Raw genomic sequence first — 72,089 nt, forward strand, 5'->3', positions numbered from 1 at the left:
GTTCATTTGAAATAATATTAGAACTGTTATAAAATGAAGAACGATTAAAGTTGAATGTAAATCTTGACTGTGGATTCGCATGGTCATTGAAATATCCCAAATGTCTAGTTGGCATAAAAGTGCATGTAGCATATTTGAAGTTTTAAAATCTCTGATCATGGATGCTATCACTTTTTAATTCACAAAAAGGAATGGACTAAAGGGATGAGATTATTAAAGTTGTAAGATTGAAAATATTTATTACCTTATTGGGCTTAGTTTTCCTCCAATGATTATAATCCTTCTAAAGATGGCAAAGCTCGAAATATGTTAATAGTAATCTAATCGTGTCGCTTCTTCCTTTTTTGAGAAAGTCCAACTTTTCCAAAAGATTTGTGGGTATAAAAAATTACGGAAATCGATATGAGAAAAGATTAGAGTTGATCAACCTATGAGCTTCTGAAGAAGAACAACATGCGAAGGATTTGTGAAGTTGGAGGGGTTTCAAATTAATTCATGGCCATGTAGAACGGCCACAATCTACTTCTTTCAAAGAAGTTCACATTCTCTAAGAACCTGAGGGAAGTGAAAATGGATGGGACGAGTTCTATTGTAACTTACAAGATGATAGAAAAGGATACTGTAATCAGTTGCTAGGGGTGAAAGGTTAAGAGAAACCATAAATATCAGGACATCCCTAGCCTACATCAAGGCTTAATATACTACCTTCACCAAATCTATTTGCATACAACCTCTCCTATGCTCTAATCTGGCCTAATTTTGGTATCAAAGAGATCAAAGTGAAAGATGGCTTCAAGAGCCCTCAAAATTACCAAGAAACCCCTTAGAATTTCTAGTGGTTTTGGAATTGCTTCCACATAAGCATTCAATCTCCCTAAAAATTCCCAAAAGGGCAATTCCCATATCGAGAAAGATAAAAAAGGGAATGCCCTAGAGATAAAGAGCTAAAAATTGTGTCAAAAGAAGATAATGTTAACAGTAGACTGCATGTAGAATTACAATCTCTCTTGGGATACCAATTTGAAACTGAGGAAAGAAGTAAAGATAAAAATGAAAAACACGTTAAAAATCGAAAAAATAGAAAAGGCAAATCTAAAAAATGAAAGGGTAATGAAGGAGAGTAAGAAGAGGAGATCGACATTAATTGTGGTAATTAATATCCAAGACAAAGAAATTTGAAACTAAAACGATGACACATATATGATAACTAACACTTTGAAAGTGATATTGTACTCAGTTGAGGAAAGAAAAGGTCAAGTATTTGACCTACCTACAAAATATTTCACTTTGGACCTATCCCTTAAAGACGTCTCCAAATCATAGTATCTTATCATCGTGGAGGAGGAGGACTTGGAAACCAGCTTGGCTTCCATAGCACCAGATCCCACCCCGCTTATTTAAACTTCACAAAGAAACAAGAGTGTTAAGCATGGTGAAGAGGAGGATAACGATGACTATGAGATGGAGGTAAAACAAGGTAGACTGAAAGAGAAAACAAATTTATTGGGCAATAGAGATTCTCAATTTGGGGACTCAATTTTCCATTTTCTTGCTATCATTAAGGACCTAATGGATTTATTCTATGACTTCTCGACCTATTTGGCTGAGTATCGCAATAGGCATAAGTCTAGGATGGAACAAAAAAGGCACAAAGAAAAAAGAAATTAAACCAAATATGGAAGGTGAAAAGAGGCAAAGAGGGTGCTACTTGAGAGAACTAGAATTCAAGACTAAAATTGGTCATGAAAGAGTTTGATGCTCTTATGAGCCTCCATAATATGAAGTCTACATAGTTTTTCGTGGTTTGTTATTTTGGTAGTGTTGGGGTTGTGTTGGTGCAATAACTTGTTTGTTATTGAGCTTCTCTGTTTTAATATTCTAACTTTGGGCATGGGACCCTCTTCCCACCTTATCTAATCAAAAACAAATTTTGTGTACACTTTTAATATTACAAATCAATGTTAGATGTGGTTAAAAAACATTAAAATATAGGCAGGTCATAGTATGATGTTGCATTGGACTATGTTGGTAGTGAAGAATTAAATTGTTTACGAGTTTATTTTTATCAAATGAATTGTGGAAATCTCATATCTTTAATTAAATTGTTATCAAATGTATGATTATGTGTGTATCTTATTTCAATTTATATAGGAAATAATTATTTTTTTTATTTGAGCGTGTAGGAAATTTTCATAGCTAATATAAATTGGAGTTCCCTAAGAGAATCCTAGTCATTTTCAATTCCTAGTGAAGCCTTGACCTTAGTTAATGATAGGGACTAAGGTCTCTGATTTTAGTAATTGTTGTAATGTGACGTATTTTGTGTTTTAAATATAGTTTTATTTTATTTTGATATTTGAGTAAGTTAGCATTTGCGTCCAGTGGCATCCTTATGGAAAGATAGATTTCACACTGAGTAGGTTTTTGAATGACTTTCAAGTGTTTGTTTCATCTATTTATAAGTGTACACAGACCCATACTGAAACACTTAGGAGATGGAGGTAAAACAAGGTAGACTGAAAGAGAAAATAAATTTATTAGGCGATAGAGTTTCTCAATTTGGGGACTCATTTTTTTCATTTTCTTACTATCATTAAGGACCTAATGGATTTTTTCTATGACTTCTCGATCTTTTTGACTGACTATCGCAATAGGCATAAGTCAAGGATGGAACAAAAAAGGCAAAAAGAAAAAAGAAATCAAACTAAATATGGAAGGTGAAAAGAAGCAACGAGGGTACTGCTTGAGAGAGCTATAATTAAAGACAAAAATTGGTCATGAAAGAGTCAAATGCTCTTATGAGCCTCCATAATATGAAGTCTAAATATTTTTTCGTGGTTTGTTATTTTGGTAGTTTTGCGGTTGTGTCGGCGCAGTAACTTGTTTGTTATTGAACTTCTTTATTCTAGTATTCTAACTTTGGTTGTGGGACCCTCTTCCCACCTTATCCAATCAAAAACAAATTTTATCTACACTTTTTATATTACAAATCAATGTCAGATTTCGTTAATAAACATTAAAATATAATCAAGTTATAGTACGATGTTGTATTGGACTATGTTGGTCGTGAAGAATTATTTTTTTATCAAATGTATGATTATGTGTGCATTTTATTTCAACCTATATTGGAAATTTATTTATTTTCTTTGAGTGTGTAGGAAATTTTCATAGCTAATAGAAATTGGAGTTTCCTAAGAAAATCCTATTCATTTTAAATTCTTAGTGAAGCCTTGACCTTAGTTAATGATAGGGACTAAGGTCTTTGATTTTAGCAATTGTTGTAATGTGATGTATTTTTTTTTTTAAATATATTTTTGTTTTGTTTTTATATATGAGTAAGTTAGTATCTGCGCCCAGTGGCATCCTTATAGAAAAAATAGGTGTTATGTTGAGCATTTTTTTGAATGATTTTAAAGTGTCGGTTTCATCTATTTTTGAGTGTATTTAGGCCCATAAAGAAACACTTATGAGTTGGGTACCTTTTTGGGAATTAGTCCATGGGATTTTGCCATCATTTGATCTTGTCCAAGTCTCTTAGAAAAAAGGTGTCGAAAGTCTAACTTGCGGGTGACAGTAAGTAAATTACCACTTTCAAATCCACTCCAACAATTTTATGAATGGTGCTTCCGCATGCCTCACACATATGAGTGGATCCAAAGGATCCTATTGGGGAAGAGTATACAATATTATTCCTCTCATCCCAATGCTCTCACCCGTAGGAGCGTTTGTGATATCCACATACCCTTAGGTTTTGGTGAGAAGGGGTTAGAGGAGGTGAATGAGATCAATGTGGTACCTCCTGACCAGGGGAGGGGAGGTCATATGACACATATTGTATATACCATTCTAAGAGTCTTTGTATGGCTTATTATTTTATTTTTTGCATCTTTCTTTTTGGGATTTTTTGGGAGGCTTTGTGGAAGGACTCAAAAGAGTCTTTGAGAAATTTCTATCAAACCCTCCTCATCTATTAAGGAAATATTTTGATATGATTCAATCTTTAGAATGCTATATTCCATTTTGTTGTAAATATGTTAGTGGAGGCTTTTGATTTGATTTTTAAATTTCATCTTTCTATGTCTTTTCTTATGTATATGACACGTGTGTGAGGGTTTAGGCTCTCCCAAGTTGATCAGAGAAACTCATGTGTAGGGTGAGGGATATGTGGAACCTCCAAGGGAACGATTTTTTCTCGTTGAGAAGGAGATTTCTTGGGTATGAGTATCCTTGATTCTTTTGGAAAATCTGTGGAAAAATGGTTCGATATAATTTAGAAGGGATGTGAATTATATGGTGTTGGACTCCCTTAATGGATTTTACATCTGCGTGGAGTATTTATATTGGGAAATCAAGTTTCTCATGGGCCTCTTAGCTTGGGGGTTGGTTGTGAGAAAGCCCAAATGTTGGAAGGTGAGCTCTCCATTGGCTTGTTTAAAAATTGTGTTTTGTAAGATTTTTTGTGGAATCAAATGGGGTGCTACCTTGACATTGGAATGAAAATATTCATTCTCACGTTTGGGTTAGAATTTTTATTACATTTTTTAAATGGGTTGGAGTAAGTTGTTAAAAATTTTATCAAATGGGTCCCTTGTAATGTTGTGTATATCAAGTTGATAAATGATGATGTTGTTGTGTTTAGAAGCGATTATATTTTACTTTTCTAAAAAATATACATATTGTTTAAGGGCTGAGTTTGTTTAAGAAATAACTTAGCACTTGTGATAATTTGCATTTCATACGTTTAAAAGTTATTGATACTTAATGAACAAATTAAAGTTTTTAGTAATAGTGGATTAAATTAGCTTTAAGAGTGTGAAATTTTCATGCACTTTTCTTAATATTTTTAGTTAATAAAGTGAAGGGGATGTTTATCACGCAAATATTGTTCTCTTTGTTATCCTACAAAATAAAAAAACTTGCTCTACTTAAACTTTGGTTTAAAATTAAAAATAGTTATTTGTAATTAGATGTGTATGTTCACCTATTTAAAAATATATATTTTATACAAAGTATATTTACCTTTGTAAACACACACACACAGCAAACTTGAGTTTGGGTTTCTAGTGTTACCATATCGGTTAAGGCCCCATTAAGCGGGTTTAGCATGATAATTAATTCTTTTAAGAGAATTTAATTTAATATAACTTTAGGAAATGAAAAACCTTAGGTGGAGTTGGTGTGCTAGGTTTTAGGATTTAACATGTCTTGGAATCGTTTAAATGTGATGTGGCCTCTCAAATTAATTAGTCAAGTGAAATAATTTAATTTATCTAATTGATAGTGAATGGTAATTAATTAAATTAAATCTGAAATCAAAGTGTAGTATACTTTTATTTCAAAAATTTGGTTTTAAAAGAAAGTAAAATATCAGCTTAGGATTGAGAAAATTCACTCTTTATTTCGTTTTAATTTAGTTGAGTTGGACTCTTCAGAAGAATAAACTATCGTTGTGGCTAATATTTAGTTAAAACAAACAGTATATTTACTTATTAAAAATATTTAATAGAAAATTATCATTTATTCGTTTGCCGCATTTAATCTCTTTATATATCATTGGTAATTAGTTAAAATTTGTTAAATTTATATATAATTTAGCTTAGTTAGGGTTTACTTAGCTATAGGTGTTAGGTCACGCCATAGAGGCCCGACCGGTTCACTACCAATTAGGAATTAGAGGGAATGTTGCCTTCAGGAGTTCCTCCCTTGAGACATGTTGCATAAGGGTTCCAAATCTCGATCACCTTATCATTCTTGTTTTACGTTGTGCGAAATGAGTGTCATAACGCCCACTCGTCTTATTCCTTTTCTCACCTCGTCTAGCATGAGTCCTATGACGTTGAGTATGTAACATATACATGCACATGCCACGATGAATTTGCCTTGTACACCAAGTTCATCCTTTCAATCACAAAACAACCCATTCTCTTATTTATTTATTTAAATTCTCGCAACCAAACTCTATAATTAACATGAATCCTTAATATTATAAACCAAAAATATTAATGATAATTTAGAACTATTCTTTGTTTTAAAGGCTCACGAATATAACACGTATATTTTTATAATAAAACTGAGATTATCCTACCCGAGCGTAAAAAGGTTTTCAAGAAAGACGCAATATAAAGCATGCATGGACGGTGTTTGTGTCAACATCCAAGAAAATTTCCTCTTTTACCAATTCTGAGACGGCTGAGAAAAATGTATATATTAGTTCCTTTGAAGAAGGCCATCGCTCCAATAAAGTCTAATCGTTTCCACATTACTAAATTAATGGCGGTGGCGAGAATATGAGGAAGAATACGTCTAAGGCAGGAGGTAAGCTGATCTTCAGATAAGCATATGCAGCAGAAGATAGAAAATTTCAACGATAATGAAAGAATGGTGAGAATACATCTGCGGTAGCAGGTGAGATAGCCATATGCTGCAGCAAGACTTACTCTGACGTATCGAAAAGAGCAACAACTCTGGAAGTATATTATTATAATATTACAAGGATTGGTGATTTAATATACGGAGTGAAGATGAATTAGTCATAAGGTTTGGGCTATATAAAGCTTGTAATGGGCTTGTAACACACATTCATATCCTTCTGAGCTCTTGTACTATCTGCGTTTCTATTATAATGGCTAACCGAATGATTTACTTCACACTGGGACTTTTTCTGTTGATATGTTGTTACAGCGACAGGGTCATGGCAGGGGATTCCGATCCCTTGCAAGATTTCTGCGTTGCAGATGAGGAAAGCAAAGGTGAGTAAAAAACTTTATACATAAACAATGGTAATGATTTGCTTATTAGACGAGTCGAGTTAGTAATAGATTGATTTGATTTTGCTTTAAACAGTTTTGGTGAACGGGTTCGTTTGCAAAGACCCAATGCAAGTTTCAGCAGACGACTTCTTCTTCCGGGGACTTGGGCAGGCAGGGAACACCGACAATGATGTGGGCTCCAACGTAACGATGGCGAACGTTAAACAGATACCAGGCCTCAATACGTTGGGAATATCGTTGGTCCGCATCGACTACGCAGTGGGTGGAATAAATCCTCCTCACACACACCCAAGAGCCACCGAAGTTCTTGTTTTACTGGAAGGCCAGCTTCTTGTGGGTTTCATTGACACCAACAACAAGTTTTTCAGCAAAACGTTGGAGAAGGGAGATGTGTTTGTGTTTCCAAAGGCACTTGTGCATTTCCAGCAGAATGTGGGGCATGAAAATGCGGTGGCCATATCTGCATTGAGCAGCCAGCTTCCGGGAGTTCAGACAATCGCCAACTCTCTGTTTGCAGCGGATCCTCCTCTCCCAGATTCCGTATTGGCCAAGGCCTTCCGCATCACACAGGAAGTTGTGGATTACATTCAGAAGAAATTCGCATAAGAATTTGCTGTGTTCTATCAAACAAAACAATCAAGAGGGGACCAAGTCTTTCCCAAATTCTTTTTCCTTGCCGTTCAATAAAACAATCTTTCTAGAGTTATTGCCGTCCTCTTCTGCTATTCATAGCATCTGTTTTGAACATGACTATATCCTCCGCATATTCCAAAGATGAAGGATTAATTTGAAGCATCTGAAGGCATTTATGAATATTTTATACAAGAGCATCCTTGTATTAGGTATACATTCATTTGCAACATGTTAACAATATATTCTTTAACATAAATATTGCAGGAACAACAACAAACAAAGTGCTTGACTTGGATAGAATGAGTAACACTATAATTCTTGCATGCCAATCTGTCAAGGGTGTTCTTTAACATAGTCTTAACCTCATTTTAGCTCTGACATAAAAGGTGAATGGTTTGGAAGTAGGAAATAGTTATTGGGAAATATAATTAGTAGTTGTTCTTCAAATCACCCTCACAATCATCCAATGCTTCAAGACTCCCCATCAAAGAAGTCATTCCAGAAGGTTAGGGACTCTCCTCAAGATAAGAATGATTGCTCTAATAAATATAGTATACCTTCGATGGAATGCAATACGGTTTCATTATGTCTAAATTCCAAGAAAATCCATAGAACTAGAATATCCATTGCATCCAATATCGCAATATTTTATCGGGGATAATATGATAACCTTGACACATATTACACCTATTCTTACATCAATCTACCTACATAAGGGTTATGATTGAGGGGCCTCTTGTATTAAACATTTCTAATAAGTTGGAATGACATGGAAAATCTAAGACAGTGAAGATAGATTATTGATAATAACACAATTCATTTACATGGTGTTAATTATGAGGGTAATTAATTTATGGCTTCCCAAAATAAGCTTTTCTAAATCTCCCCTAATTCATTCCTATGTTATAATAAATATGTCAATGTGGATGTTATGTATGAAGATCTAAATACTAAAGGGAAAAAGGATAATGCTCATGTTGATTTTAAAAACTTTGTATGTAATATTAAAAATATGATTAGTTGAAAAATTTAGCAATATATTACCTTGTTCAATCATAAACTATCAGTTCGGTTACAAAAAAAATTCCTCAAACCATTTCCTCCTTGTATAAGCATTTCTATAGATCATCAAATATGATAACCAATAATTTAACCATAGGTTTCCTATCAAAGCAAATGCAAATCTGCATATGTGAATAAGCACAATAGGATAGGAAAATATTGTTGTCGTAGGCCATGTATGTTTCATGCGGGAAAAATATTATTGTTGCAAGCCTAAGAGGTGCATAAAGGAGCTCCTTGGATCCATGGATATGCAGGTGTAAGTTTGAGAAATATGTGAAGGCGGAGGATATTTTCATATTGAAGCCATTTGCTAATTGATATGAGGAAGATAAAAGTGTCGTCATATTGAGAAGTTGTCAATTACACTGTAATGAAGAATAAGATAATAGATATAACTGATACATTATCGGTGAGATATGTCAATTTTATAATCTTCTATTTTTCCTATGTATTTTTAGGGGTTCAAATGAATAAAGCTTCATATATAGCCCCTCTAGCGATCAGTTCATTGTGAAGCTTAAAAGCCTCTTCCGTCATGCCTTGGATGTCTATACCTCAAATAATCTAGTAATATGAGAAGTTTCATTGCGCTTGCATCCATCTCCAACTGTATCGATCAATATATTAATTATCAAGCCCATTCTACATTGTTCACATAGATAACAAATAAGGCTATTGTAAGATGACACATTGCTCTGATAGATTGTGCTTATGATCTTTTCTTTAGCATGTCTAATGCCACATATGTGATCCCTTGCCTACGCAAATAGGGAGTCAATGAGGTATAAGTAATTACTTGATCATGTTCCACGAGGAATCTATTTATTCACCGGGTTTCTCGTCTCTCTATGAAAGATTCGCACGTCAATCATATGAGTCCTGCAAATAGTGGTGGTTCGGGAATCTAAATAGATTTAAACACTAGCACAAATAATTCATGACATTCACTAAACCTAGGGTTCTCTCTCAAGGTCATTGTGGTTAATGCTACACCAAAATAGAATAATGTGGCTTTGGTTATTTATGTACAAGATTCAAGTTGGGAAAATCCAAAATATTGGAAAATGTAGACAAAATGCATGACCCAATGGTGAGCAATATCTCCGATATTTTTTATGTTTTGCAAGAACTTGAGTTATTGTTCATTATTTGAGTAAGTGGTCTTAATAACATGCATCCAAATAAAAGAGAGTGATTGCAAATTCTAGAATTGAGGTAGATCTTCAAAGGAAAGGACAAAACAATAGCGGACATGTTGCATCGAGTTGAGCCATATGTGACCTTAGATATCCAAATTTAAAAAATGTAAAAGAGACAATTTACATTAAATGATATAGAACTCTAGATAACCAATAGATTTATTTGACTCACAAATTTGTCATTGAAGAGGTTTTAGGTCAATACAATACAACTAATTCAGGTCAATAATCTATTGTTGCAAGTCTTTACAAATATGATGTCATTTCCTATCACCGAGTCATCCATAGGTGATCATTCCTTTGGTTTTAGCTTGACGATCTATCTAGATCACATACCGGTTCCATAATTTGCATCGTAAGATCTTTTATATTGGTTCCATCATTCTAATATATCTCCACTTGCACTAAAATCAGGAATCCCCATTAAAAATAGGGTTTTAAGGAAATATATTTCAATAGAACATGCTCTATCCATATTGTTGACACAAATTTGAGTCAATCATTTCATAATTTTTTCACCCTCAAATCAAAAAATATAAACTAGTGATAAATTTTTACAACCTTTCGAAAAATATAAAAATATAAGAAAATCATGTGCTAACTGACTGAGGAGAAAATTTATGAAAACCCCTAAAATTGTAATGAGTTACTCAAAATGAATTCAAATCTAGACTTCTGGTGGATCAATGTGCCCTTGTTTAACCACCTAGAATAAATAAAAACAACGATCACTGTTTTGCAACACTAAGAGTGAATTTTGTGGAACCCCTAAGTTCACAATAGCTACCTCAAATATGCTAAAAATCAATATTGTAATAGACTGGACAAGTTCTTGATTAAAAGCCTCTATGAATTATAATTTTCTTTTGTCAAATCGAGAGAGATATGAGCTTCACATGTTGACCTTCTTAATTGATATACAAAAATAGAATAATGCCTTGAGGTCCGATAACAGTTTATAATATTCCTTATGGAAGAATTCGCTACATACTATATCTCCAAGAGACTCCAAATGCAATGTCGTATTCAACACATGTCTTTGCAATGACAATCGTGTCCTATATCTAGAACTCCTAGCAATATAACTGAGGTGTAAACCACTAAATTCATCTAGGCCTCCTAATTATCTAATATAGCTTATGACCAATTATAACTAATTTAAGGTATGTGTACCACATGTTGGCATATGCATTGAATAACATACATTATAATATCATATCCTTGGCTACATAATATATTTCGCATACTCCAAACAATATGATTTGACAAGCACTTTATAATAGTAGAGGAAATGAAGATAAACAAGGATAATGAATGAAAACATATAAAGTTGCTATTATTAAGACCAATATTCGAAATCTTCATCATGCTTGACTGGTTCGCCTACATATGAACTTGATCTACAGAAGATGGGGATGTGTAAATAATTTTCTCTACAACTAGATGAGCCCCATACAAGACAAAAAGATGAACAGTCTAGAGAGATCTTAGATTGATATTACTTTAGTTATTGTGTGTTAGATGTGTTTTAATTCCTCTAGATGCAACTTAATCACGCACTTGTAATTATACATATACCCGTTCAGGTCATGTCCAAATAAATAATTTCATTGAAACATCTATTCTCATATTGGTGACATGTAGAAGATGATTGTTGCAATAGTCAAGCATGTGGATTAAGCGAGTCTTCCTTATAATGCAAGCTAGTGAATTGTGAGCGTTCTAGAAAAGGTCCAAAATGTATTTGAAAGGTCATTAAGCATTTGGCTTGTAAAACTTCTGAGATGATAATGGTTTAAGCACCTCACCTTTTCAGCATTTTTTTATTAGGATAAAACAAGTTTTGAAGGGGCCCCAAACCCCTTTACAAACAGAGGGTTTGCATTGAGAAATGGACCAGACTACCTGACAGTGGACAACAGGTTTTAAAAAGGACCTGAAACATTCTGGACTTACGGGCATCCACCAATCAAAATATGAACATCACAAAACAGGATGGCACAACCATAAGCTCGAAAACAACAAACAAAACATCTCAAAAAATAGAGAACGAGGGTTTTTCTGGCACCCTCGGCCAACTAGAAGCGTTTTCCTAGGCTCCCTCAACTTGTAATAGATTCGTAGGACCACATAAATCCACAAAGACCAATGCTAACCAAAAACCAACATTGGCCAAACTTGGCCCTTGAAAACTGCTAGCATCCAACCTGTCCCTACAAGAAACAAAAAACATGGGGTTTTTCTGAGCTCCCTCAACCACCGTGGGTTTTATCATGGCTCCAAAAACCATATGCTTTAAAATATGCCATACTGAGAGAAACTTGCCCAACAACCAACTCTCCACCTCTATAGGAGACACACAAGAGTCAGCAAGAAGATCGGCATCAACATCCTTACAGCCAAGAAGAGGGGCCCCATCAACACCCCAACGACACTTCCAGGAAACACCAGAAACATCATACTCCACCTCAATAGGAGACAAGTCAACTCCAACTACATCCATCTCCCCCTCAATAGAAGGGAACCTTCCACAGAGAATCCCACGGACCCGAAAAAAACAGCACTCCAAAACAGCCAAACTCGCCAGAAACCAAACAAGCAGACCAAAAACATCATGTGTTTCAAGACCGATACACAGAGGGAACTGCCCGAAGCCCATTCGGAAGGTAAATAACACCTCAAGGACCACCAAATAGTTACATGAGCCACAAGAATCATTATACTCTTTGTGGCACTATTGGTCTTGTGGATTTAGAGGAATCACATTATTGTATGGAACATAAAAGGGTGCGAGGATAGCATTGTTGGTATTTATGAGAGAATGTACACAATTTCAAGAGAAGTGAAATATGAAGATAGAACCAAAAAAAAATTCCTTCATATCAATGTTGGCTTCAGTAGTACCACATTTATATCAACGTAATATGCAATATTTTGTACTTAAATAAATATTGGTTTCCGTGGCATGTTGAATTATACCATCCCGTAAATTAAGTTAAATATCAAAATGGAGGAAACAAGATCATAACATTAACCAATGCCAATGACATTAGGAATAAGAAAAGGCCTAGTTGTTATCTTTAAGGAAGAGCTAGGAACTTAGGTTCCTTTTCCTTTTGTTGCGAGGGATTGAGATTTTTTCTAAATCATGAGAATGAATCTAAATGGTATTGATGCATGAATTAATATCTGTTCATTTTGAGAATCTTTGTTACCAATTTACATAATCAAATAAAAGGAGTATACCCATAATTTCCCAGTTTTGGCAAATGAGGCTCACACATTCATTTTCCTAATTGTTTGCAGCTCACAAGTATGCAAGCATCTCCCATGCTAGACTTATCAAATTCCTAAGACTTGGCTCAATTTTTGCAAAGCCAACTGAGAAAATTCAGATGAAAGTAGATATGAGAAGCATTATTTCAGTACAGCCACTTCAACCTTTCTAATGTGACAAGATTTTGGAGTCCTATTTTTAGAGGACCTGCGAATTGCAACGAATGTTGATCTACCAGGTATGTCACTTTCAATAAGATATGTAAAGTAGAAAAAAAAAAAAAAAAAAGGGAGTTAATTATATATTATTTTTAAAATATAGTTTGGGGAAGAAATATATTGCAGTTAATGTCACCATGAAGCTTTATGCCTGTACTTTTTATTTGATACGTACAGAACAAATTCACTTTTTTAGGATTTGGTTTAAGTCTGGTCTAATATCAATTTTCTAAACTTTTATTAATCGCACATAGCAGCCCCGACATGCTTAGCGGTTACATGAACAATGGTTAAAAGTAAATGATATGTTGTAAATTGTGGTGTTTGCAACCTAGATATAGAGATTGGTAGTTAGAATGAAACTTTAACAATTTGCACATGATTGGAAATGGCATATTCTAATACCACAACGAAGATGTAATCTGTGAACCTTACCCTTCACAAATTGAAACTTGTAAATAAAGAAATGTGTAGTTGTACAGTGATAGATTAACAAAGAAAGACAAATCATAATTTCTAATCTATTTTTGAATTTGGCTCAAATGATCGAATCTGTGAATGCAAAAAATTTTATGTGAAGTAGATTGCTAGAATTTAATTGGAGATCTTTGGAAAAAAACAAATTCTTATTTTAACAGTTGAGTATAACTGATTACAACACAAATTACCAACCATGTTTTGCATTGAAGAGTAGGAGCTCTTTGGTAACACTTGCAATGAAATATTCAATTATTTCCAATTGATATTGCATGCAAGCAAGAGAAATTTGGTATACTTGGAATGAAAAGTTAATTATTTTGAATCCACATTGTATGTAATCAGTTCTATTCTCATTTTTTGATTACTACATATGCATTGTGCCTCATGTGTATGTTGGTATGTAATAGTAGGGGGATATGTGAATATCAACAAGGCAACGAACCCTTGATACAACAATGAATGGGAGGCCCTTCTGACCGTCATCTCCAGTGTTGATTGTTTCTTTTTCTATCATTAGCCCATGAAATTTATATATTTCTAATGAATACACTTTAAGGGGAAGTTGGTAGAACCCACCTTTATTTATTTGGATCTCAATGTGATACAATTATTTCGAGTGCAACTAGTCATCTCATTGATAAATTTTCTAGCATGAGGCATGCAGATGTTTGAATGTGTGGGTTGAACAATTGGACTCTATGAAATCAATAACAGATACCTATAAAAGTTGGTGGTAATACGAGCATACCAATTTTTTCTAGTATCAAATTCACAAAGAACAATCATGCCAAATCCATTCATTTGAACACCTATATTGAGGTAGACTTGATAGGATTTTACATTCTTCAAGATTGTGGTGTTGCATTCTATCTTGACCGTTGCAAGATATCTCATTACTATGTGAATGGTCTGCTAGAAAAATCATAGAGTCTTATATATCATTTCAATTGAACTGGTGGAGAACCAATTAAATATGTGTTTCTCTCAGATGTATTTATATTTCAACTATTCTTAATTCACATTCAATTCAATGATCAAAGATTAAGTTTTTAGCAATGAAGTTGTAAAATTACTACTAATTATATAAGAGTTTTATGGGAGCTCCTCAATCAACAATTTGAGTGGATGCCATACTGGGTTTAGGCAAAATCTAGTGATCACAAGTTACACATATTTCTAAAAATCTGATGTGATTTTAAACTCTTAATGTTATTTGAGTGTCTCACAATGGATGCACATGTTAAGGTTATAGTTGACAGATATTTGTTAGGTTTCACAAATTATTACGTACTTTTCCACAAATAAAGTGTTGCAACATTTTCTTTCTAAATTCTTTGGATTAAGGTGGAACATTATCAACTAAATTTCACTATGAAAGAGTATTGTTATTGATTTGAGAATAATCTTGAACATCTTGATGTAGAGTAGATATATCCTAGACTATGAGAGGTGCATGGTTGACAAAGGAGTACATATTCATGTAGAATTTAATGAATGACAATATGGATTAGATGGGAGATATCGTAGAGGTGGACCTGGAAACCATGCGATTAGAAGGTAGCTTTCACACAAGGAGGTTTAAATTGACAACCATGCCATGTGTCAAGAGGAGAGGATAAAGGAGATGGCTTTGGGATGGGAAACAACGTGCTAATAGTTACTAATAGTTAAAATTCCCATGTTTTCTCTAGGGTTCAAGTCAATTGGTTGGATTGATTCACAACAACAAGAACCTATGGGGCACACAAATGGAGCTAAAAAAATTTGGGGCTCTGTTAGAGGTAAACAAGCCTAGTTTCACACTTGTTGTACAATTGTATCATGTAGATTACAAAATTGGAATTCGCAAGGCTGATCTAGAGGCCTCGCATGACATATTTGTGTGGTGCATAATTGATATAGATAGCATTGAACAACTTGATTTTAAGGGAAAAATACTTATAGGTAAGAGGTAATTTGAAAGATTCATAGGAGAAAAAGAGAAATTTCTATAAGATCCATCATTGCTTGTATTTATTTTAAAAGAAATGGTGAAGCATGCTATAGAAACTAGGTTTTGTCTATTGTTAATAATAATTTGTATATGTATGCTTTATTGAAATCAAAAGGGGGAAAATTGTTTTTTTGTTAAAACTTATTTTTAATTATTGAATTATTTGATGTTAAGGAATAATTAAATTTTTAGGCTGTAATGTCGTAAATCGCATACATTCGCAACTTCACCTACGTTTTGTGTGTACTTTGGTGTCCATTCGCTTAATATTTTTGTAGGCTCATTTTAGTACTTACATAAGCCTTCTTCTTTACCAAGGTGCTCAGGCCGCATTTCTCATGGACATTGGTTTATGTCACCTTTGCATTAGTCCTATATTTTCTTTTCTCCCAAAATTTTTGAACGTATATTATCTAGATACGAGTTTTTCACACGGACATTTGCACATCATGATAGCATCCTACAAAAAAAAATATGCAAGCATTTCTAAACAAAATTCAACTTTTTAGCTTTATAGGGCAGTTGCAATGTTTCGAGATGAATCTAAATGACTCATCAGTATTTTTTCATTCCCCACTCTCTTTATGAACCTTTCTTTTATTTGGCCTGCTCTCTCTTGGCTCTCTCTTTCTCTCTCAATATCTCACACGCTACTCTTAATCTTTTCACGCTACTCTCACGATATTTGTAAAAAGTTGGATTGTGATGTCTCTAAGTAACTCCATTTAGTTTGATTGATTCGCATTAATCAAAATTTAAAGACCTCCCACCGAGGGAGCTAGAGGATGATGGCTCTTTTGGAGGTAGAAAAAAGTAGTTTCATAACTATCACAGTCGCCTAATGCAGATTCTAAAATTGCGGAATTGGAATGGTGATTTAGAGGATTCACATGAGATAGTTGTGAGGTACATAATTTATTTGGATAGAGTTGAACAACCGAATTTTAGGGAAAAATAACTCATAGAGAAAAGGTAATTTGAGAGATTTCTTGGAGAAAAATAGAACTTTTTATAAGATGCATGTTTTTACCTTTTTTCAAAAGGAATGGAGAGGTAGTCTATATAAATTCGGTCTTGCCTATTGTCAAATAAGAATGAGTAGTTTCATCCTTTAAAAATTAATAAAATATATATTAAAATTTAGTTTTTTAGTTTGCTGATTAAACTTTCTTTAATTATTAAGTTATCTGATATTTACGAATATCAAAAAGATTATTTGAATTACATGAATTTAAGTAGTCGGCTATGACTAAATTCGGATCAAGAATCGAAACTACTAGTTGTGAGGCCCACCCTTTGGTGGCTTCGATATTGGCATTATTGGACCATGATTGAATTCTAGGGCTGTATAAGTTTTTAAAGTTATTAGTATTAACACATGATGATGTTATTAGAATATGTCAAATGTGGAGTGCATCTGTAGAGCAGTTTGATTTTAATATATGCATATGATGAGGACAAAAATTTTGATAGTTAATTAGGTATTTTGATTTCCATGTGATTATAGTGGGTTAATTGATGCTTTGACTTTATAAACATGAAATTCAACTATATCGTGAATTATTAAATTATCAAATTTATTAGAAGTAGCACCCTGTCGGGTTTATGCTTCTAGAAAGGAGCACTTGGTTTGGATTTTGATAGCTACCTTTGTTCATTTGAAATAATATTAGAACTGTTATAAAATGAAGAACGATTAAAGTTGAATGTAAATCTTGACTGTGGATTCGCATGGTCATTGAAATATCCCAAATGTCTAGTTGGCATAAAAGTGCATGTAGCATATTTGAAGTTTTAAAATCTCTGATCATGGATGCTATCACTTTTTAATTCACAAAAAGGAATGGACTAAAGGGATGAGATTATTAAAGTTGTAAGATTGAAAATATTTATTACCTTATTGGGCTTAGTTTTCCTCCAATGATTATAATCCTTCTAAAGATGGCAAAGCTCGAAATATGTTAATAGTAATCTAATCATGTCACTTCTTCCTTTTTTGAGAAAGTCCAACTTTTCCAAAAGATTTGTGGGTATAAAAAATTACGGAAATCGATATGAGAAAAGATTAGAGTTGATCAACCTATGAGCTTCTGAAGAAGAACAACATGCGAAGGATTTGTGAAGTTGGAGGGGTTTCAAATTAATTCATGGCCATGTAGAACGGCCACAATCTACTTCTTTCAAAGAAGTTCACATTCTCTAAGAACCTGAGGGAAGTGAAAATGGATGGGACGAGTTCTATTGTAACTTACAAGATGATAGAAAAGGATACTGTAATCAGTTGCTAGGGGTGAAAGGTTAAGAGAAACCATAAATATCAGGACATCCCTAGCCTACATCAAGGCTTAATATACTACCTTCACCAAATCTATTTGCATACAACCTCTCCTATGCTCTAATCTGGCCTAATTTTGGTATCAAAGAGATCAAAGTGAAAGATGGCTTCAAGAGCCCTCAAAATTACCAAGAAACCCCTTAGAATTTCTAGTGGTTTTGGAATTGCTTCCACATAAGCATTCAATCTCCCTAAAAATTCCCAAAAGGGCAATTCCCATATCGAGAAAGATAAAAAAGGGAATGCCCTAGAGATAAAGAGCTAAAAATTGTGTCAAAAGAAGATAATGTTAACAGTAGACTGCATGTAGAATTACAATCTCTCTTGGGATACCAATTTGAAACTGAGGAAAGAAGTAAAGATAAAAATGAAAAACACGTTAAAAATCGAAAAAATAGAAAAGGCAAATCTAAAAAATGAAAGGGTAATGAAGGAGAGTAAGAAGAGGAGATCGACATTAATTGTGGTAATTAATATCCAAGACAAAGAAATTTGAAACTAAAACGATGACACATATATGATAACTAACACTTTGAAAGTGATATTGTACTCAGTTGAGGAAAGAAAAGGTCAAGTATTTGACCTACCTACAAAATATTTCACTTTGGACCTATCCCTTAAAGACGTCTCCAAATCATAGTATCTTATCATCGTGGAGGAGGAGGACTTGGAAACCAGCTTGGCTTCCATAGCACCAGATCCCACCCCGCTTATTTAAACTTCACAAAGAAACAAGAGTGTTAAGCATGGTGAAGAGGAGGATAACGATGACTATGAGATGGAGGTAAAACAAGGTAGACTGAAAGAGAAAACAAATTTATTGGGCAATAGAGATTCTCAATTTGGGGACTCAATTTTCCATTTTCTTGCTATCATTAAGGACCTAATGGATTTATTCTATGACTTCTCGACCTATTTGGCTGAGTATCGCAATAGGCATAAGTCTAGGATGGAACAAAAAAGGCACAAAGAAAAAAGAAATTGAACCAAATATGGAAGGTGAAAAGAGGCAAAGAGGGTGCTACTTGAGAGAACTAGAATTCAAGACTAAAATTGGTCATGAAAGAGTTTGATGCTCTTATGAGCCTCCATAATATGAAGTCTACATAGTTTTTCGTGGTTTGTTATTTTGGTAGTGTTGGGGTTGTGTTGGTGCAATAACTTGTTTGTTATTGAGCTTCTCTGTTTTAATATTCTAACTTTGGGCATGGGACCCTCTTCCCACCTTATCTAATCAAAAACAAATTTTGTGTACACTTTTAATATTACAAATCAATGTTAGATGTGGTTAAAAAACATTAAAATATAGTCAGGTCATAGTATGATGTTGCATTGGACTATGTTGGTAGTGAAGAATTAAATTGTTTACGAGTTTATTTTTATCAAATGAAATGTGGAAATCTCATATCTTTAATTAAATTGTTATCAAATGTATGATTATGTGTGTATCTTATTTCAATTTATATTGGAAATAATTTTTTTTTTTATTTGAGCGTGTAGGAAATTTTCATAGCTAATATAAATTGGAGTTCCCTAAGAGAATCCTAGTCATTTTCAATTCCTAGTGAAGCCTTGACCTTAGTTAATGATAGGGACTAAGGTCTCTGATTTTAGTAATTGTTGTAATGTGATGTATTTTGTGTTTTAAATATAGTTTTATTTTATTTTGATATTTGAGTAAGTTAGCATTTGCGTCCAGCGGCATCCTTATGGAAAGATAGATTTCACACTGAGTAGGTTTTTGAATGACTTTCAAGTGTTTGTTTCATCTATTTATAAGTGTACACAGACCCATACTGAAACACTTAGGAGATGGAGGTAAAACAAGGTAGACTGAAAGAGAAAATAAATTTATTAGGCGATAGAGTTTCTCAATTTGGGGACTCATTTTTTTCATTTTCTTACTATCATTAAGGACCTAATGGATTTTTTCTATGACTTCTCGATCTTTTTGACTGACTATCGCAATAGGCATAAGTCAAGGATGGAACAAAAAAGGCAAAAAGAAAAAAGAAATCAAACTAAATATGGAAGGTGAAAAGAAGCAACGAGGGTACTGCTTGAGAGAGCTATAATTAAAGACAAAAATTGGTCATGAAAGAGTCAAATGCTCTTATGAGCCTCCATAATATGAAGTCTAAATATTTTTTCGTGGTTTGTTATTTTGGTAGTTTTGCGGTTGTGTCGGCGCAGTAACTTGTTTGTTATTGAACTTCTTTATTCTAGTATTCTAACTTTGGTTGTGGGACCCTCTTCCCACCTTATCCAATCAAAAACAAATTTTATCTACACTTTTTATATTACAAATCAATGTCAGATTTCGTTAATAAACATTAAAATATAATCAAGTTATAGTACGATGTTGTATTGGACTATGTTGGTCGTGAAGAATTATTTTTTTATCAAATGTATGATTATGTGTGCATTTTATTTCAACCTATATTGGAAATTTATTTATTTTCTTTGAGTGTGTAGGAAATTTTCATAGCTAATAGAAATTGGAGTTTCCTAAGAAAATCCTATTCATTTTAAATTCTTAGTGAAGCCTTGACCTTAGTTAATGATAGGGACTAAGGTCTTTGATTTTAGCAATTGTTGTAATGTGATGTATTTTTTTTTTTAAATATATTTTTGTTTTGTTTTTATATATGAGTAAGTTAGTATCTGCGCCCAGTGGCATCCTTATAGAAAAAATAGGTGTTATGTTGAGCATTTTTTTGAATGATTTTAAAGTGTCGGTTTCATCTATTTTTGAGTGTATTTAGGCCCATAAAGAAACACTTATGAGTTGGGTACCTTTTTGGGAATTAGTCCATGGGATTTTGCCATCATTTGATCTTGTCCAAGTCTCTTAGAAAAAAGGTGTTGAAAGTCTAACTTGCGGGTGACAGTAAGTAAATTACCACTTTCAAATCCACTCCAACAATTTTATGAATGGTGCTTCCGCATGCCTCACACATATGAGTGGATCCAAAGGATCCTATTGGGGAAGAGTATACAATATTATTCCTCTCATCCCAATGCTCTCACGCGTAGGAGCATTTGTGATATCCACATACCCTTAGGTTTTGGTGAGAAGGGGTTAGAGGAGGTGAATGAGATCAATGTGGTACCTCCTGACCAGGGGAGGGGAGGTCATATGACACATATTGTATATACCATTCTAAGAGTCTTTGTATGGCTTATTATTTTATTTTTTGCATCTTTCTTTTTGGGATTTTTTGGGAGGCTTTGTGGAAGGACTCAAAAGAGTCTTTGAGAAATTTCTATCAAACCCTCCTCATCTATTAAGGAAATATTTTGATATGATTCAATCTTTAGAATGCTATATTCCATTTTGTTGTAAATATGTTAGTGGAGGCTTTTGATTTGATTTTTAAATTTCATCTTTCTATGTCTTTTCTTATGTATATGACACGTGTGTGAGGGTTTAGGCTCTCCCAAGTTGATCAGAGAAACTCATGTGTAGGGTGAGGGATATGTGGAACCTCCAAGGGAACGATTTTTTCTCGTTGAGAAGGAGATTTCTTGGGTATGAGTATCCTTGATTCTTTTGGAAAATCTGTGGAAAAATGGTTCGATATAATTTAGAAGGGATGTGAATTATATGGTGTTGGACTCCCTTAATGGATTTTACATCTGCGTGGAGTATTTATATTGGGAAATCAAGTTTCTCATGGGCCTCTTAGCTTGGGGGTTGGTTGTGAGAAAGCCCAAATGTTGGAAGGTGAGCTCTCCATTGGCTTGTTTAAAAATTGTGTTTTGTAAGATTTTTTGTGGAATCAAATGGGGTGCTACCTTGACATTGGAATGAAAATATTCATTCTCACGTTTGGGTTAGAATTTTTATTACATTTTTTAAATGGGTTGGAGTAAGTTGTTAAAAATTTTATCAAATGGGTCCCTTGTAATGTTGTGTATATCAAGTTGATAAATGATGATGTTGTTGTGTTTAGAAGCGATTATATTTTACTTTTCTAAAAAATATACATATTGTTTAAGGGCTGAGTTTGTTTAAGAAATAACTTAGCGCTTGTGATAATTTGCATTTCATACGTTTAAAAGTTATTGATACTTAATGAACAAATTAAAGTTATTAGTAATAGTGGATTAAATTAGCTTTAAGAGTGTGAAATTTTCATGCACTTTTCTTAATATTTTTAGTTAATAAAGTGAAGGGGATGTTTATCACGCAAATATTGTTCTCTTTGTTATCCTACAAAATAAAAAAACTTGCTCTACTTAAACTTTGGTTTAAAATTAAAAATAGTTATTTGTAATTAGATGTGTATGTTCACCTATTTAAAAATATATATTTTATACAAAGTATATTTACCTTTGTAAACACACACACACAGCAAACTTGAGTTTGGGTTTCTAGTGTTACCATATCGGTTAAGGCCCCATTAAGCGGGTTTAGCATGATAATTAATTCTTTTAAGAGAATTTAATTTAATATAACTTTAGGAAATGAAAAACCTTAGGTGGAGTTGGTGTGCTAGGTTTTAGGATTTAACATGTCTTGGAATCATTTAAATGTGATGTGGCCTCTCAAATTAATTAGTCAAGTGAAATAATTTAATTTATCTAATTGATAGTGAATGGTAATTAATTAAATTAAATCTGAAATCAAAGTGTAGTATACTTTTATTTCAAAAATTTGGTTTTAAAAGAAAGTAAAATATCAGCTTAGGATTGAGAAAATTCACTCTTTATTTCGTTTTAATTTAGTTGAGTTGGACTCTTCAGAAGAATAAACTATCGTTGTGGCTAATATTTAGTTAAAACAAACAGTATATTTACTTATTAAAAATATTTAATAGAAAATTATCATTTATTCGTTTGCCGCATTTAATCTCTTTATATATCATTGGTAATTAGTTAAAATTTGTTAAATTTATATATAATTTAGCTTAGTTAGGGTTTACTTAGCTATAGGTGTTAGGTCACGCCATAGAGGCCCGACCGGTTCACTACCAATTAGGAATTAGAGGGAATGTTGCCTTCAGGAGTTCCTCCCTTGAGACATGTTGCATAAGGGTTCCAAATCTCGATCACCTTATCATTCTTGTTTTACGTTGTGCGAAATGAGTGTCATAACGCCCACTCGTCTTATTCCTTTTCTCACCTCGTCTAGCATGAGTCCTATGACGTTGAGTATGTAACATATACATGCACATGCCACGATGAATTTGCCTTGTACACCAAGTTCATCCTTTCAATCACAAAACAACCCATTCTCTTATTTATTTATTTAAATTCTCGCAACCAAACTCTATAATTAACATGAATCCTTAATATTATAAACCAAAAATATTAATGATAATTTAGAACTATTCTTTGTTTTAAAGGCTCACGAATATAACACGTATATTTTTATAATAAAACTGAGATTATCCTACCCGAGCGTAAAAAGGTTTTCAAGAAAGACGCAATATAAAGCATGCATGGACGGTGTTTGTGTCAACATCCAAGAAAATTTCCTCTTTTACCAATTCTGAGACGGCTGAGAAAAATGTATATATTAGTTCCTTTGAAGAAGGCCATCGCTCCAATAAAGTCTAATCGTTTCCACATTACTAAATTAATGGCGGTGGCGAGAATATGAGGAAGAATACGTCTAAGGCAGGAGGTAAGCTGATCTTCAGATAAGCATATGCAGCAGAAGATAGAAAATTTCAACGATAATGAAAGAATGGTGAGAATACATCTGCGGTAGCAGGTGAGATAGCCATATGCTGCAGCAAGACTTACTCTGACGTATCGAAAAGAGCAACAACTCTGGAAGTATATTATTATAATATTACAAGGATTGGTGATTTAATATACGGAGTGAAGATGAATTAGTCATAAGGTTTGGGCTATATAAAGCTTGTAATGGGCTTGTAACACACATTCATATCCTTCTGAGCTCTTGTACTATCTGCGTTTCTATTATAATGGCTAACCGAATGATTTACTTCACACTGGGACTTTTTCTGTTGATATGTTGTTACAGCGACAGGGTCATGGCAGGGGATTCCGATCCCTTGCAAGATTTCTGCGTTGCAGATGAGGAAAGCAAAGGTGAGTAAAAAACTTTATACATAAACAATGGTAATGATTTGCTTATTAGACGAGTCGAGTTAGTAATAGATTGATTTGATTTTGCTTTAAACAGTTTTGGTGAACGGGTTCGTTTGCAAAGACCCAATGCAAGTTTCAGCAGACGACTTCTTCTTCCGGGGACTTGGGCAGGCAGGGAACACCGACAATGATGTGGGCTCCAACGTAACGATGGCGAACGTTAAACAGATACCAGGCCTCAATACGTTGGGAATATCGTTGGTCCGCATCGACTACGCAGTGGGTGGAATAAATCCTCCTCACACACACCCAAGAGCCACCGAAGTTCTTGTTTTACTGGAAGGCCAGCTTCTTGTGGGTTTCATTGACACCAACAACAAGTTTTTCAGCAAAACGTTGGAGAAGGGAGATGTGTTTGTGTTTCCAAAGGCACTTGTGCATTTCCAGCAGAATGTGGGGCATGAAAATGCGGTGGCCATATCTGCATTGAGCAGCCAGCTTCCGGGAGTTCAGACAATCGCCAACTCTCTGTTTGCAGCGGATCCTCCTCTCCCAGATTCCGTATTGGCCAAGGCCTTCCGCATCACACAGGAAGTTGTGGATTACATTCAGAAGAAATTCGCATAAGAATTTGCTGTGTTCTATCAAACAAAACAATCAAGAGGGGACCAAGTCTTTCCCAAATTCTTTTTCCTTGCCGTTCAATAAAACAATCTTTCTAGAGTTATTGCCGTCCTCTTCTGCTATTCATAGCATCTGTTTTGAACATGACTATATCCTCCGCATATTCCAAAGATGAAGGATTAATTTGAAGCATCTGAAGGCATTTATGAATATTTTATACAAGAGCATCCTTGTATTAGGTATACATTCATTTGCAACATGTTAACAATATATTCTTTAACATAAATATTGCAGGAACAACAACAAACAAAGTGCTTGACTTGGATAGAATGAGTAACACTATAATTCTTGCATGCCAATCTGTCAAGGGTGTTCTTTAACATAGTCTTAACCTCATTTTAGCTCTGACATAAAAGGTGAATGGTTTGGAAGTAGGAAATAGTTATTGGGAAATATAATTAGTAGTTGTTCTTCAAATCACCCTCACAATCATCCAATGCTTCAAGACTCCCCATCAAAGAAGTCATTCCAGAAGGTTAGGGACTCTCCTCAAGATAAGAATGATTGCTCTAATAAATATAGTATACCTTCGATGGAATGCAATACGGTTTCATTATGTCTAAATTCCAAGAAAATCCATAGAACTAGAATATCCATTGCATCCAATATCGCAATATTTTATCGGGGATAATATGATAACCTTGACACATATTACACCTATTCTTACATCAATCTACCTACATAAGGGTTATGATTGAGGGGCCTCTTGTATTAAACATTTCTAATAAGTTGGAATGACATGGAAAATCTAAGACAGTGAAGATAGATTATTGATAATAACACAATTCATTTACATGGTGTTAATTATGAGGGTAATTAATTTATGGCTTCCCAAAATAAGCTTTTCTAAATCTCCCCTAATTCATTCCTACGTTATAATAAATATGTCAATGTGGATGTTATGTATGAAGATCTAAATACTAAAGGGAAAAAGGATAATGCTCATGTTGATTTTAAAAACTTTGTATGTAATATTAAAAATATGATTAGTTGAAAAATTTAGCAATATATTACCTTGTTCAATCATAAACTATCAGTTCGGTTACAAAAAAAATTCCTCAAACCATTTCCTCCTTGTATAAGCATTTCTATAGATCATCAAATATGATAACCAATAATTTAACCATAGGTTTCCTATCAAAGCAAATGCAAATCTGCATATGTGAATAAGCACAATAGGATAGGAAAATATTGTTGTCGTAGGCCATGTATGTTTCATGCGGGAAAAATATTATTGTTGCAAGCCTAAGAGGTGCATAAAGGAGCTCCTTGGATCCATGGATATGCAGGTGTAAGTTTGAGAAATATGTGAAGGCGGAGGATATTTTCATATTGAAGCCATTTGCTAATTGATATGAGGAAGATAAAAGTGTCGTCATATTGAGAAGTTGTCAATTACACTGTAATGAAGAATAAGATAATAGATATAACTGATACATTATCGGTGAGATATGTCAATTTTATAATCTTCTATTTTTCCTATGTATTTTTAGGGGTTCAAATGAATAAAGCTTCATATATAGCCCCTCTAGCGATCAGTTCATTGTGAAGCTTAAAAGCCTCTTCCGTCATGCCTTGGATGTCTATACCTCAAATAATCTAGTAATATGAGAAGTTTCATTGCGCTTGCATCCATCTCCAACTGTATCGATCAATATATTAATTATCAAGCCCATTCTACATTGTTCACATAGATAACAAATAAGGCTATTGTAAGATGACACATTGCTCTGATAGATTGTGCTTATGATCTTTTCTTTAGCATGTCTAATGCCACATATGTGATCCCTTGCCTACGCAAATAGGGAGTCAATGAGGTATAAGTAATTACTTGATCATGTTCCACGAGGAATCTATTTATTCACCGGGTTTCTCGTCTCTCTATGAAAGATTCGCACGTCAATCATATGACTCCTGCAAATAGTCGTGGTTCACTAGCACAAATAATTCATGACATTCACTAAACCTAGGGTTCTCTCTCAAGGTCATTGTGGTTAATGCTACACCAAAATAGAATAATGTGGCTTTGGTTATTTATGTACAAGATTCAAGTTGGGAAAATCCAAAATATTGGAAAATGTAGACAAAATGCATGACCCAATGGTGAGCAATATCTCCGATATTTTTTATGTTTTGCAAGAACTTGAGTTATTGTTCATTATTTGAGTAAGTGGTCTTAATAACATGCATCCAAATAAAAGAGAGTGATTGCAAATTCTAGAATTGAGGTAGATCTTCAAAGGAAAGGACAAAACAATAGCGGACATGTTGCATCGAGTTGAGCCATATGTGACCTTAGATATCCAAATTTAAAAAATGTAAAAGAGACAATTTACATTAAATGATATAGAACTCTAGATAACCAATAGATTTATTTGACTCACAAATTTGTCATTGAAGAGGTTTTAGGTCAATACAATACAACTAATTCAGGTCAATAATCTATTGTTGCAAGTCTTTACAAATATGACGTCATTTCCTATCACCGAGTCATCCACAGGTGATCATTCCTTTGGTTTTAGCTTGACGATCTATCTAGATCACATACCGGTTCCATAATTTGCATCGTAAGATCTTTTATATTGGTTCCATCATTCTAATATATCTCCACTTGCACTAAAATCAGGAATCCCCATTAAAAATAGGGTTTTAAGGAAATATATTTCAATAGAACATGCTCTATCCATATTGTTGACACAAATTTGAGTCAATCATTTCATAATTTTTTCACCCTCAAATCCAAAAATATAAACTAGTGATAAATTTTTACAACCTTTCGAAAAATATAAAAATATAAGAAAATCATGTGCTAACTGACTGAGGAGAAAATTTATGAAAACCCCTAAAATTGTAATGAGTTACTCAAAATGAATTCAAATCTAGACTTCTGGTGGATCAATGTGCCCTTGTTTAACCACCTAGAATAAATAAAAACAACGATCACTGTTTTGCAACACTAAGAGTGAATTTTGTGGAACCCCTAAGTTCACAATAGCTACCTCAAATATGCTAAAAATCAATATTGTAATAGACTGGACAAGTTCTTGATTAAAAGCCTCTATGAATTATAATTTTCTTTTGTCAAATCGAGAGAGATATGAGCTTCACATGTTGACCTTCTTAATTGATATACAAAAATAGAATAATGCCTTGAGGTCCGATAACAGTTTATAATATTCCTTATGGAAGAATTCGCTACATACTATATCTACAAGAGACTCCAAATGCAATGTCGTATTCAACACATGTCTTTGCAATGACAATCGTGTCCTATATCTAGAACTCCTAGCAATATAACTGAGGTGTAAACCACTAAATTCATCTAGGCCTCCTAATTATCTAATATAGCTTATGACCAATTATAACTAATTTAAGGTATGTGTACCACATGTTGGCATATGCATTGAATAACATACATTATAATATCATATCCTTGGCTACATAATATATTTCGCATACTCCAAACAATATGATTTGACAAGCACTTTATAATAGTAGAGGAAATGAAGATAAACAAGGATAATGAATGAAAACATATAAAGTTGCTATTATTAAGACCAATATTCGAAATCTTCATCATGCTTGACTGGTTCGCCTACATATGAACTTGATCTACAAAAGATGGGGATGTGTAAATAATTTTCTCTACAACTAGATGAGCCCCATACAAGACAAAAAGATGAACAGTCTGGAGAGATCTTAGATTGATATTACTTTAGTTATTGTGTGTTAGATGTATTTTAATTCCTCTAGATGCAACTTAATCACGCACTTGTAATTATACATATACCCGTTCAGGTCATGTCCAAATAAATAATTTCATTGAAACATCTATTCTCATATTGGTGACATGTAGAAGATGATTGTTGCAATAGTCAAGCATGTGGATTAAGCGAGTCTTCCTTATAATGCAAGCTAGTGAATTGTGAGCGTTCTAGAAAAGGTCCAAAATGTATTTGAAAGGTCATTAAGCATTTGGCTTGTAAAACTTCTGAGATGATAATGGTTTAAGCACCTCACCTTTTCAGCATTTTTTTATTAGGATAAAACAAGTTTTGAAGGGGCCCCAAACCAGTTTACAAACAGAGGGTTTGCATTGAGAAATGGACCAGACTACCTGACAGTGGACAACAGGTTTTAAAAAGGACCTGAAACCTTCTAGACTTACGGGCATCCACCAATCAAAATATGAACATCACAAAACAGGATGGCACAACCATAAGCTCGAAAACAACAAACAAAACATCTCAAAAAACAGAGAACGAGGGTTTTTCTGGCACCCTCGGCCAACTAGAAGCGTTTTCCTAGGCTCCCTCAACTTGTAATAGATTCGTAGGACCACATAAAGCCACAAAGACCAATGCTAACCAAAAACCAACATTGGCCAAACTTGGCCCTTGAAAACTGCTAGCATCCAACCTGTCCCTACAAGAAACAAAAAACATGGGGTTTTTCTGAGCTCCCTCAACCACCGTGGGTTTTATCATGGCTCCAAAAACCATATGCTTTAAAATATGCCATACTGAGAGAAACTTGCCCAACAACCAACTCTCCACCTCTATAGGAGACACACAAGAGTCAGCAAGAAGATCGGCATCAACATCCTTACAGCCAAGAAGAGGGGCCCCATCAACACCCCAACGACACTTCCAGGAAACACCAAAAACATCATACTCCACCTCAATAGGAGACAAGTCAACTCCAACTACATCCATCTCCCCCTCAATAGAAGGGAACCTTCCACAGAGAATCCCACGGACCCGAAAAAAACAGCACTCCAAAACAGCCCAACTCGCAAGAAACCAAACAAGCAGACCAAAAACATCATGTGTTTCAAGACCGATACACAGAGGGAACTGCCCGAAGCCCATTCGGAAGGTAAATAACACCTCAAGGACCACCAAATAGTTACATGAGCCACAAGAATCATTATACTCTTTGTGGCACTATTGGTCTTGTGGATTTAGAGGAATCACATTATTGTATGGAACATAAAAGGGTGCGAGGATAGCATTGTTGGTATTTATGAGAGAATGTACACAATTTCAAGAGAAGTGAAATATGAAGATAGAACCAAAAAAAAATTCCTTCATATCAATGTTGGCTTCAGTAGTACCACATTTATATCAACGTAATATGCAATATTTTGTACTTAAATAAATATTGGTTTCCGTGGCATGTTGAATTATACCATCCCGTAAATTAAGTTAAATATCAAAATGGAGGAAACAAGATCATAACATTAACCAATGCCAATGACATTAGGAATAAGAAAAGGCCTAGTTGTTATCTTTAAGGAAGAGCTAGGAACTTAGGTTCCTTTTCCTTTTGTTGCGAGGGATTGAGATTTTTTCTAAATCATGAGAATGAATCTAAATGGCATTGATGCATGAATTAATATCTGTTCATTTTGAGAATCTTTGTTACCAATTTACATAATCAAATAAAAGGAGTATAGCCATAATTTCCCAGTTTTGGCAAATGAGGCTCACACATTCATTTTCCTAATTGTTTGCAGCTCACAAGTATGCAAGCATCTCCCATGCTAGACTTATCAAATTCCTAAGACTTGGCTCAATTTTTGCAAAGCCAACTGAGAAAATTCAAATGAAAGTAGATATGAGAAGCATTATTTCAGTACAGCCACTTCAACCTTTCTAATGTGACAAGATTTTGGAGTCCTATTTTTAGAGGACCTGCGAATTGCAATGAATGTTGATCTACCAGGTATGTCACGTTCAATAAGATATGTAAAGTAGGAAAAAAAAAAAAAAAAAAAAGGGAGTTAATTATATATTATTTTTAAAATATAGTTTGGGGAAGAAATATATTGCAGTTAATGTCACCATGAAGCTTTATGCCTGTACTTTTTATTTGATACGTACAGAACAAATTCACTTTTTTAGGATTTGGTTTAAGTCTGGTCTAATATCAATTTTCTAAAATTTTATTAATCGCACATAGCAGCCCCGACATGCTTAGCGGTTACATGAACAATGGTTAAAAGTAAATGATATGTTGTAAATTGTGGTGTTTGCAACCTAGATATAGAGATTGGTAGTTAGAATGAAACTTTAACAATTTGCACATGATTGGAAATGGCATATTCTAATACCACAACGAAGATGTAATCTGTGAACCTTACCCTTCACAAATTGAAACTTGTAAATAAAGAAATGTGTAGTTGTACAGTGATAGATTAACAAAGAAAGACAAATCATAATTTCTAATCTATTTTTGAATTTGGCTCAAATGATCGAATCTATGAATGCAAAAAATTTTATGTGAAGTAGATTGCTAGAATTTAATTGGAGATCTTTGGAAAAAAACAAATTCTTATTTTAACAGTTGAGTATAACTGATTACAACACAAATTACCAACCATGTTTTGCATTGAAGAGTAGGAGCTCTTTGGTAACACTTGCAATGAAATATTCAATTATTTCCAATTGATATTGCATGCAAGCAAGAGAAATTTGGTATACTTGGAATGAAAAGTTAATTATTTTGAATCCACATTGTATGTAATCAGTTCTATTCTCATTTTTTGATTACTACATATGCATTGTGCCTCATGTGTATGTTGGTATGTAATAGTAGGGGGATATGTGAATATCAACAAGGCAACGAACCCTTGATACAACAATGAATGGGAGGCCCTTCTGACCGTCATCTCCAGTGTTGATTGTTTCTTTTTCTATCATTAGCCCATGAAATTTATATATTTCTAATGAATACACTTTAAGGGGAAGTTGGTAGAACCCACCTTTATTTATTTGGATCTCAATGTGATACAATTATTTCGAGTGCAACTAGTCATCTCATTGATAAATTTTCTAGCATGAGGCATGCAGATGTTTGAATGTGTGGGTTGAACAATTGGACTCTATGAAATCAATAACAGATACCTATAAAAGTTGGTGGTAATACGAGCATACCAATTTTTTCTAGTATCAAATTCACAAAGAACAATCATGCCAAATCCATTCATTTGAACACCTATATTGAGGTAGACTTGATAGGATTTTACATTCTTCAAGATTGTGGTGTTGCATTCTATCTTGACCGTTGCAAGATATCTCATTACTATGTGAATGGTCTGCTAGAAAAATCATAGAGTCTTATATATCATTTCAATTGAACTGGTGGAGAACCAATTAAATATGTGTTTCTCTCAGATGTATTTATATTTCAACTATTCTTAATTCACATTCAATTCAATGATCAAAGATAAATTTTTTAGCAATGAAGTTGTAAAATTACTACTAATTATATAAGAGTTTTATGGGAGCTCCTCAATCAACAATTTGAGTGGATGGCATACTGGGTTTAGGCAAAATCTAGTGATCACAAGTTACACATATTTCTAAAAATCTGATGTGATTTTAAACTCTTAATGTTATTTGAGTGTCTCACAATGGATGCACATGTTAAGGTTATAGTTGACAGATATTTGTTAGGTTTCACAAATTATTACGTACTTTTCCACAAATAAAGTGTTGCAACATTTTCTTTCTAAATTCTTTGGATTAAGGTGGAACATTATCAACTAAATTTCACTATGAAAGAGTATTGTTATTGATTTGAGAATAATCTTGAACATCTTGATGTAGAGTAGATATATCCTAGACTATGAGAGGTGCATGGTTGACAAAGGAGTACATATTCATGTAGAATTTAATGAATGACAATATGGATTAGATGGGAGATATCGTAGAGGTGGACCTGGAAACCATGCGATTAGAAGGTAGCTTTCACACAAGGAGGTTTAAATTGACAACCATGCCATGTGTCAAGAGGAGAGGATAAAGGAGATGGCTTTGGGATGGGAAACAACGTGCTAATAGTTACTAATAGTTAAAATTCCCATGTTTTCTCTAGGGTTCAAGTCAATTGGTTGGATTGATTCACAACAACAAGAACCTATGGGGCACACAAATGGAGCTAAAAAAATTTGGGGCTCTGTTAGAGGTAAACAAGCCTAGTTTCACACTTGTTGTACAATTGTATCATGTAGATTACAAAATTGGAATTCGCAAGGCTGATCTAGAGGCCTCGCATGACATATTTGTGTGGTGCATAATTGATATAGATAGCATTGAACAACTTGATTTTAAGGGAAAAATACTTATAGGTAAGAGGTAATTTGAAAGATTCATAGGAGAAAAAGAGAAATTTCTATAAGATCCATCATTGCTTGTATTTATTTTAAAAGAAATGGTGAAGCATGCTATAGAAACTAGGTTTTGTCTATTGTTAATAATAATTTGTATATGTATGCTTTATTGAAATCAAAAGGGGGAAAATTGTTTTTTTGTTAAAACTTATTTTTAATTATTGAATTATTTGATGTTAAGGAATAATTAAATTTTTAGGCTGTAATGTCGTAAATCTCATACATTCGCAACTTCACCTACGTTTTGTGTGTACTTTGGTGTCCATTCGCTTAATATTTTTGTAGGCTCATTTTAGTACTTACATAAGCCTTCTTCTTTACCAAGGTGCTCAGGCCGCATTTCTCATGGACATTGGTTTATGTCACCTTTGCATTAGTCCTATATTTTCTTTTCTCCCAAAATTTTTGAACGTATATTATCTAGATACGAGTTTTTCACACGGACATTTGCACATCATGATAGCATCCTACAAAAAAAAATATGCAAGCATTTCTAAACAAAATTCAACTTTTTAGCTTTATAGGGCAGTTGCAATGTTTCGAGATGAATCTAAATGACTCATCAGTATTTTTTCATTCCCCACTCTCTTTATGAACCTTTCTTTTATTTGGCCTGCTCTCTCTTGGCTCTCTCTTTCTCTCTCAATATCTCACACGCTACTCTTAATCTTTTCACGCTACTCTCACGATATTTGTAAAAAGTTGGATTGTGATGTCTCTAAGTAACTCCATTTAGTTTGATTGATTCGCATTAATCAAAATTTAAAGACCTCCCACCGAGGGAGCTAGAGGATGATGGCTCTTTTGGAGGTAGAAAAAAGTAGTTTCATAACTATCACAGTCGCCTAATGCAGATTCTAAAATTGGGGAATTGGAATGGTGATTTAGAGGATTCACATGAGATAGTTGTGAGGTACATAATTTATTTGGATAGAGTTGAACAACCGAATTTTAGGGAAAAATAACTCATAGAGAAAAGGTAATTTGAGAGATTTCTTGGAGAAAAATAGAACTTTTTATAAGATGCATGTTTTTACCTTTTTTCAAAAGGAATGGAGAGGTAGTCTATATAAATTCGGTCTTGCCTATTGTCAAATAAGAATGAGTAGTTTCATCCTTTAAAAATTAATAAAATATATATTAAAATTTAGTTTTTTAGTTTGCTGATTAAACTTTCTTTAATTATTAAGTTATCTGATATTTACGAATATCAAAAAAATTATTTGAATTACATGAATTTAAGTAGTCGGCTATGACTAAATTCGGATCAAGAATCGAAACTACTAGTTGTGAGGCCCACCCTTTGGTGGCTTCGATATTGGCATTATTGGACCATGATTGAATTCTAGGGCTGTATAAGTTTTTAAAGTTATTAGTATTAACACATGATGATGTTATTAGAATATGTCAAATGTGGAGTGCATCTGTAGAGCAGTTTGATTTTAATATATGCATATGATGAGGACAAAAATTTTGATAGTTAATTAGGTATTTTGATTTCCATGTGATTATAGTGGGTTAATTGATGCTTTGACTTTATAAACATGAAATTCAACTATATCGTGAATTATTAAATTATCAAATTTATTAGAAGTAGCACCCTGTCGGGTTTATGCTTCTAGAAAGGAGCACTTGGTTTGGATTTTGATAGCTACCTTTGTTCATTTGAAATAATATTAGAACTGTTATAAAATGAAGAACGATTAAAGTTGAATGTAAATCTTGACTGTGGATTCGCATGGTCATTGAAATATCCCAAATGTCTAGTTGGCATAAAAGTGCATGTAGCATATTTGAAGTTTTAAAATCTCTGATCATGGATGCTATCACTTTTTAATTCACAAAAAGGAATGGACTAAAGGGATGAGATTATTAAAGTTGTAAGATTGAAAATATTTATTACCTTATTGGGCTTAGTTTTCCTCCAATGATTATAATCCTTCTAAAGATGGCAAAGCTCGAAATATGTTAATAGTAATCTAATCGTGTCGCTTCTTCCTTTTTTGAGAAAGTCCAACTTTTCCAAAAGATTTGTGGGTATAAAAAATTACGGAAATCGATATGAGAAAAGATTAGAGTTGATCAACCTATGAGCTTCTGAAGAAGAACAACATGCGAAGGATTTGTGAAGTTGGAGGGGTTTCAAATTAATTCATGGCCATGTAGAACGGCCACAATCTACTTCTTTCAAAGAAGTTCACATTCTCTGAGAACCTGAGGGAAGTGAAAATGGATGGGATGAGTTCTATTGTAACTTACAAGATGATAGAAAAGGATACTGTAATCAGTTGCTAGGGGTGAAAGGTTAAGAGAAACCATAAATATCAGGACATCCCTAGCCTACATCAAGGCTTAATATACTACCTTCACCAAATCTATTTGCATACAACCTCTCCTATGCTCTAATCTGGCCTAATTTTGGTATCAAAGAGATCAAAGTGAAAGATGGCTTCAAGAGCCCTCAAAATTACCAAGAAACCCCTTAGAATTTCTAGTGGTTTTGGAATTGCTTCCACATAAGCATTCAATCTCCCTAAAAATTCCCAAAAGGGCAATTCCCATATCGAGAGAGATAAAAAAGGGAATGCCCTAGAGATAAAGAGCTAAAAATTGTGTCAAAAGAAGATAATGTTAACAGTAGACTGCATGTAGAATTACAATCTCTCTTGGGATACCAATTTGAAACTGAGGAAAGAAGTAAAGATAAAAATGAAAAACACGTTAAAAATCGAAAATATAGAAAAGGCAAATCTAAAAAATGAAAGGGTAATGAAGGAGAGTAAGAAGAGGAGATCGACATTAATTGTGGTAATTAATATCCAAGACAAAGAAATTTGAAACTAAAACGATGACACATATATGATAACTAACACTTTGAAAGTGATATTGTACTCAGTTGAGGAAAGAAAAGGTCAAGTATTTGACCTACCTACAAAATATTTCACTTTGGACCTATCCCTTAAAGACGTCTCCAAATCATAGTATCTTATCATCGTGGAGGAGGAGGACTTGGAAACCAGCTTGGCTTCCATAGCACCAGATCCCACCCCGCTTATTTAAACTTCACAAAGAAACAAGAGTGTTAAGCATGGTGAAGAGGAGGATAACGATGACTATGAGATGGAGGTAAAACAAGGTAGACTGAAAGAGAAAACAAATTTATTGGGCAATAGAGATTCTCAATTTGGGGACTCAATTTTCCATTTTCTTGCTATCATTAAGGACCTAATGGATTTATTCTATGACTTCTCGACCTATTTGGCTGAGTATCGCAATAGGCATAAGTCTAGGATGGAACAAAAAAGGCACAAAGAAAAAAGAAATTGAACCAAATATGGAAGGTGAAAAGAGGCAAAGAGGGTGGTACTTGAGAGAACTAGAATTCAAGACTAAAATTGGTCATGAAAGAGTTTGATGCTCTTATGATCCTCCATAATATGAAGTCTACATATTTTTTCGTGGTTTGTTATTTTGGTAGTGTTGGGGTTGTGTTGGTGCAATAACTTGTTTGTTATTGAGCTTCTCTGTTTTAATATTCTAACTTTGGGCATGGGACCCTCTTCCCACCTTATCTAATCAAAAACAAATTTTGTGTACACTTTTAATATTACAAATCAATGTTAGATGTGGTTAAAAAACATTAAAATATAGTCAGGTCATAGTATGATGTTGCATTGGACTATGTTGGTAGTGAAGAATTAAATTGTTTACGAGTTTATTTTTATCAAATGAATTGTGGAAATCTCATATCTTTAATTAAATTGTTATCAAATGTATGATTATGTGTGTATCTTATTTCAATTTATATTGGAAATAATTTTTTATTTTATTTGAGCGTGTAGGAAATTTTCATAGCTAATATAAATTGGAGTTCCCTAAGAGAATCCTAGTCATTTTCAATTCCTAGTGAAGCCTTGACCTTAGTTAATGATAGGGACTAAGGTCTCTGATTTTAGTAATTGTTGTAATGTGATGTATTTTGTGTTTTAAATATAGTTTTATTTTATTTTGATATTTGAGTAAGTTAGCATTTGCGTCCAGCGGCATCCTTATGGAAAGATAGATTTCACACTGAGTAGGTTTTTGAATGACTTTCAAGTGTTTGTTTCATCTATTTATAAGTGTACACAGACCCATACTGAAACACTTAGGAGATGGAGGTAAAACAAGGTAGACTGAAAGAGAAAATAAATTTATTAGGCGATAGAGTTTCTCAATTTGGGGACTCATTTATTTCATTTTCTTACTATCATTAAGGACCTAATGGATTTTTTCTATGACTTCTCGATCTTTTTGACTGACTATCGCAATAGGCATAAGTCAAGGATGGAACAAAAAAGGCAAAAATAAAAAAGAAATCAAACTAAATATGGAAGGTGAAAAGAAGCAACGAGGGTACTGCTTGAGAGAGCTATAATTAAAGACAAAAATTGGTCATGAAAGAGTCAAATGCTCTTATGAGCCTCCATAATATGAAGTCTAAATATTTTTTCGTGGTTTGTTATTTTGGTAGTTTTGCGGTTGTGTCGGCGCAGTAACTTGTTTGTTATTGAACTTCTTTATTCTAGTATTCTAACTTTGGTTGTGGGACCCTCTTCCCACCTTATCCAATCAAAAACAAATTTTATCTACACTTTTTATATTACAAATCAATGTCAGATTTCGTTAATAAACATTAAAATATAATCAAGTTATAGTACGATGTTGTATTGGACTATGTTGGTCGTGAAGAATTAATTTTTTATCAAATGTATGATTATGTGTGCATTTTATTTCAACCTATATTGGAAATTTATTTATTTTCTTTGAGTGTGTAGGAAATTTTCATAGCTAATAGAAATTGGAGTTTCCTAAGAAAATCCTATTCATTTTAAATTCTTAGTGAAGCCTTGACCTTAGTTAATGATAGGGACTAAGGTCTTTGATTTTAGCAATTGTTGTAATGTGATGTATTTTTTTTTTTAAATATATTTTTGTTTTGTTTTTATATATGAGTAAGTTAGTATCTGCGCCCAGTGGCATCCTTATAGAAAAAATAGGTGTTATGTTGAGCATTTTTTTGAATGATTTTAAAGTGTCGGTTTCATCTATTTTTGAGTGTATTTAGGCCCATAAAGAAACACTTATGAGTTGGGTACCTTTTTGGGAATTAGTCCATGGGATTTTGCCATCATTTGATCTTGTCCAAGTCTCTTAGAAAAAAGGTGTTGAAAGTCTAACTTGCGGGTGACAGTAAGTAAATTACCACTTTCAAATCCACTCCAACAATTTTATGAATGGTGCTTCCGCATGCCTCACACATATGAGTGGATCCAAAGGATCCTATTGGGGAAGAGTATACAATATTATTCCTCTCATCCCAATGCTCTCACGCGTACGAGCATTTGTGATATCCACATACCCTTAGGTTTTGGTGAGAAGGGGTTAGAGGAGGTGAATGAGATCAATGTGGTACCTCCTGACCAGGGGAGGGGAGGTCATATGACACATATTGTATATACCATTCTAAGAGTCTTTGTATGGCTTATTATTTTATTTTTTGCATCTTTCTTTTTGGGATTTTTTGGGAGGCTTTGTGGAAGGACTCAAAAGAGTCTTTGAGAAATTTCTATCAAACCCTCCTCATCTATTAAGGAAATATTTTGATATGATTCAATCTTTAGAATGCTATATTCCATTTTGTTGTAAATATGTTAGTGGAGGCTTTTGATTTGATTTTTAAATTTCATCTTTCTATGTCTTTTCTTATGTATATGACACGTGTGTGAGGGTTTAGGCTCTCCCAAGTTGATCAGAGAAACTCATGTGTAGGGTGAGGGATATGTGGAACCTCCAAGGGAACGATTTTTTCTCGTTGAGAAGGAGATTTCTTGGGTATGAGTATCCTTGATTCTTTTGGAAAATATGTGGAAAAATGGTTCGATATAATTTAGAAGGGATGTGAATTATATGGTGTTGGACTCCCTTAATGGATTTTACATCTGCGTGGAGTATTTATATTGGGAAATCAAGTTTCTCATGGGCCTCTTAGCTTGGGGGTTGGTTGTGAGAAAGCCCAAATGTTGGAAGGTGAGCTCTCCATTGGCTTGTTTAAAAATTGTGTTTTGTAAGATTTTTTGTGGAATCAAATGGGGTGCTACCTTGACATTGGAATGAAAATATTCATTCTCACGTTTGGGTTAGAATTTTTATTACATTTTTTAAATGGGTTGGAGTAAGTTGTTAAAAATTTTATCAAATGGGTCCCTTGTAATGTTGTGTATATCAAGTTGATAAATGATGATGTTGTTGTGTTTAGAAGCGATTATATTTTACTTTTCTAAAAAATATACATATTGTTTAAGGGCTGAGTTTGTTTAAGAAATAACTTAGCGCTTGTGATAATTTGCATTTCATACGTTTAAAAGTTATTGATACTTAATGAACAAATTAAAGTTATTAGTAATAGTGGATTAAATTAGCTTTAAGAGTGTGAAATTTTCATGCACTTTTCTTAATATTTTTAGTTAATAAAGTGAAGGGGATGTTTATCACGCAAATATTGTTCTCTTTGTTATCCTACAAAATAAAAAAACTTGCTCTACTTAAACTTTGGTTTAAAATTAAAAATAGTTATTTGTAATTAGATGTGTATGTTCACCTATTTAAAAATATATATTTTATACAAAGTATATTTACCTTTGTAAACACACACACACAGCAAACTTGAGTTTGGGTTTCTAGTGTTACCATATCGGTTAAGGCCCCATTAAGCGGGTTTAGCATGATAATTAATTCTTTTAAGAGAATTTAATTTAATATAACTTTAGGAAATGAAAAACCTTAGGTGGAGTTGGTGTGCTAGGTTTTAGGATTTAACATGTCTTGGAATCCTTTAAATGTGATGTGGCCTCTCAAATTAATTAGTCAAGTGAAATAATTTAATTTATCTAATTGATAGTGAATGGTAATTAATTAAATTAAATCTGAAATCAAAGTGTAGTATACTTTTATTTCAAAAATTTGGTTTTAAAAGAAAGTAAAATATCAGCTTAGGATTGAGAAAATTCACTCTTTATTTCGTTTTAATTTAGTTGAGTTGGACTCTTCAGAAGAATAAACTATCGTTGTGGCTAATATTTAGTTAAAACAAACAGTATATTTACTTATTAAAAATATTTAATAGAAAATTATCATTTATTCGTTTGCCGCATTTAATCTCTTTATATATCATTGGTAATTAGTTAAAATTTGTTAAATTTATATATAATTTAGCTTAGTTAGGGTTTACTTAGCTATAGGTGTTAGGTCACGCCATAGAGGCCCGACCGGTTCACTACCAATTAGGAATTAGAGGGAATGTTGCCTTCAGGAGTTCCTCCCTTGAGACATGTTGCATAAGGGTTCCAAATCTCGATCACCTTATCATTCTTGTTTTACGTTGTGCGAAATGAGTGTCATAACGCCCACTCGTCTTATTCCTTTTCTCACCTCGTCTAGCATGAGTCCTATGACGTTGAGTATGTAACATATACATGCACATGCCACGATGAATTTGCCTTGTACACCAAGTTCATCCTTTCAATCACAAAACAACCCATTCTCTTATTTATTTATTTAAATTCTCGCAACCAAACTCTATAATTAACATGAATCCTTAATATTATAAACCAAAAATATTAATGATAATTTAGAACTATTCTTTGTTTTAAAGGCTCACGAATATAACACGTATATTTTTATAATAAAACTGAGATTATCCTACCCGAGCGTAAAAAGGTTTTCAAGAAAGACGCAATATAAAGCATGCATGGACGGTGTTTGTGTCAACATCCAAGAAAATTTCCTCTTTTACCAATTCTGAGACGGCTGAGAAAAATGTATATATTAGTTCCTTTGAAGAAGGCCATCGCTCCAATAAAGTCTAATCGTTTCCACATTACTAAATTAATGGCGGTGGCGAGAATATGAGGAAGAATACGTCTAAGGCAGGAGGTAAGCTGATCTTCAGATAAGCATATGCAGCAGAAGATAGAAAATTTCAACGATAATGAAAGAATGGTGAGAATACATCTGCGGTAGCAGGTGAGATAGCCATATGCTGCAGCAAGACTTACTCTGACGTATCGAAAAGAGCAACAACTCTGGAAGTATATTATTATAATATTACAAGGATTGGTGATTTAATATACGGAGTGAAGATGAATTAGTCATAAGGTTTGGGCTATATAAAGCTTGTAATGGGCTTGTAACACACATTCATATCCTTCTGAGCTCTTGTACTATCTGCGTTTCTATTATAATGGCTAACCGAATGATTTACTTCACACTGGGACTTTTTCTGTTGATATGTTGTTACAGCGACAGGGTCATGGCAGGGGATTCCGATCCCTTGCAAGATTTCTGCGTTGCAGATGAGGAAAGCAAAGGTGAGTAAAAAACTTTATACATAAACAATGGTAATGATTTGCTTATTAGACGAGTCGAGTTAGTAATAGATTGATTTGATTTTGCTTTAAACAGTTTTGGTGAACGGGTTCGTTTGCAAAGACCCAATGCAAGTTTCAGCAGACGACTTCTTCTTCCGGGGACTTGGGCAGGCAGGGAACACCGACAATGATGTGGGCTCCAACGTAACGATGGCGAACGTTAAACAGATACCAGGCCTCAATACGTTGGGAATATCGTTGGTCCGCATCGACTACGCAGTGGGTGGAATAAATCCTCCTCACACACACCCAAGAGCCACCGAAGTTCTTGTTTTACTGGAAGGCCAGCTTCTTGTGGGTTTCATTGACACCAACAACAAGTTTTTCAGCAAAACGTTGGAGAAGGGAGATGTGTTTGTGTTTCCAAAGGCACTTGTGCATTTCCAGCAGAATGTGGGGCATGAAAATGCGGTGGCCATATCTGCATTGAGCAGCCAGCTTCCGGGAGTTCAGACAATCGCCAACTCTCTGTTTGCAGCGGATCCTCCTCTCCCAGATTCCGTATTGGCCAAGGCCTTCCGCATCACACAGGAAGTTGTGGATTACATTCAGAAGAAATTCGCATAAGAATTTGCTGTGTTCTATCAAACAAAACAATCAAGAGGGGACCAAGTCTTTCCCAAATTCTTTTTCCTTGCCGTTCAATAAAACAATCTTTCTAGAGTTATTGCCGTCCTCTTCTGCTATTCATAGCATCTGTTTTGAACATGACTATATCCTCCGCATATTCCAAAGATGAAGGATTAATTTGAAGCATCTGAAGGCATTTATGAATATTTTATACAAGAGCATCCTTGTATTAGGTATACATTCATTTGCAACATGTTAACAATATATTCTTTAACATAAATATTGCAGGAACAACAACAAACAAAGTGCTTGACTTGGATAGAATGAGTAACACTATAATTCTTGCATGCCAATCTGTCAAGGGTGTTCTTTAACATAGTCTTAACCTCATTTTAGCTCTGACATAAAAGGTGAATGGTTTGGAAGTAGGAAATAGTTATTGGGAAATATAATTAGTAGTTGTTCTTCAAATCACCCTCACAATCATCCAATGCTTCAAGACTCCCCATCAAAGAAGTCATTCCAGAAGGTTAGGGACTCTCCTCAAGATAAGAATGATTGCTCTAATAAATATAGTATACCTTCGATGGAATGCAATACGGTTTCATTATGTCTAAATTCCAAGAAAATCCATAGAACTAGAATATCCATTGCATCCAATATCGCAATATTTTATCGGGGATAATATGATAACCTTGACACATATTACACCTATTCTTACATCAATCTACCTACATAAGGGTTATGATTGAGGGGCCTCTTGTATTAAACATTTCTAATAAGTTGGAATGACATGGAAAATCTAAGACAGTGAAGATAGATTATTGATAATAACACAATTCATTTACATGGTGTTAATTATGAGGGTAATTAATTTATGGCTTCCCAAAATAAGCTTTTCTAAATCTCCCCTAATTCATTCCTACGTTATAATAAATATGTCAATGTGGATGTTATGTATGAAGATCTAAATACTAAAGGGAAAAAGGATAATGCTCATGTTGATTTTAAAAACTTTGTATGTAATATTAAAAATATGATTAGTTGAAAAATTTAGCAATATATTACCTTGTTCAATCATAAACTATCAGTTCGGTTACAAAAAAAATTCCTCAAACCATTTCCTCCTTGTATAAGCATTTCTATAGATCATCAAATATGATAACCAATAATTTAACCATAGGTTTCCTATCAAAGCAAATGCAAATCTGCATATGTGAATAAGCACAATAGGATAGGAAAATATTGTTGTCGTAGGCCATGTATGTTTCATGCGGGAAAAATATTATTGTTGCAAGCCTAAGAGGTGCATAAAGGAGCTCCTTGGATCCATGGATATGCAAGTGTAAGTTTGAGAAATATGTGAAGGCGGAGGATATTTTCATATTGAAGCCATTTGCTAATTGATATGAGGAAGATAAAAGTGTCGTCATATTGAGAAGTTGTCAATTACACTGTAATGAAGAATAAGATAATAGATATAACTGATACATTATCGGTGAGATATGTCAATTTTATAATCTTCTATTTTTCCTATGTATTTTTAGGGGTTCAAATGAATAAAGCTTCATATATAGCCCCTCTAGCGATCAGTTCATTGTGAAGCTTAAAAGCCTCTTCCGTCATGCCTTGGATGTCTATACCTCAAATAATCTAGTAATATGAGAAGTTTCATTGCGCTTGCATCCATCTCCAACTGTATCGATCAATATATTAATTATCAAGCCCATTCTACATTGTTCACATAGATAACAAATAAGGCTATTGTAAGATGACACATTGCTCTGATAGATTGTGCTTATGATCTTTTCTTTAGCATGTCTAATGCCACATATGTGATCCCTTGCCTACGCAAATAGGGAGTCAATGAGGTATAAGTAATTACTTGATCATGTTCCACGAGGAATCTATTTATTCACCGGGTTTCTCGTCTCTCTATGAAAGATTCGCACGTCAATCATATGAGTCCTGCAAATAGTGGTGGTTCACTAGCACAAATAATTCATGACATTCACTAAACCTAGGGTTCTCTCTCAAGGTCATTGTGGTTAATGCTACACCAAAATAGAATAATGTGGCTTTGGTTATTTATGTACAAGATTCAAGTTGGGAAAATCCAAAATATTGGAAAATGTAGACAAAATGCATGACCCAATGGTGAGCAATATCTCCGATATTTTTTATGTTTTGCAAGAACTTGAGTTATTGTTCATTATTTGAGTAAGTGGTCTTAATAACATGCATCCAAATAAAAGAGAGTGATTGCAAATTCTAGAATTGAGGTAGATCTTCAAAGGAAAGGACAAAACAATAGCGGACATGTTGCATCGAGTTGAGCCATATGTGACCTTAGATATCCAAATTTAAAAAATGTAAAAGAGACAATTTACATTAAATGATATAGAACTCTAGATAACCAATAGATTTATTTGACTCACAAATTTGTCATTGAAGAGGTTTTAGGTCAATACAATACAACTAATTCAGGTCAATAATCTATTGTTGCAAGTCTTTACAAATATGATGTCATTTCCTATCACCGAGTCATCCATAGGTGATCATTCCTTTGGTTTTAGCTTGACGATCTATCTAGATCACATACCGGTTCCATAATTTGCATCGTAAGATCTTTTATATTGGTTCCATCATTCTAATATATCTCCACTTGCACTAAAATCAGGAATCCCCATTAAAAATAGGGTTTTAAGGAAATATATTTCAATAGAACATGCTCTATCCATATTGTTGACACAAATTTGAGTCAATCATTTCATAATTTTTTCACCCTCAAATCCAAAAATATAAACTAGTGATAAATTTTTACAACCTTTCGAAAAATATAAAAATATAAGAAAATCATGTGCTAACTGACTGAGGAGAAAATTTATGAAAACCCCTAAAATTGTAATGAGTTACTCAAAATGAATTCAAATCTAGACTTCTGGTGGATCAATGTGCCCTTGTTTAACCACCTAGAATAAATAAAAACAACGATCACTGTTTTGCAACACTAAGAGTGAATTTTGTGGAACCCCTAAGTTCACAATAGCTACCTCAAATATGCTAAAAATCAATATTGTAATAGACTGGACAAGTTCTTGATTAAAAGCCTCTATGAATTATAATTTTCTTTTGTCAAATCGAGAGAGATATGAGCTTCACATGTTGACCTTCTTAATTGATATACAAAAATAGAATAATGCCTTGAGGTCCGATAACAGTTTATAATATTCCTTATGGAAGAATTCGCTACATACTATATCTCCAAGAGACTCCAAATGCAATGTCGTATTCAACACATGTCTTTGCAATGACAATCGTGTCCTATATCTAGAACTCCTAGCAATATAACTGAGGTGTAAACCACTAAATTCATCTAGGCCTCCTAATTATCTAATATAGCTTATGACCAATTATAACTAATTTAAGGTATGTGTACCACATGTTGGCATATGCATTGAATAACATACATTATAATATCATATCCTTGGCTACATAATATATTTCGCATACTCCAAACAATATGATTTGACAAGCACTTTATAATAGTAGAGGAAATGAAGATAAACAAGGATAATGAATGAAAACATATAAAGTTGCTATTATTAAGACCAATATTCGAAATCTTCATCATGCTTGACTGGTTCGCCTACATATGAACTTGATCTACAGAAGATGGGGATGTGTAAATAATTTTCTCTACAACTAGATGAGCCCCATACAAGACAAAAAGATGAACAGTCTGGAGAGATCTTAGATTGATATTACTTTAGTTATTGTGTGTTAGATGTGTTTTAATTCCTCTAGATGCAACTTAATCACGCACTTGTAATTATACATATACCCGTTCAGGTCATGTCCAAATAAATAATTTCATTGAAACATCTATTCTCATATTGGTGACATGTAGAAGATGATTGTTGCAATAGTCAAGCATGTGGATTAAGCGAGTCTTCCTTATAATGCAAGCTAGTGAATTGTGAGCGTTCTAGAAAAGGTCCAAAATGTATTTGAAAGGTCATTAAGCATTTGGCTTGTAAAACTTCTGAGATGATAATGGACTAAGCACCTCACCTTTTCAGCATTTTCTTATTAGGATAAAACAAGTTTTGAAGGGGCCCCAAACCCCTTTACAAACAGAGGGTTTGCATTGAGAAATGGACCAGACTACCTGACAGTGGACAACAGGTTTTAAAAAGGACCTGAAACCTTCTAGACTTACGGGCATCCACCAATCAAAATATGAACATCACAAAACAGGATGGCACAACCATAAGCTCGAAAACAACAAACAAAACATCTCAAAAAACAGAGAACGAGGGTTTTTCTGGCACCCTCGGCCAACTAGAAGCGTTTTCCTAGGCTCCCTCAACTTGTAATAGATTCGTAGGACCACATAAAGCCACAAAGACCAATGCTAACCAAAAACCAACATTGGCCAAACTTGGCCCTTGAAAACTGCTAGCATCCAACCTGTCCCTACAAGAAACAAAAAACATGGGGTTTTTCTGAGCTCCCTCAACCACCGTGGGTTTTATCATGGCTCCAAAAACCATATGCTTTAAAATATGCCATACTGAGAGAAACTTGCCCAACAACCAACTCTCCACCTCTATAGGAGACACACAAGAGTCAGCAAGAAGATCGGCATCAACATCCTTACAGCCAAGAAGAGGGGCCCCATCAACACCCCAACGACACTTCCAGGAAACACCAGAAACATCATACTCCACCTCAATAGGAGACAAGTCAACTCCAACTACATCCATCTCCCCCTCAATAGAAGGGAACCTTCCACAGAGAATCCCACGGACCCGAAAAAAACAGCACTCCAAAACAGCCCAACTCGCAAGAAACCAAACAAGCAGACCAAAAACATCATGTGTTTCAAGACCGATACACAGAGGGAACTGCCCGAAGCCCATTCGGAAGGTAAATAACACCTCAAGGACCACCAAATAGTTACATGAGCCACAAGAATCATTATACTCTTTGTGGCACTATTGGTCTTGTGGATTTAGAGGAATCACATTATTGTATGGAACATAAAAGGGTGCGAGGATAGCATTGTTGGTATTTATGAGAGAATGTACACAATTTCAAGAGAAGTGAAATATGAAGATAGAACCAAAAAAAAATTCCTTCATATCAATGTTGGCTTCAGTAGTACCACATTTATATCAACGTAATATGCAATATTTTGTACTTAAATAAATATTGGTTTCCGTGGCATGTTGAATTATACCATCCCGTAAATTAAGTTAAATATCAAAATGGAGGAAACAAGATCATAACATTAACCAATGCCAATGACATTAGGAATAAGAAAAGGCCTAGTTGTTATCTTTAAGGAAGAGCTAGGAACTTAGGTTCCTTTTCCTTTTGTTGCGAGGGATTGAGATTTTTTCTAAATCATGAGAATGAATCTAAATGGTATTGATGCATGAATTAATATCTGTTCATTTTGAGAATCTTTGTTACCAATTTACATAATCAAATAAAAGGAGTATACCCATAATTTCCCAGTTTTGGCAAATGAGGCTCACACATTCATTTTCCTAATTGTTTGCAGCTCACAAGTATGCAAGCATCTCCCATGCTAGACTTATCAAATTCCTAAGACTTGGCTCAATTTTTGCAAAGCCAACTGAGAAAATTCAGATGAAAGTAGATATGAGAAGCATTATTTCAGTACAGCCACTTCAACCTTTCTAATGTGACAAGATTTTGGAGTCCTATTTTTAGAGGACCTGCGAATTGCAACGAATGTTGATCTACCAGGTATGTCACTTTCAATAAGATATGTAAAGTAGAAAAAAAAAAAAAAAAAAAGGGAGTTAATTATATATTATTTTTAAAATATAGTTTGGGGAAGAAATATATTGCAGTTAATGTCACCATGAAGCTTTATGCCTGTACTTTTTATTTGATACGTACAGAACAAATTCACTTTTTTAGGATTTGGTTTAAGTCTAGTCTAATATCAATTTTCTAAACTTTTATTAATCGCACATAGCAGCCCCGACATGCTTAGCGGTTACATGAACAATGGTTAAAAGTAAATGATATGTTGTAAATTGTGGTGTTTGCAACCTAGATATAGAGATTGGTAGTTAGAATGAAACTTTAACAATTTGCACATGATTGGAAATGGCATATTCTAATACCACAACGAAGATGTAATCTGTGAACCTTACCCTTCACAAATTGAAACTTGTAAATAAAGAAATGTGTAGTTGTACAGTGATAGATTAACAAAGAAAGACAAATCATAATTTCTAATCTATTTTTGAATTTGGCTCAAATGATCGAATCTGTGAATGCAAAAAATTTTATGTGAAGTAGATTGCTAGAATTTAATTGGAGATCTTTGGAAAAAAACAAATTCTTATTTTAACAGTTGAGTATAACTGATTACAACACAAATTACCAACCATGTTTTGCATTGAAGAGTAGGAGCTCTTTGGTAACACTTGCAATGAAATATTCAATTATTTCCAATTGATATTGCATGCAAGCAAGAGAAATTTGGTATACTTGGAATGAAAAGTTAATTATTTTGAATCCACATTGTATGTAATCAGTTCTATTCTCATTTTTTGATTACTACATATGCATTGTGCCTCATGTGTATGTTGGTATGTAATAGTAGGGGGATATGTGAATATCAACAAGGCAACGAACCCTTGATACAACAATGAATGGGAGGCCCTTCTGACCGTCATCTCCAGTGTTGATTGTTTCTTTTTCTATCATTAGCCCATGAAATTTATATATTTCTAATGAATACACTTTAAGGGGAAGTTGGTAGAACCCACCTTTATTTATTTGGATCTCAATGTGATACAATTATTTCGAGTGCAACTAGTCATCTCATTGATAAATTTTCTAGCATGAGGCATGCAGATGTTTGAATGTGTGGGTTGAACAATTGGACTCTATGAAATCAATAACAGATACCTATAAAAGTTGGTGGTAATACGAGCATACCAATTTTTTCTAGTATCAAATTCACAAAGAACAATCATGCCAAATCCATTCATTTGAACACCTATATTGAGGTAGACTTGATAGGATTTTACATTCTTCAAGATTGTGGTGTTGCATTCTATCTTGACCGTTGCAAGATATCTCATTACTATGTGAATGGTCTGCTAGAAAAATCATAGAGTCTTATATATCATTTCAATTGAACTGGTGGAGAACCAATTAAATATGTGTTTCTCTCAGATGTATTTATATTTCAACTATTCTTAATTCACATTCAATTCAATGATCAAAGATAAATTTTTTAGCAATGAAGTTGTAAAATTACTACTAATTATATAAGAGTTTTATGGGAGCTCCTCAATCAACAATTTGAGTGGATGGCATACTGGGTTTAGGCAAAATCTAGTGATCACAAGTTACACATATTTCTAAAAATCTGATGTGATTTTAAACTCTTAATGTTATTTGAGTGTCTCACAATGGATGCACATGTTAAGGTTATAGTTGACAGATATTTGTTAGGTTTCACAAATTATTACGTACTTTTCCACAAATAAAGTGTTGCAACATTTTCTTTCTAAATTCTTTGGATTAAGGTGGAACATTATCAACTAAATTTCACTATGAAAGAGTATTGTTATTGATTTGAGAATAATCTTGAACATCTTGATGTAGAGTAGATATATCCTAGACTATGAGAGGTGCATGGTTGACAAAGGAGTACATATTCATGTAGAATTTAATGAATGACAATATGGATTAGATGGGAGATATCGTAGAGGTGGACCTGGAAACCATGCGATTAGAAGGTAGCTTTCACACAAGGAGGTTTAAATTGACAACCATGCCATGTGTCAAGAGGAGAGGATAAAGGAGATGGCTTTGGGATGGGAAACAACGTGCTAATAGTTACTAATAGTTAAAATTCCCATGTTTTCTCTAGGGTTCAAGTCAATTGGTTGGATTGATTCACAACAACAAGAACCTATGGGGCACACAAATGGAGCTAAAAAAATTTGGGGCTCTGTTAGAGGTAAACAAGCCTAGTTTCACACTTGTTGTACAATTGTATCATGTAGATTACAAAATTGGAATTCGCAAGGCTGATCTAGAGGCCTCGCATGACATATTTGTGTGGTGCATAATTGATATAGATAGCATTGAACAACTTGATTTTAAGGGAAAAATACTTATAGGTAAGAGGTAATTTGAAAGATTCATAGGAGAAAAAGAGAAATTTCTATAAGATCCATCATTGCTTGTATTTATTTTAAAAGAAATGGTGAAGCATGCTATAGAAACTAGGTTTTGTCTATTGTTAATAATAATTTGTATATGTATGCTTTATTGAAATCAAAAGGGGGAAAATTGTTTTTTTGTTAAAACTTATTTTTAATTATTGAATTATTTGATGTTAAGGAATAATTAAATTTTTAGGCTGTAATGTCGTAAATCTCATACATTCGCAACTTCACCTACGTTTTGTGTGTACTTTGGTGTCCATTCGCTTAATATTTTTGTAGGCTCATTTTAGTACTTACATAAGCCTTCTTCTTTACCAAGGTGCTCAGGCCGCATTTCTCATGGACATTGGTTTATGTCACCTTTGCATTAGTCCTATATTTTCTTTTCTCCCAAAATTTTTGAACGTATATTATCTAGATACGAGTTTTTCACACGGACATTTGCACATCATGATAGCATCCTACAAAAAAAAATATGCAAGCATTTCTAAACAAAATTCAACTTTTTAGCTTTATAGGGCAGTTGCAATGTTTCGAGATGAATCTAAATGACTCATCAGTATTTTTTCATTCCCCACTCTCTTTATGAACCTTTCTTTTATTTGGCCTGCTCTCTCTTGGCTCTCTCTTTCTCTCTCAATATCTCACACGCTACTCTTAATCTTTTCACGCTACTCTCACGATATTTGTAAAAAGTTGGATTGTGATGTCTCTAAGTAACTCCATTTAGTTTGATTGATTCGCATTAATCAAAATTTAAAGACCTCCCACCGAGGGAGCTAGAGGATGATGGCTCTTTTGGAGGTAGAAAAAAGTAGTTTCATAACTATCACAGTCGCCTAATGCAGATTCTAAAATTGGGGAATTGGAATGGTGATTTAGAGGATTCACATGAGATAGTTGTGAGGTACATAATTTATTTGGATAGAGTTGAACAACCGAATTTTAGGGAAAAATAACTCATAGAGAAAAGGTAATTTGAGAGATTTCTTGGAGAAAAATAGAACTTTTTATAAGATGCATGTTTTTACCTTTTTTCAAAAGGAATGGAGAGGTAGTCTATATAAATTCGGTCTTGCCTATTGTCAAATAAGAATGAGTAGTTTCATCCTTTAAAAATTAATAAAATATATATTAAAATTTAGTTTTTTAGTTTGCTGATTAAACTTTCTTTAATTATTAAGTTATCTGATATTTACGAATATCAAAAAAATTATTTGAATTACATGAATTTAAGTAGTCGGCTATGACTAAATTCGGATCAAGAATCGAAACTACTAGTTGTGAGGCCCACCCTTTGGTGGCTTCGATATTGGCATTATTGGACCATGATTGAATTCTAGGGCTGTATAAGTTTTTAAAGTTATTAGTATTAACACATGATGATGTTATTAGAATATGTCAAATGTGGAGTGCATCTGTAGAGCAGTTTGATTTTAATATATGCATATGATGAGGACAAAAATTTTGATAGTTAATTAGGTATTTTGATTTCCATGTGATTATAGTGGGTTAATTGATGCTTTGACTTTATAAACATGAAATTCAACTATATCGTGAATTATTAAATTATCAAATTTATTAGAAGTAGCACCCTGTCGGGTTTATGCTTCTAGAAAGGAGCACTTGGTTTGGATTTTGATAGCTACCTTTGTTCATTTGAAATAATATTAGAACTGTTATAAAATGAAGAACGATTAAAGTTGAATGTAAATCTTGACTGTGGATTCGCATGGTCATTGAAATATCCCAAATGTCTAGTTGGCATAAAAGTGCATGTAGCATATTTGAAGTTTTAAAATCTCTGATCATGGATGCTATCACTTTTTAATTCACAAAAAGGAATGGACTAAAGGGATGAGATTATTAAAGTTGTAAGATTGAAAATATTTATTACCTTATTGGGCTTAGTTTTCCTCCAATGATTATAATCCTTCTAAAGATGGCAAAGCTCGAAATATGTTAATAGTAATCTAATCGTGTCGCTTCTTCCTTTTTTGAGAAAGTCCAACTTTTCCAAAAGATTTGTGGGTATAAAAAATTACGGAAATCGATATGAGAAAAGATTAGAGTTGATCAACCTATGAGCTTCTGAAGAAGAACAACATGCGAAGGATTTGTGAAGTTGGAGGGGTTTCAAATTAATTCATGGCCATGTAGAACGGCCACAATCTACTTCTTTCAAAGAAGTTCACATTCTCTAAGAACCTGAGGGAAGTGAAAATGGATGGGATGAGTTCTATTGTAACTTACAAGATGATAGAAAAGGATACTGTAATCAGTTGCTAGGGGTGAAAGGTTAAGAGAAACCATAAATATCAGGACATCCCTAGCCTACATCAAGGCTTAATATACTACCTTCACCAAATCTATTTGCATACAACCTCTCCTATGCTCTAATCTGGCCTAATTTTGGTATCAAAGAGATCAAAGTGAAAGATGGCTTCAAGAGCCCTCAAAATTACCAAGAAACCCCTTAGAATTTCTAGTGGTTTTGGAATTGCTTCCACATAAGCATTCAATCTCCCTAAAAATTCCCAAAAGGGCAATTCCCATATCGAGAGAGATAAAAAAGGGAATGCCCTAGAGATAAAGAGCTAAAAATTGTGTCAAAAGAAGATAATGTTAACAGTAGACTGCATGTAGAATTACAATCTCTCTTGGGATACCAATTTGAAACTGAGGAAAGAAGTAAAGATAAAAATGAAAAACACGTTAAAAATCGAAAATATAGAAAAGGCAAATCTAAAAAATGAAAGGGTAATGAAGGAGAGTAAGAAGAGGAGATCGACATTAATTGTGGTAATTAATATCCAAGACAAAGAAATTTGAAACTAAAACGATGACACATATATGATAACTAACACTTTGAAAGTGATATTGTACTCAGTTGAGGAAAGAAAAGGTCAAGTATTTGACCTACCTACAAAATATTTCACTTTGGACCTATCCCTTAAAGACGTCTCCAAATCATAGTATCTTATCATCGTGGAGGAGGAGGACTTGGAAACCAGCTTGGCTTCCATAGCACCAGATCCCACCCCGCTTATTTAAACTTCACAAAGAAACAAGAGTGTTAAGCATGGTGAAGAGGAGGATAACGATGACTATGAGATGGAGGTAAAACAAGGTAGACTGAAAGAGAAAACAAATTTATTGGGCAATAGAGATTCTCAATTTGGGGACTCAATTTTCCATTTTCTTGCTATCATTAAGGACCTAATGGATTTATTCTATGACTTCTCGACCTATTTGGCTGAGTATCGCAATAGGCATAAGTCTAGGATGGAACAAAAAAGGCACAAAGAAAAAAGAAATTGAACCAAATATGGAAGGTGAAAAGAGGCAAAGAGGGTGCTACTTGAGAGAACTAGAATTCAAGACTAAAATTGGTCATGAAAGAGTTTGATGCTCTTATGAGCCTCCATAATATGAAGTCTACATAGTTTTTCGTGGTTTGTTATTTTGGTAGTGTTGGGGTTGTGTTGGTGCAATAACTTGTTTGTTATTGAGCTTCTCTGTTTTAATATTCTAACTTTGGGCATGGGACCCTCTTCCCACCTTATCTAATCAAAAACAAATTTTGTGTACACTTTTAATATTACAAATCAATGTTAGATGTGGTTAAAAAACATTAAAATATAGTCAGGTCATAGTATGATGTTGCATTGGACTATGTTGGTAGTGAAGAATTAAATTGTTTACGAGTTTATTTTTATCAAATGAATTGTGGAAATCTCATATCTTTAATTAAATTGTTATCAAATGTATGATTATGTGTGTATCTTATTTCAATTTATATTGGAAATAATTTTTTTTTTTATTTGAGCGTGTAGGAAATTTTCATAGCTAATATAAATTGGAGTTCCCTAAGAGAATCCTAGTCATTTTCAATTCCTAGTGAAGCCTTGACCTTAGTTAATGATAGGGACTAAGGTCTCTGATTTTAGTAATTGTTGTAATGTGATGTATTTTGTGTTTTAAATATAGTTTTATTTTATTTTGATATTTGAGTAAGTTAGCATTTGCGTCCAGCGGCATCCTTATGGAAAGATAGATTTCACACTGAGTAGGTTTTTGAATGACTTTCAAGTGTTTGTTTCATCTATTTATAAGTGTACACGGACCCATACTGAAACACTTAGGAGATGGAGGTAAAACAAGGTAGACTGAAAGAGAAAATAAATTTATTAGGCGATAGAGTTTCTCAATTTGGGGACTCATTTATTTCATTTTCTTACTATCATTAAGGACCTAATGGATTTTTTCTATGACTTCTCGATCTTTTTGACTGACTATCGCAATAGGCATAAGTCAAGGATGGAACAAAAAAGGCAAAAAGAAAAAAGAAATCAAACTAAATATGGAAGGTGAAAAGAAGCAACGAGGGTACTGCTTGAGAGAGCTATAATTAAAGACAAAAATTGGTCATGAAAGAGTCAAATGCTCTTATGAGCCTCCATAATATGAAGTCTAAATATTTTTTCGTGGTTTGTTATTTTGGTAGTTTTGCGGTTGTGTCGGCACAGTAACTTGTTTGTTATTGAACTTCTTTATTCTAGTATTCTAACTTTGGTTGTGGGACCCTCTTCCCACCTTATCCAATCAAAAACAAATTTTATCTACACTTTTTATATTACAAATCAATGTCAGATTTCGTTAATAAACATTAAAATATAATCAAGTTATAGTACGATGTTGTATTGGACTATGTTGGTCGTGAAGAATTATTTTTTTATCAAATGTATGATTATGTGTGCATTTTATTTCAACCTATATTGGAAATTTATTTATTTTCTTTGAGTGTGTAGGAAATTTTCATAGCTAATAGAAATTGGAGTTTCCTAAGAAAATCCTATTCATTTTAAATTCTTAGTGAAGCCTTGACCTTAGTTAATGATAGGGACTAAGGTCTTTGATTTTAGCAATTGTTGTAATGTGATGTATTTTTTTTTTTAAATATATTTTTGTTTTGTTTTTATATATGAGTAAGTTAGTATCTGCGCCCAGTGGCATCCTTATAGAAAAAATAGGTGTTATGTTGAGCATTTTTTTGAATGATTTTAAAGTGTCGGTTTCATCTATTTTTGAGTGTATTTAGGCCCATGAAGAAACACTTATGAGTTGGGTACCTTTTTGGGAATTAGTCCATGGGATTTTGCCATCATTTGATCTTGTCCAAGTCTCTTAGAAAAAAGGTGTCGAAAGTCTAACTTGCGGGTGACAGTAAGTAAATTACCACTTTCAAATCCACTCCAACAATTTTATGAATGGTGCTTCCGCATGCCTCACACATATGAGTGGATCCAAAGGATCCTATTGGGGAAGAGTATACAATATTATTCCTCTCATCCCAATGCTCTCACACGTAGGAGCATTTGTGATATCCACATACCCTTAGGTTTTGGTGAGAAGGGGTTAGAGGAGGTGAATGAGATCAATGTGGTACCTCCTGACCAGGGGAGGGGAGGTCATATGACACATATTGTATATACCATTCTAAGAGTCTTTGTATGGCTTATTATTTTATTTTTTGCATCTTTCTTTTTGGGATTTTTTGGGAGGCTTTGTGGAAGGACTCAAAAGAGTCTTTGAGAAATTTCTATCAAACCCTCCTCATCTATTAAGGAAATATTTTGATATGATTCAATCTTTAGAATGCTATATTCCATTTTGTTGTAAATATGTTAGTGGAGGCTTTTGATTTGATTTTTAAATTTCATCTTTCTATGTCTTTTCTTATGTATATGACACGTGTGTGAGGGTTTAGGCTCTCCCAAGTTGATCAGAGAAACTCATGTGTAGGGTGAGGGATATGTGGAACCTCCAAGGGAACGATTTTTTCTCGTTGAGAAGGAGATTTCTTGGGTATGAGTATCCTTGATTCTTTTGGAAAATCTGTGGAAAAATGGTTCGATATAATTTAGAAGGGATGTGAATTATATGGTGTTGGACTCCCTTAATGGATTTTACATCTGCGTGGAGTATTTATATTGGGAAATCAAGTTTCTCATGGGCCTCTTAGCTTGGGGGTTGGTTGTGAGAAAGCCCAAATGTTGGAAGGTGAGCTCTCCATTGGCTTGTTTAAAAATTGTGTTTTGTAAGATTTTTTGTGGAATCAAATGGGGTGCTACCTTGACATTGGAATGAAAATATTCATTCTCACGTTTGGGTTAGAATTTTTATTACATTTTTTAAATGGGTTGGAGTAAGTTGTTAAAAATTTTATCAAATGGGTCCCTTGTAATGTTGTGTATATCAAGTTGATAAATGATGATGTTGTTGTGTTTAGAAGCGATTATATTTTACTTTTCTAAAAAATATACATATTGTTTAAGGGCTGAGTTTGTTTAAGAAATAACTTAGCGCTTGTGATAATTTGCATTTCATACGTTTAAAAGTTATTGATACTTAATGAACAAATTAAAGTTATTAGTAATAGTGGATTAAATTAGCTTTAAGAGTGTGAAATTTTCATGCACTTTTCTTAATATTTTTAGTTAATAAAGTGAAGGGGATGTTTATCACGCAAATATTGTTCTCTTTGTTATCCTACAAAATAAAAAAACTTGCTCTACTTAAACTTTGGTTTAAAATTAAAAATAGTTATTTGTAATTAGATGTGTATGTTCACCTATTTAAAAATATATATTTTATACAAAGTATATTTACCTTTGTAAACACACACACACAGCAAACTTGAGTTTGGGTTTCTAGTGTTACCATATCGGTTAAGGCCCCATTAAGCGGGTTTAGCATGATAATTAATTCTTTTAAGAGAATTTAATTTAATATAACTTTAGGAAATGAAAAACCTTAGGTGGAGTTGGTGTGCTAGGTTTTAGGATTTAACATGTCTTGGAATCGTTTAAATGTGATGTGGCCTCTCAAATTAATTAGTCAAGTGAAATAATTTAATTTATCTAATTGATAGTGAATGGTAATTAATTAAATTAAATCTGAAATCAAAGTGTAGTATACTTTTATTTCAAAAATTTGGTTTTAAAAGAAAGTAAAATATCAGCTTAGGATTGAGAAAATTCACTCTTTATTTCGTTTTAATTTAGTTGAGTTGGACTCTTCAGAAGAATAAACTATCGTTGTGGCTAATATTTAGTTAAAACAAACAGTATATTTACTTATTAAAAATATTTAATAGAAAATTATCATTTATTCGTTTGCCGCATTTAATCTCTTTATATATCATTGGTAATTAGTTAAAATTTGTTAAATTTATATATAATTTAGCTTAGTTAGGGTTTACTTAGCTATAGGTGTTAGGTCACGCCATAGAGGCCCGACCGGTTCACTACCAATTAGGAATTAGAGGGAATGTTGCCTTCAGGAGTTCCTCCCTTGAGACATGTTGCATAAGGGTTCCAAATCTCGATCACCTTATCATTCTTGTTTTACGTTGTGCGAAATGAGTGTCATAACGCCCACTCGTCTTATTCCTTTTCTCACCTCGTCTAGCATGAGTCCTATGACGTTGAGTATGTAACATATACATGCACATGCCACGATGAATTTGCCTTGTACACCAAGTTCATCCTTTCAATCACAAAACAACCCATTCTCTTATTTATTTATTTAAATTCTCGCAACCAAACTCTATAATTAACATGAATCCTTAATATTATAAACCAAAAATATTAATGATAATTTAGAACTATTCTTTGTTTTAAAGGCTCACGAATATAACACGTATATTTTTATAATAAAACTGAGATTATCCTACCCGAGCGTAAAAAGGTTTTCAAGAAAGACGCAATATAAAGCATGCATGGACGGTGTTTGTGTCAACATCCAAGAAAATTTCCTCTTTTACCAATTCTGAGACGGCTGAGAAAAATGTATATATTAGTTCCTTTGAAGAAGGCCATCGCTCCAATAAAGTCTAATCGTTTCCACATTACTAAATTAATGGCGGTGGCGAGAATATGAGGAAGAATACGTCTAAGGCAGGAGGTAAGCTGATCTTCAGATAAGCATATGCAGCAGAAGATAGAAAATTTCAACGATAATGAAAGAATGGTGAGAATACATCTGCGGTAGCAGGTGAGATAGCCATATGCTGCAGCAAGACTTACTCTGACGTATCGAAAAGAGCAACAACTCTGGAAGTATATTATTATAATATTACAAGGATTGGTGATTTAATATACGGAGTGAAGATGAATTAGTCATAAGGTTTGGGCTATATAAAGCTTGTAATGGGCTTGTAACACACATTCATATCCTTCTGAGCTCTTGTACTATCTGCGTTTCTATTATAATGGCTAACCGAATGATTTACTTCACACTGGGACTTTTTCTGTTGATATGTTGTTACAGCGACAGGGTCATGGCAGGGGATTCCGATCCCTTGCAAGATTTCTGCGTTGCAGATGAGGAAAGCAAAGGTGAGTAAAAAACTTTATACATAAACAATGGTAATGATTTGCTTATTAGACGAGTCGAGTTAGTAATAGATTGATTTGATTTTGCTTTAAACAGTTTTGGTGAACGGGTTCGTTTGCAAAGACCCAATGCAAGTTTCAGCAGACGACTTCTTCTTCCGGGGACTTGGGCAGGCAGGGAACACCGACAATGATGTGGGCTCCAACGTAACGATGGCGAACGTTAAACAGATACCAGGCCTCAATACGTTGGGAATATCGTTGGTCCGCATCGACTACGCAGTGGGTGGAATAAATCCTCCTCACACACACCCAAGAGCCACCGAAGTTCTTGTTTTACTGGAAGGCCAGCTTCTTGTGGGTTTCATTGACACCAACAACAAGTTTTTCAGCAAAACGTTGGAGAAGGGAGATGTGTTTGTGTTTCCAAAGGCACTTGTGCATTTCCAGCAGAATGTGGGGCATGAAAATGCGGTGGCCATATCTGCATTGAGCAGCCAGCTTCCGGGAGTTCAGACAATCGCCAACTCTCTGTTTGCAGCGGATCCTCCTCTCCCAGATTCCGTATTGGCCAAGGCCTTCCGCATCACACAGGAAGTTGTGGATTACATTCAGAAGAAATTCGCATAAGAATTTGCTGTGTTCTATCAAACAAAACAATCAAGAGGGGACCAAGTCTTTCCCAAATTCTTTTTCCTTGCCGTTCAATAAAACAATCTTTCTAGAGTTATTGCCGTCCTCTTCTGCTATTCATAGCATCTGTTTTGAACATGACTATATCCTCCGCATATTCCAAAGATGAAGGATTAATTTGAAGCATCTGAAGGCATTTATGAATATTTTATACAAGAGCATCCTTGTATTAGGTATACATTCATTTGCAACATGTTAACAATATATTCTTTAACATAAATATTGCAGGAACAACAACAAACAAAGTGCTTGACTTGGATAGAATGAGTAACACTATAATTCTTGCATGCCAATCTGTCAAGGGTGTTCTTTAACATAGTCTTAACCTCATTTTAGCTCTGACATAAAAGGTGAATGGTTTGGAAGTAGGAAATAGTTATTGGGAAATATAATTAGTAGTTGTTCTTCAAATCACCCTCACAATCATCCAATGCTTCAAGACTCCCCATCAAAGAAGTCATTCCAGAAGGTTAGGGACTCTCCTCAAGATAAGAATGATTGCTCTAATAAATATAGTATACCTTCGATGGAATGCAATACGGTTTCATTATGTCTAAATTCCAAGAAAATCCATAGAACTAGAATATCCATTGCATCCAATATCGCAATATTTTATCGGGGATAATATGATAACCTTGACACATATTACACCTATTCTTACATCAATCTACCTACATAAGGGTTATGATTGAGGGGCCTCTTGTATTAAACATTTCTAATAAGTTGGAATGACATGGAAAATCTAAGACAGTGAAGATAGATTATTGATAATAACACAATTCATTTACATGGTGTTAATTATGAGGGTAATTAATTTATGGCTTCCCAAAATAAGCTTTTCTAAATCTCCCCTAATTCATTCCTACGTTATAATAAATATGTCAATGTGGATGTTATGTATGAAGATCTAAATACTAAAGGGAAAAAGGATAATGCTCATGTTGATTTTAAAAACTTTGTATGTAATATTAAAAATATGATTAGTTGAAAAATTTAGCAATATATTACCTTGTTCAATCATAAACTATCAGTTCGGTTACAAAAAAAATTCCTCAAACCATTTCCTCCTTGTATAAGCATTTCTATAGATCATCAAATATGATAACCAATAATTTAACCATAGGTTTCCTATCAAAGCAAATGCAAATCTGCATATGTGAATAAGCACAATAGGATAGGAAAATATTGTTGTCGTAGGCCATGTATGTTTCATGCGGGAAAAATATTATTGTTGCAAGCCTAAGAGGTGCATAAAGGAGCTCCTTGGATCCATGGATATGCAGGTGTAAGTTTGAGAAATATGTGAAGGCGGAGGATATTTTCATATTGAAGCCATTTGCTAATTGATATGAGGAAGATAAAAGTGTCGTCATATTGAGAAGTTGTCAATTACACTGTAATGAAGAATAAGATAATAGATATAACTGATACATTATCGGTGAGATATGTCAATTTTATAATCTTCTATTTTTCCTATGTATTTTTAGGGGTTCAAATGAATAAAGCTTCATATATAGCCCCTCTAGCGATCAGTTCATTGTGAAGCTTAAAAGCCTCTTCCGTCATGCCTTGGATGTCTATACCTCAAATAATCTAGTAATATGAGAAGTTTCATTGCGCTTGCATCCATCTCCAACTGTATCGATCAATATATTAATTATCAAGCCCATTCTACATTGTTCACATAGATAACAAATAAGGCTATTGTAAGATGACACATTGCTCTGATAGATTGTGCTTATGATCTTTTCTTTAGCATGTCTAATGCCACATATGTGATCCCTTGCCTACGCAAATAGGGAGTCAATGAGGTATAAGTAATTACTTGATCATGTTCCACGAGGAATCTATTTATTCACCGGGTTTCTCGTCTCTCTATGAAAGATTCGCACGTCAATCATATGAGTCCTGCAAATAGTGGTGGTTCACTAGCACAAATAATTCATGACATTCACTAAACCTAGGGTTCTCTCTCAAGGTCATTGTGGTTAATGCTACACCAAAATAGAATAATGTGGCTTTGGTTATTTATGTACAAGATTCAAGTTGGGAAAATCCAAAATATTGGAAAATGTAGACAAAATGCATGACCCAATGGTGAGCAATATCTCCGATATTTTTTATGTTTTGCAAGAACTTGAGTTATTGTTCATTATTTGAGTAAGTGGTCTTAATAACATGCATCCAAATAAAAGAGAGTGATTGCAAATTCTAGAATTGAGGTAGATCTTCAAAGGAAAGGACAAAACAATAGCGGACATGTTGCATCGAGTTGAGCCATATGTGACCTTAGATATCCAAATTTAAAAAATGTAAAAGAGACAATTTACATTAAATGATATAGAACTCTAGATAACCAATAGATTTATTTGACTCACAAATTTGTCATTGAAGAGGTTTTAGGTCAATACAATACAACTAATTCAGGTCAATAATCTATTGTTGCAAGTCTTTACAAATATGATGTCATTTCCTATCACCGAGTCATCCACAGGTGATCATTCCTTTGGTTTTAGCTTGACGATCTATCTAGATCACATACCGGTTCCATAATTTGCATCGTAAGATCTTTTATATTGGTTCCATCATTCTAATATATCTCCACTTGCACTAAAATCAGGAATCCCCATTAAAAATAGGGTTTTAAGGAAATATATTTCAATAGAACATGCTCTATCCATATTGTTGACACAAATTTGAGTCAATCATTTCATAATTTTTTCACCCTCAAATCCAAAAATATAAACTAGTGATAAATTTTTACAACCTTTCGAAAAATATAAAAATATAAGAAAATCATGTGCTAACTGACTGAGGAGAAAATTTATGAAAACCCCTAAAATTGTAATGAGTTACTCAAAATGAATTCAAATCTAGACTTCTGGTGGATCAATGTGCCCTTGTTTAACCACCTAGAATAAATAAAAACAACGATCACTGTTTTGCAACACTAAGAGTGAATTTTGTGGAACCCCTAAGTTCACAATAGCTACCTCAAATATGCTAAAAATCAATATTGTAATAGACTGGACAAGTTCTTGATTAAAAGCCTCTATGAATTATAATTTTCTTTTGTCAAATCGAGAGAGATATGAGCTTCACATGTTGACCTTCTTAATTGATATACAAAAATAGAATAATGCCTTGAGGTCCGATAACAGTTTATAATATTCCTTATGGAAGAATTCGCTACATACTATATCTCCAAGAGACTCCAAATGCAATGTCGTATTCAACACATGTCTTTGCAATGACAATCGTGTCCTATATCTAGAACTCCTAGCAATATAACTGAGGTGTAAACCACTAAATTCATCTAGGCCTCCTAATTATCTAATATAGCTTATGACCAATTATAACTAATTTAAGGTATGTGTACCACATGTTGGCATATGCATTGAATAACATACATTATAATATCATATCCTTGGCTACATAATATATTTCGCATACTCCAAACAATATGATTTGACAAGCACTTTATAATAGTAGAGGAAATGAAGATAAACAAGGATAATGAATGAAAACATATAAAGTTGCTATTATTAAGACCAATATTCGAAATCTTCATCATGCTTGACTGGTTCGCCTACATATGAACTTGATCTACAGAAGATGGGGATGTGTAAATAATTTTCTCTACAACTAGATGAGCCCCATACAAGACAAAAAGATGAACAGTCTGGAGAGATCTTAGATTGATATTACTTTAGTTATTGTGTGTTAGATGTGTTTTAATTCCTCTAGATGCAACTTAATCACGCACTTGTAATTATACATATACCCGTTCAGGTCATGTCCAAATAAATAATTTCATTGAAACATCTATTCTCATATTGGTGACATGTAGAAGATGATTGTTGCAATAGTCAAGCATGTGGATTAAGCGAGTCTTCCTTATAATGCAAGCTAGTGAATTGTGAGCGTTCTAGAAAAGGTCCAAAATGTATTTGAAAGGTCATTAAGCATTTGGCTTGTAAAACTTCTGAGATGATAATGGACTAAGCACCTCACCTTTTCAGCATTTTCTTATTAGGATAAAACAAGTTTTGAAGGGGCCCCAAACCCCTTTACAAACAGAGGGTTTGCATTGAGAAATGGACCAGACTACCTGACAGTGGACAACAGGTTTTAAAAAGGACCTGAAGCCTTCTAGACTTACGGGCATCCACCAATCAAAATATGAACATCACAAAACAGGATGGCACAACCATAAGCTCGAAAACAACAAACAAAACATCTCAAAAAACAGAGAACGAGGGTTTTTCTGGCACCCTCGGCCAACTAGAAGCGTTTTCCTAGGCTCCCTCAACTTGTAATAGATTCGTAGGACCACATAAAGCCACAAAGACCAATGCTAACCAAAAACCAACATTGGCCAAACTTGGCCCTTGAAAACTGCTAGCATCCAACCTGTCCCTACAAGAAACAAAAAACATGGGGTTTTTCTGAGCTCCCTCAACCACCGTGGGTTTTATCATGGCTCCAAAAACCATATGCTTTAAAATATGCCATACTGAGAGAAACTTGCCCAACAACCAACTCTCCACCTCTATAGGAGACACACAAGAGTCAGCAAGAAGATCGGCATCAACATCCTTACAGCCAAGAAGAGGGGCCCCATCAACACCCCAACGACACTTCCAGGAAACACCAGAAACATCATACTCCACCTCAATAGGAGACAAGTCAACTCCAACTACATCCATCTCCCCCTCAATAGAAGGGAACCTTCCACAGAGAATCCCACGGACCCGAAAAAAACAGCACTCCAAAACAGCCCAACTCGCAAGAAACCAAACAAGCAGACCAAAAACATCATGTGTTTCAAGACCGATACACAGAGGGAACTGCCCGAAGCCCATTCGGAAGGTAAATAACACCTCAAGGACCACCAAATAGTTACATGAGCCACAAGAATCATTATACTCTTTGTGGCACTATTGGTCTTGTGGATTTAGAGGAATCACATTATTGTATGGAACATAAAAGGGTGCGAGGATAGCATTGTTGGTATTTATGAGAGAATGTACACAATTTCAAGAGAAGTGAAATATGAAGATAGAACCAAAAAAAAATTCCTTCATATCAATGTTGGCTTCAGTAGTACCACATTTATATCAACGTAATATGCAATATTTTGTACTTAAATAAATATTGGTTTCCGTGGCATGTTGAATTATACCATCCCGTAAATTAAGTTAAATATCAAAATGGAGGAAACAAGATCATAACATTAACCAATGCCAATGACATTAGGAATAAGAAAAGGCCTAGTTGTTATCTTTAAGGAAGAGCTAGGAACTTAGGTTCCTTTTCCTTTTGTTGCGAGGGATTGAGATTTTTTCTAAATCATGAGAATGAATCTAAATGGTATTGATGCATGAATTAATATCTGTTCATTTTGAGAATCTTTGTTACCAATTTACATAATCAAATAAAAGGAGTATACCCATAATTTCCCAGTTTTGGCAAATGAGGCTCACACATTCATTTTCCTAATTGTTTGCAGCTCACAAGTATGCAAGCATCTCCCATGCTAGACTTATCAAATTCCTAAGACTTGGCTCAATTTTTGCAAAGCCAACTGAGAAAATTCAGATGAAAGTAGATATGAGAAGCATTATTTCAGTACAGCCACTTCAACCTTTCTAATGTGACAAGATTTTGGAGTCCTATTTTTAGAGGACCTGCGAATTGCAACGAATGTTGATCTACCAGGTATGTCACTTTCAATAAGATATGTAAAGTAGAAAAAAAAAAAAAAAAAAGGGAGTTAATTATATATTATTTTTAAAATATAGTTTGGGGAAGAAATATATTGCAGTTAATGTCACCATGAAGCTTTATGCCTGTACTTTTTATTTGATACGTACAGAACAAATTCACTTTTTTAGGATTTGGTTTAAGTCTAGTCTAATATCAATTTTCTAAACTTTTATTAATCGCACATAGCAGCCCCGACATGCTTAGCGGTTACATGAACAATGGTTAAAAGTAAATGATATGTTGTAAATTGTGGTGTTTGCAACCTAGATATAGAGATTGGTAGTTAGAATGAAACTTTAACAATTTGCACATGATTGGAAATGGCATATTCTAATACCACAACGAAGATGTAATCTGTGAACCTTACCCTTCACAAATTGAAACTTGTAAATAAAGAAATGTGTAGTTGTACAGTGATAGATTAACAAAGAAAGACAAATCATAATTTCTAATCTATTTTTGAATTTGGCTCAAATGATCGAATCTGTGAATGCAAAAAATTTTATGTGAAGTAGATTGCTAGAATTTAATTGGAGATCTTTGGAAAAAAACAAATTCTTATTTTAACAGTTGAGTATAACTGATTACAACACAAATTACCAACCATGTTTTGCATTGAAGAGTAGGAGCTCTTTGGTAACACTTGCAATGAAATATTCAATTATTTCCAATTGATATTGCATGCAAGCAAGAGAAATTTGGTATACTTGGAATGAAAAGTTAATTATTTTGAATCCACATTGTATGTAATCAGTTCTATTCTCATTTTTTGATTACTACATATGCATTGTGCCTCATGTGTATGTTGGTATGTAATAGTAGGGGGATATGTGAATATCAACAAGGCAACGAACCCTTGATACAACAATGAATGGGAGGCCCTTCTGACCGTCATCTCCAGTGTTGATTGTTTCTTTTTCTATCATTAGCCCATGAAATTTATATATTTCTAATGAATACACTTTAAGGGGAAGTTGGTAGAACCCACCTTTATTTATTTGGATCTCAATGTGATACAATTATTTCGAGTGCAACTAGTCATCTCATTGATAAATTTTCTAGCATGAGGCATGCAGATGTTTGAATGTGTGGGTTGAACAATTGGACTCTATGAAATCAATAACAGATACCTATAAAAGTTGGTGGTAATACGAGCATACCAATTTTTTCTAGTATCAAATTCACAAAGAACAATCATGCCAAATCCATTCATTTGAACACCTATATTGAGGTAGACTTGATAGGATTTTACATTCTTCAAGATTGTGGTGTTGCATTCTATCTTGACCGTTGCAAGATATCTCATTACTATGTGAATGGTCTGCTAGAAAAATCATAGAGTCTTATATATCATTTCAATTGAACTGGTGGAGAACCAATTAAATATGTGTTTCTCTCAGATGTATTTATATTTCAACTATTCTTAATTCACATTCAATTCAATGATCAAAGATAAATTTTTTAGCAATGAAGTTGTAAAATTACTACTAATTATATAAGAGTTTTATGGGAGCTCCTCAATCAACAATTTGAGTGGATGGCATACTGGGTTTAGGCAAAATCTAGTGATCACAAGTTACACATATTTCTAAAAATCTGATGTGATTTTAAACTCTTAATGTTATTTGAGTGTCTCACAATGGATGCACATGTTAAGGTTATAGTTGACAGATATTTGTTAGGTTTCACAAATTATTACGTACTTTTCCACAAATAAAGTGTTGCAACATTTTCTTTCTAAATTCTTTGGATTAAGGTGGAACATTATCAACTAAATTTCACTATGAAAGAGTATTGTTATTGATTTGAGAATAATCTTGAACATCTTGATGTAGAGTAGATATATCCTAGACTATGAGAGGTGCATGGTTGACAAAGGAGTACATATTCATGTAGAATTTAATGAATGACAATATGGATTAGATGGGAGATATCGTAGAGGTGGACCTGGAAACCATGCGATTAGAAGGTAGCTTTCACACAAGGAGGTTTAAATTGACAACCATGCCATGTGTCAAGAGGAGAGGATAAAGGAGATGGCTTTGGGATGGGAAACAACGTGCTAATAGTTACTAATAGTTAAAATTCCCATGTTTTCTCTAGGGTTCAAGTCAATTGGTTGGATTGATTCACAACAACAAGAACCTATGGGGCACACAAATGGAGCTAAAAAAATTTGGGGCTCTGTTAGAGGTAAACAAGCCTAGTTTCACACTTGTTGTACAATTGTATCATGTAGATTACAAAATTGGAATTCGCAAGGCTGATCTAGAGGCCTCGCATGACATATTTGTGTGGTGCATAATTGATATAGATAGCATTGAACAACTTGATTTTAAGGGAAAAATACTTATAGGTAAGAGGTAATTTGAAAGATTCATAGGAGAAAAAGAGAAATTTCTATAAGATCCATCATTGCTTGTATTTATTTTAAAAGAAATGGTGAAGCATGCTATAGAAACTAGGTTTTGTCTATTGTTAATAATAATTTGTATATGTATGCTTTATTGAAATCAAAAGGGGGAAAATTGTTTTTTTGTTAAAACTTATTTTTAATTATTGAATTATTTGATGTTAAGGAATAATTAAATTTTTAGGCTGTAATGTCGTAAATCTCATACATTCGCAACTTCACCTACGTTTTGTGTGTACTTTGGTGTCCATTCGCTTAATATTTTTGTAGGCTCATTTTAGTACTTACATAAGCCTTCTTCTTTACCAAGGTGCTCAGGCCGCATTTCTCATGGACATTGGTTTATGTCACCTTTGCATTAGTCCTATATTTTCTTTTCTCCCAAAATTTTTGAACGTATATTATCTAGATACGAGTTTTTCACACGGACATTTGCACATCATGATAGCATCCTACAAAAAAAAATATGCAAGCATTTCTAAACAAAATTCAACTTTTTAGCTTTATAGGGCAGTTGCAATGTTTCGAGATGAATCTAAATGACTCATCAGTATTTTTTCATTCCCCACTCTCTTTATGAACCTTTCTTTTATTTGGCCTGCTCTCTCTTGGCTCTCTCTTTCTCTCTCAATATCTCACACGCTACTCTTAATCTTTTCACGCTACTCTCACAATATTTGTAAAAAGTTGGATTGTGATGTCTCTAAGTAACTCCATTTAGTTTGATTGATTCGCATTAATCAAAATTTAAAGACCTCCCACCGAGGGAGCTAGAGGATGATGGCTCTTTTGGAGGTAGAAAAAAGTAGTTTCATAACTATCACAGTCGCCTAATGCAGATTCTAAAATTGGGGAATTGGAATGGTGATTTAGAGGATTCACATGAGATAGTTGTGAGGTACATAATTTATTTGGATAGAGTTGAACAACCGAATTTTAGGGAAAAATAACTCATAGAGAAAAGGTAATTTGAGAGATTTCTTGGAGAAAAATAGAACTTTTTATAAGATGCATGTTTTTACCTTTTTTCAAAAGGAATGGAGAGGTAGTCTATATAAATTCGGTCTTGCCTATTGTCAAATAAGAATGAGTAGTTTCATCCTTTAAAAATTAATAAAATATATATTAAAATTTAGTTTTTTAGTTTGCTGATTAAACTTTCTTTAATTATTAAGTTATCTGATATTTACGAATATCAAAAAAATTATTTGAATTACATGAATTTAAGTAGTCGGCTATGACTAAATTCGGATCAAGAATCGAAACTACTAGTTGTGAGGCCCACCCTTTGGTGGCTTCGATATTGGCATTATTGGACCATGATTGAATTCTAGGGCTGTATAAGTTTTTAAAGTTATTAGTATTAACACATGATGATGTTATTAGAATATGTCAAATGTGGAGTGCATCTGTAGAGCAGTTTGATTTTAATATATGCATATGATGAGGACAAAAATTTTGATAGTTAATTAGGTATTTTGATTTCCATGTGATTATAGTGGGTTAATTGATGCTTTGACTTTATAAACATGAAATTCAACTATATCGTGAATTATTAAATTATCAAATTTATTAGAAGTAGCACCCTGTCGGGTTTATGCTTCTAGAAAGGAGCACTTGGTTTGGATTTTGATAGCTACCTTTGTTCATTTGAAATAATATTAGAACTGTTATAAAATGAAGAACGATTAAAGTTGAATGTAAATCTTGACTGTGGATTCGCATGGTCATTGAAATATCCCAAATGTCTAGTTGGCATAAAAGTGCATGTAGCATATTTGAAGTTTTAAAATCTCTGATCATGGATGCTATCACTTTTTAATTCACAAAAAGGAATGGACTAAAGGGATGAGATTATTAAAGTTGTAAGATTGAAAATATTTATTACCTTATTGGGCTTAGTTTTCCTCCAATGATTATAATCCTTCTAAAGATGGCAAAGCTCGAAATATGTTAATAGTAATCTAATCGTGTCGCTTCTTCCTTTTTTGAGAAAGTCCAACTTTTCCAAAAGATTTGTGGGTATAAAAAATTACGGAAATCGATATGAGAAAAGATTAGAGTTGATCAACCTATGAGCTTCTGAAGAAGAACAACATGCGAAGGATTTGTGAAGTTGGAGGGGTTTCAAATTAATTCATGGCCATGTAGAACGGCCACAATCTACTTCTTTCAAAGAAGTTCACATTCTCTAAGAACCTGAGGGAAGTGAAAATGGATGGGATGAGTTCTATTGTAACTTACAAGATGATAGAAAAGGATACTGTAATCAGTTGCTAGGGGTGAAAGGTTAAGAGAAACCATAAATATCAGGACATCCCTAGCCTACATCAAGGCTTAATATACTACCTTCACCAAATCTATTTGCATACAACCTCTCCTATGCTCTAATCTGGCCTAATTTTGGTATCAAAGAGATCAAAGTGAAAGATGGCTTCAAGAGCCCTCAAAATTACCAAGAAACCCCTTAGAATTTCTAGTGGTTTTGGAATTGCTTCCACATAAGCATTCAATCTCCCTAAAAATTCCCAAAAGGGCAATTCCCATATCGAGAGAGATAAAAAAGGGAATGCCCTAGAGATAAAGAGCTAAAAATTGTGTCAAAAGAAGATAATGTTAACAGTAGACTGCATGTAGAATTACAATCTCTCTTGGGATACCAATTTGAAACTGAGGAAAGAAGTAAAGATAAAAATGAAAAACACGTTAAAAATCGAAAATATAGAAAAGGCAAATCTAAAAAATGAAAGGGTAATGAAGGAGAGTAAGAAGAGGAGATCGACATTAATTGTGGTAATTAATATCCAAGACAAAGAAATTTGAAACTAAAACGATGACACATATATGATAACTAACACTTTGAAAGTGATATTGTACTCAGTTGAGGAAAGAAAAGGTCAAGTATTTGACCTACCTACAAAATATTTCACTTTGGACCTATCCCTTAAAGACGTCTCCAAATCATAGTATCTTATCATCGTGGAGGAGGAGGACTTGGAAACCAGCTTGGCTTCCATAGCACCAGATCCCACCCCGCTTATTTAAACTTCACAAAGAAACAAGAGTGTTAAGCATGGTGAAGAGGAGGATAACGATGACTATGAGATGGAGGTAAAACAAGGTAGACTGAAAGAGAAAACAAATTTATTGGGCAATAGAGATTCTCAATTTGGGGACTCAATTTTCCATTTTCTTGCTATCATTAAGGACCTAATGGATTTATTCTATGACTTCTCGACCTATTTGGCTGAGTATCGCAATAGGCATAAGTCTAGGATGGAACAAAAAAGGCACAAAGAAAAAAGAAATTGAACCAAATATGGAAGGTGAAAAGAGGCAAAGAGGGTGCTACTTGAGAGAACTAGAATTCAAGACTAAAATTGGTCATGAAAGAGTTTGATGCTCTTATGAGCCTCCATAATATGAAGTCTACATAGTTTTTCGTGGTTTGTTATTTTGGTAGTGTTGGGGTTGTGTTGGTGCAATAACTTGTTTGTTATTGAGCTTCTCTGTTTTAATATTCTAACTTTGGGCATGGGACCCTCTTCCCACCTTATCTAATCAAAAACAAATTTTGTGTACACTTTTAATATTACAAATCAATGTTAGATGTGGTTAAAAAACATTAAAATATAGTCAGGTCATAGTATGATGTTGCATTGGACTATGTTGGTAGTGAAGAATTAAATTGTTTACGAGTTTATTTTTATCAAATGAATTGTGGAAATCTCATATCTTTAATTAAATTGTTATCAAATGTATGATTATGTGTGTATCTTATTTCAATTTATATTGGAAATAATTTTTTTTTTTATTTGAGCGTGTAGGAAATTTTCATAGCTAATATAAATTGGAGTTCCCTAAGAGAATCCTAGTCATTTTCAATTCCTAGTGAAGCCTTGACCTTAGTTAATGATAGGGACTAAGGTCTCTGATTTTAGTAATTGTTGTAATGTGATGTATTTTGTGTTTTAAATATAGTTTTATTTTATTTTGATATTTGAGTAAGTTAGCATTTGCGTCCAGCGGCATCCTTATGGAAAGATAGATTTCACACTGAGTAGGTTTTTGAATGACTTTCAAGTGTTTGTTTCATCTATTTATAAGTGTACACAGACCCATACTGAAACACTTAGGAGATGGAGGTAAAACAAGGTAGACTGAAAGAGAAAATAAATTTATTAGGCGATAGAGTTTCTCAATTTGGGGACTCATTTATTTCATTTTCTTACTATCATTAAGGACCTAATGGATTTTTTCTATGACTTCTCGATCTTTTTGACTGACTATCGCAATAGGCATAAGTCAAGGATGGAACAAAAAAGGCAAAAAGAAAAAAGAAATCAAACTAAATATGGAAGGTGAAAAGAAGCAACGAGGGTACTGCTTGAGAGAGCTATAATTAAAGACAAAAATTGGTCATGAAAGAGTCAAATGCTCTTATGAGCCTCCATAATATGAAGTCTAAATATTTTTTCGTGGTTTGTTATTTTGGTAGTTTTGCGGTTGTGTCGGCACAGTAACTTGTTTGTTATTGAACTTCTTTATTCTAGTATTCTAACTTTGGTTGTGGGACCCTCTTCCCACCTTATCCAATCAAAAACAAATTTTATCTACACTTTTTATATTACAAATCAATGTCAGATT

At 33.7% G+C, this 72,089-nt stretch overlaps 4 protein-coding genes across 4 annotated transcripts; all 4 read left to right on the top strand.

The window, feature by feature from the left end:
• Window positions 1–6,691: 6,691 nt before the first annotated feature.
• LOC131865838 (putative germin-like protein 2-3) lies at window positions 6,692–7,376 on the top strand. The gene is made up of 2 exons (XM_059215388.1): window positions 6,692–6,749; window positions 6,844–7,376. Exons 1-2 carry the CDS (start codon window positions 6,692–6,694, stop codon window positions 7,374–7,376), a joined length of 591 nt encoding a protein of 196 aa, XP_059071371.1.
• A 16,533-nt stretch (window positions 7,377–23,909) lies between these two features.
• LOC131865839 (putative germin-like protein 2-1) lies at window positions 23,910–24,663 on the top strand. Its single transcript, XM_059215389.1, has 2 exons — window positions 23,910–24,036; window positions 24,131–24,663. The coding sequence occupies exons 1-2, from the start codon at window positions 23,910–23,912 to the stop codon at window positions 24,661–24,663; spliced, it is 660 nt and encodes a 219-aa protein (XP_059071372.1).
• A 16,514-nt stretch (window positions 24,664–41,177) lies between these two features.
• On the top strand, window positions 41,178–41,931 carry LOC131865840 (putative germin-like protein 2-1). The gene is made up of 2 exons (XM_059215390.1): window positions 41,178–41,304; window positions 41,399–41,931. Exons 1-2 carry the CDS (start codon window positions 41,178–41,180, stop codon window positions 41,929–41,931), a joined length of 660 nt encoding a protein of 219 aa, XP_059071373.1.
• Window positions 41,932–58,443: 16,512 nt separating this feature from the next.
• On the top strand, window positions 58,444–59,197 carry LOC131865841 (putative germin-like protein 2-1). Its single transcript, XM_059215391.1, has 2 exons — window positions 58,444–58,570; window positions 58,665–59,197. Exons 1-2 carry the CDS (start codon window positions 58,444–58,446, stop codon window positions 59,195–59,197), a joined length of 660 nt encoding a protein of 219 aa, XP_059071374.1.
• The last annotated feature ends 12,892 nt before the right edge of the window (window positions 59,198–72,089 follow it).

This window comes from Cryptomeria japonica, unplaced genomic scaffold (genome assembly GCF_030272615.1).
Source record: "Cryptomeria japonica unplaced genomic scaffold, Sugi_1.0 HiC_scaffold_123, whole genome shotgun sequence".
NCBI classification, from domain to species: Eukaryota; Viridiplantae; Streptophyta; class Pinopsida; order Cupressales; family Cupressaceae; genus Cryptomeria; species Cryptomeria japonica.

Coding starts and splice junctions, on each gene's coding strand:
- LOC131865840 (XM_059215390.1), top strand. CDS start 41,178: ATGGCTAACCGAATGATTTACTTCACACTGGGACTTTTTCTGTTGATA. Junction 41,305..41,398: donor TGCAGATGAGGAAAGCAAAG/GTGAGTAAAAAA, acceptor TGCTTTAAACAG/TTTTGGTGAACGGGTTCGTT.
- LOC131865838 (XM_059215388.1), top strand. CDS start 6,692: ATGGCAGGGGATTCCGATCCCTTGCAAGATTTCTGCGTTGCAGATGAG. Junction 6,750..6,843: donor TGCAGATGAGGAAAGCAAAG/GTGAGTAAAAAA, acceptor TGCTTTAAACAG/TTTTGGTGAACGGGTTCGTT.
- LOC131865839 (XM_059215389.1), top strand. CDS start 23,910: ATGGCTAACCGAATGATTTACTTCACACTGGGACTTTTTCTGTTGATA. Junction 24,037..24,130: donor TGCAGATGAGGAAAGCAAAG/GTGAGTAAAAAA, acceptor TGCTTTAAACAG/TTTTGGTGAACGGGTTCGTT.
- LOC131865841 (XM_059215391.1), top strand. CDS start 58,444: ATGGCTAACCGAATGATTTACTTCACACTGGGACTTTTTCTGTTGATA. Junction 58,571..58,664: donor TGCAGATGAGGAAAGCAAAG/GTGAGTAAAAAA, acceptor TGCTTTAAACAG/TTTTGGTGAACGGGTTCGTT.